The sequence below is a fragment of the Chroicocephalus ridibundus genome, chromosome 24 (assembly GCF_963924245.1).
Source record: "Chroicocephalus ridibundus chromosome 24, bChrRid1.1, whole genome shotgun sequence".
NCBI classification, from domain to species: Eukaryota; Metazoa; Chordata; class Aves; order Charadriiformes; family Laridae; genus Chroicocephalus; species Chroicocephalus ridibundus.
Genome location: NC_086307.1, coordinates 409,691 through 477,639, shown reverse-complemented (window position 1 = coordinate 477,639; position 67,949 = coordinate 409,691).

Sequence of the window (67,949 nt, the reverse complement as noted above, 5' to 3'; positions counted from 1 at the left end):
CAGGAGGGAAAGCCGTGCCTCGTTGGAAAGCTCTTTGGCAGCCGCTCGCGTGGCCCCACAGCCCGTGGGGCTGCGGGCTTTGCGGCGGCCGTCAGCCTCGGCACCACCGGCGCCCACCTGGCGCTGCCGCGCTAGCCTGCGAAGCATTTTCTGGTAGGGCCGCAGCTCTGGCGACAGCTCCCACGCCCGAAGAGCCAGGAGGGAAAGCCGTGCCTCGTTGGAAAGCTCTTTGGCAGCCGCTCGCGTGGCCCCACAGCCCGTGGGGCTTCGGGCTTTGTGGCGGCCGTCAGCCTCGGCGCCACCGGCGCCCATGTGGCGCCGCCGCGCCAGCCTGCGAAGCATTTTCCGGTAGGGCCGCGGCTCTGGCCACAGCTCCCACGCCCGAAGAGCCAGGAGGGAAAGCCGTGCCTCGTTGGAAAGCTCTTTGGCAGCCGCTTGCGTGGCTCCACAGCCCGTGTGGCTGCGGGCTTTGCGGCGGCCGTCAGCCTCGGCGCCACCGGCGCCCACCTGGCGCCGCCGCGCCAGCCTGCGAAGCATTTTCCGGTAGGGCCGCGGCTCTGGCCACATCTCCCACGCCCGAAGAGCCAGGAGGGAAAGCCGTGCCTCGTTGGAAAGCTCTTTGGCAGCCGCTCGCGTGGCCCCACAGCCCGTGTAGCTGCGGGCTTTGCGGCGGCCGTCAGCCTCGGCGCCACCGGCGCCCACGTGGCGCCGCCGCGCCAGCCTGCGAAGCATTTTCCGGTAGGGCCGCGGCTCTGGCCACAGCTCCCACGCCCGAAGAGCCAGGAGGGAAAGCCGTGCCCCGTTGGAAAGCTCTTTGGCAGCCGCTCGCGTGGCCCCACAGCCCGTGGGGCTGCAGGCTTTGCGGCGGCCGTCAGCCTCGGCGCCACCGGCGCCCATGTGGCGCCGCCGCGCCAGCCTGCGAAGCATTTTCCGGTAAGGCCGCAGTTCTGGCGACATCTCCCACGCCCGAAGAGCCAGGAGGGAAAGCCGTGCCTCGTTGGAAAGCTCTTTGGCAGCCGCTCGCGTGGCCCCACAGCCCGTGGGGCTGCGGGCTTTGCGGCGGCCGTCAGCCTCGGCACCACCGGCGCCCATGTGGCGCCGCCGCGCCAGCCTGCGAAGCATTTTCCGGTAGGGCCGCGGCTCTGGCCACAGCTCCCACGCCCGAAGAGCCAGGAGGGAAAGCTGTGCCTCGTTGGAAAGCTCTTTGGCAGCCGCTCGCGTGGCCCCACAGCCCGTGGGGCTGCGGCCTTTGCGGCGGCCGTCAGCCTCGGCGCCACCTGCGCCCACGTGGCACCGCCGCGCTAGCCCCCGAAGAATTTTCCGGTAGGCTGCGGCTCTGGCCACATCTCCCACGCCCGAAGAGCCAGGAGGGAAAGCTGTGCCTCGTTGGAAAGCTCTTTGGCAGCCGCTCGCGTGGCCCCACAGCCCGTGGGGCTGCGGGCTTTGCGGCGGCCGTCAGCCTCGGCGCCACCGGCGCCCACGTGGCGCCGCCGCGCCAGCCTGCGAAGCATTTTCTGGTAGGGCCGCGGCTCTGGCCACATCTCCCATGCCCGAAGAGCCAGGAGGGAAAGCCGTGCCTCGTTGGAAAGCTCTTTGGCAGCCGCTCGCGTGGCCCCACAGCCCGTGGGGCTGCGGGCTTTGTGGCGGCCGTCAGCCTCGGCGCCACCGGCGCCCATGTGGCGCCGCCGCGCCAGCCTGCGAAGCATTTTCCGGTAGGGCCGCGGCTCTGGCCACAGCTCCCACGCCCGAAGAGCCAGGAGGGAAAGCCGTGCCTCCTTGGAAAGCTCTTTGGCAGCCGCTCGCGTGGCCCCACAGCCCGTGGGGCTTCGGGCTTTGTGGCGGCCGTCAGCCTCGGCGCCACCGGCGCCCACCTGGCGCCGCCGTACCAGCCTGCGAAGCATTTTCAGGTAGGGCCGCAGCTCTGGCCAGAGCTCCCACGCCCGAAGAGCCAGGAGGGAAAGCCGTGCCTCGTTGGAAAGCACTTTGGTAGCCGCTCGCGTGGCCCCACAGCCCGTGGGGCTGCGGGCTTTGTGGCGGCCGTCAGCCTCGGCGCCACCGGCGCCCATGTGGCGCCGCCGCGCCAGCCTGCGAAGCATTTTCCGGTAGGGCCGCGGCTCTGGCCACAGCTCCCACGCCCGAAGAGCCAGGAGGGAAAGCCGTGCCTCGTTAGAAAGCTCTTTGGCAGCCGCTCGCGTGGCCCCACAGCCCGTGGGGCTTCGGGCTTTGTGGCGGCCGTCAGCCTCGGCGACACCGGCGCCCATGTGGCGCTGCCGCGCCAGCCTGCGAAGCATTTTCCGGTAGGGCCGCGGCTCTGGCCACAGCTCCCACGCCCGAAGAGCCAGGAGGGAAAGCCGTGCCTCGTTGGAAAGCTCTTTGGCAGCCGCTCGCGTGGCCCCACAGCCCGTGGGGCTTCGGGCTTTGTGGCGGCCGTCAGCCTCCGCGCCACCGGCGCCCATGTGGCGCCGCCGTGCCAGCCTGCGAAGCATTTTCCGGTAGGGCCGCGGCTCTGGCCATAGCTCTCACGCCCGAAGAGCCAGGAGGGAAAGCCGTGCCTCGTTGGAAAGCTCTTTGGCAGCCGCTCGCGTGGCCCCACAGCCCGTGGGGCTTCGGGCTTTGCGGCGGCCGTCAGCCTCAGCGCCACCGGCGCCCACCTGGCGCCGCCGTACCAGCCTGCGAAGCATTTTCCGGTAGGGCCGCGGCTCTGGCCACAGCTCCCACGCCCGAAGATCCAGGAGGGAAAGCCGTGCCTCGTTGGAAAGCTCTTTGGCAGCCGCTCGCGTGGCCCCACAGCCCGTGGGGCTGCGGGCTTTCCAGCGACCGTCAGCCTCGGCGCCACCGGCGCCCACCTGGCGCCGCCGCGCCAGCCTGCGAAGCATTTTCCGGTAGGGCCGCGGCTCTGGCCACAGCTCCCACGCCCGAAGAGCCAGGAGGGAAAGCTGTGCCTCGTTGGAAAGCTCTTTGGCAGCCGCTCGCGTGGCCCCACAGCCTGTGGGGCTGCGGGCTTTGCGGCGGCCGTCAGCCTCGGCGCCACCGGCGCCCATGTGGCGCCGCCGCGCCAGCCTGCGAAGCATTTTCCGGTAGGGCCGCGGCTCTGGCCACAGCTCCCACGCCCGAAGAGCCAGGAGGGAAAGCCGTGCCTCGTTGGAAAGCTCTTTGGCAGCCGCTCGCGTGGCCCCACAGCCCGTGGGGCTGCGGGCTTTGTGGCGGCAATCAGCCTCGGCACCACCGGCGCCCACGCGGCGCCGCCGCGCCAGCCTACGAAGCATTTTCCGGTAGGGCCGCGGCTCTGGCCACAGCTCCCACGCCCGAAGAGCCAGGAGGGAAAGCCGTGCCTCGTTGGAAAGCTCTTTGGCAGCCGCTCGCGTGGCCCCACAGCCCGTGGGGCTGCGGTCTTTGCGGCGGCCGTCAGCCTTGGCGCCACCGGCGCCCACGTGGCACGGCCGCGCCAGCCTGCGAAGCATTTTCCGGTATGGCTGCGGCTCTGGCCACAGCTCCCACGCCCGAAGAGCCAGGAGGGAAAGCCGTGCCTCGTTGGAAAGCTCTTTGGCAGCCGCTCGCGTGGCTCCACAGCCCGTTCGGCTGCGGGGTTTGCGGCGGCCGTCAGCCTCGGCGCCACCGGCGCCCACCTGGCGCCGCCGCGCCAGCCTGCGAAGCATTTTCCGGTAGGGCCGCGGCTCTGGCGACATCTCCTACGCCCAAAGAGCCAGGAGGGAAAGCCGTGCCCCGTTGGAAAGCTCTTTGGCAGCCGCTCGCGTGGCCCCACAGCCCGTGGGGCTGCGGGCTTTGTGGCGGCCGTCAGCCTCGGCGCCACCGGCGCCCACGTGGCGGCGCCGCGCCAGCCTGCGAAGCATTTTCCAGTAGGGTCGCGGGTCTGGCGACAGCTCCCACGCCCGAAGAGCCAGAAGGGAAAGCCGTGCCTCGTTGGAAAGCTCTTTGGCAGCCGCTCGCGTGGCCCCACAGCCCGTGGGGCTGCGGGCTTTCCAGCGACCGTCAGCCTCGGCGCCACCGGCGCCCACGTGGCACCGCCGCGCCAGCCTGCGAAGCATTTTCCGGTAGGGCCGCGTCTCTGGCCACATCTCCCACGCCCGAAGAGCCAGGAGGGAAAGCCGTGCCTCATTGGAAAACTCTTTGGCAGCCGCTCGCGTGGCCCCACAGCCCGTGGGGCTGCGGGCTTTGCGGCGGCCGTCAGCCTCGGCGCTACCGGCGCCCACGTGGCGCCGCCGCGCCAGCCTACGAAGCATTTTCCCGTAGGGCTGCGGCTCCTGCGACAGCTCCCACGCCCGAAGAGCCAGGAGGGAAAGCCGTGCCTCCTTGGAAAGCTCTTTGGCAGCCGCTTGCGTGGCCCCACAGCCCGTGGGGCTGCGGGCTTTGCTGTGGCCGTCAGCCTCGGCACCACCGGCGCCCACGTGGCGCCGCCGCGCCAGCCTGCGAAGCATTTTCCGGTAGGGCCGCGGCTCTGGCGACAGTTCACACGCCCGAAGAGCCAGGAGGGAAAGCCGTGCCTCGTTGGAAAGCTCTTTGGCAGCCGCTCGCGTGGCCCCACAGCCCATGGGGCTGCGGGCTTTGCGGCGGCCGTCAGCCTCGGCGCCACCGGCGCTCAGCTGGCGCCGGCGCGCCAGCCTGCGAAGCATTTTCCGGTAGGACCGCGGCTCTGGCCACAGCTCCCACGCCCGAAGAGCCAGGAGGGAAAGCCGTGCCTCGTTGGAAAGCTCTTTGGCAGCCGCTCGCGTGGCCCCACAGCCCGTGGGGCTGCGGGCTTTGCGGCGGCCATCAGCCTCAGCGCCACCGGCGCCCACGTGGCGCCGCCGCGCCAGCCTGCGAAGCATTTTCCGGTAGGGCCGCGGCTCTGGCGACAGCTCCCACGCCCGAAGAGCCAGGAGGGAAAGCCGTGCCCCGTTGGAAAGCTCTTTGGCAGCCGCTCGCGTGGCCCCACAGCCCGTGGGGCTGCAGGCTTTCCAGCGACCGTCAGCCTCGGCGCCACCGGCGCCCACGTGGCGCTGCCGCGCCAGCCTGCGAAGCATTTTCTGGTAGGGCCGCGGCTCTGGCCACATCTCCCACGCCCGAAGAGCCAGGAGGGAAAGCCGTGCCTCGTTGGAAAGCTCTTTGGCAGCCTCTCGCGTGGCCCCACAGCCCGTGGGGCTTCGGGCTTTGTGGCGGCCGTCAGCCTCGGCGCCACCAGCGCCCATGTGGCGCCGCCGCGCCAGCCTGCGAAGCATTTTCCGGTAGGGCCGCGGCTCTGGCCAGAGCTCCCACGCCCGAAGAGCCAGGAGGGAAAGCCGTGCCTCCTTGGAAAGCTCTTTGGCAGCCGCTCGCGTGGCCCCACAGCCCGTGGGGCTTCGGGCTTTGTGGCGGCCGTCAGCCTCGGCGCCACCGGCGCCCACCTGGCGCCGCCGTACCAGCCTGCGAAGCATTTTCAGGTAGGGCCGCAGCTCTGGCCAGAGCTCCCATGCCCGAAGAGCCAGGAGGGAAAGCCGTGCCTCGTTGGAAAGCTCTTTGGCAGCCGCTCGCGTGGCCCCACAGCCCGTGGGGCTGCGGGCTTTGTGGCGGCCGTCAGCCTCGGCGCCACCGGCGCCCATGTGGCGCCGCCGCGCCAGCCTGCGAAGCATTTTCCGGTAGGGCCGCGGCTCTGGCCACAGCTCCCACGCCCGAAGAGCCAGGAGGGAAAGCCGTGCCTCGTTAGAAAGCTCTTTGGCAGCCGCTCGCGTGGCCCCACAGCCCGTGGGGCTTCGGGCTTTGTGGCGGCCGTCAGCCTCGGCGCCACCGGCGCCCACCTGGCGCCGCCGTACCAGCCTGCGAAGCATTTTCGGGTAGGGCCGCGGCTCTGGCCACAGCTCCCACGCCCGAAGAGCCAGGAGGGAAAGCCGTGCCTCGTTGGAAAGCTCTTTGGCAGCCGCTCGCGTGGCCCCACAGCCCGTGGGGCTGCGGGCTTTGTGGCGGCCGTCAGCCTCGGCGCCACCGGCGCCCATGTGGCGCCGCCGCGCCAGCCTGCGAAGCATTTTCCGGTAGGGCCGCGGCTCTGGCCATAGCTCTCACGCCCGAAGAGCCAGGAGGGAAAGCCGTGCCTCGTTGGAAAGCTCTTTGGCAGCCGCTCGCGTGGCCCCACAGCCCGTGGGGCTTCGGGCTTTGCGGCGGCCGTCAGCCTCAGCGCCACCGGCGCCCACCTGGCGCCGCCGTACCAGCCTGCGAAGCATTTTCCGGTAGGGCCGCGGCTCTGGCCACAGCTCCCACGCCCGAAGAGCCAGGAGGGAAAGCCGTGCCTCGTTGGAAAGCTCTTTGGCAGCCGCTCGCGTGGCCCCACAGCCCGTGGGGCTGCGGGCTTTGCGGCGGCCGTCAGCCTCGGCGCCACCTGTGCCCACCTGGCGCCGCCGCGCCAGCCTGCGAAGCATTTTCCCGTAGGGCCGCGGCTCTGGCCACAGCTCCCACGCCCGAAGAGCCAGGAGGGAAAGCTGTGCCTCGCGTGAAAGCTCTTTGGCAGCCGCTCGCGTGGCCCCACAGCCTGTGGGGCTGCGGGCTTTGCGGCGGCCATCAGCCTCAGCGCCACCGGCGCCCATGTGGCGCCGCCGCGCCAGCCTGCGAAGCATTTTCCGGTAGGGCCGCGGCTCTGGCCACAGCTCCCACGCCCGAAGAGCCAGGAGGGAAAGCCGTGCCTCGTTGGAAAGCTCTTTGGCAGCCGCTCGCGTGGCCCCACAGCCCGTGGGGCTGCGGGCTTTGTGGCGGCAATCAGCCTCGGCACCACCGGCGCCCACGCGGCGCCGCCGCGCCAGCCTGCGAAGCATTTTCCGGTAGGGCCGCGGCTCTGGCCACAGCTCCCACGCCCGAAGAGCCAGGAGGGAAAGCCGTGTCTCGTTGGAAAGCTCTTTGGCAGCCGCTCGCGTGGCCCCACAGCCCGTGGGGCTGCGGGCTTTCCAGCGACCGTCAGCCTCGGCGCCACCGGCGCCCACGTGGCACCGCCGCGCCAGCCTGCGAAGCATTTTCCGGTATGGCTGCGGCTCTGGCCATAGCTCCCACGCCCGAAGAGCCAGGAGGGAAAGCCGTGCCTCGTTGGAAAGCTCTTTGGCAGCCGCTCGCGTGGCTCCACAGCCCGTGCGGCTGCGGGGTTTGCGGCGGCCGTCAGCCTCGGCGCCACCGGCGCCCACCTGGCGCCGCCGCGCCAGCCTGCGAAGCATTTTCCGGTAGGGCCGCGGCTCTGGCCACAGCTCCCACGCCCGAAGAGCCAGGAGGGAAAGCCGTGCCCCGTTGGAAAGCTCTTTGGCAGCCGCTCGCGTGGCCCCACAGCCCGTGGGGCTGCGGGCTTTGCGGCGGCCGTCAGCCTCAGCGCCACCGGCGCCCATGTGGCGCCGCCGCGCCAGCCTGCGAAGCATTTTCCGGTAAGGCCGCAGCTCTGGCGACAGCTCCCACGCCCGAAGAGCCAGGAGGGAAAGCTGTGCCTCGTTGGAAAGCTCTTTGGCAGCCGCTCGCGTGGCCCCACAGCCCGTGGGGCTGCGGGCTTTGCGGCGGCCGTCAGCCTCGGCGCCACCGGCGCCCATGTGGCGCCGCCGCACCAGCCTGCGAAGCATTTTCCGGTAGGGCCGCGGCTCTGGCCATAGCTCCCACGCCCGAAGAGCCAGGAGGGAAAGCCGTGCCTCGTTGGAAAGCTCTTTGGCAGCCGCTCGCGTGGCCCCACAGCCCGTGGGGCTTCGGGCTTTGTGGCGGCCGTCAGCCTCGGCGTCACCGGCGCCCACCTGGCGCCGCCGTACCAGCCTGCGAAGCATTTTCCGGTAGGGCCGCGGCTCTGGCCACAGCTCCCACGCCCGAAGAGCCAGGAGGGAAAGCCATGCCTCGTTGGAAAGCTCTTTGGCAGCCGCTCGCGTGGCCCCACAGCCCGTGGGGCTGCGGGCTTTGCGGCGGCCGTCAGCCTCGGCGCCACCGGCGCCCACGTGGCGGCGCCGCGCCAGCCTGCGAAGCATTTTCCAGTAGGGTCGCGGGTCTGGCGACAGCTCCCACGCCCGAAGAGCCAGAAGGGAAAGCCGTGCCTCGTTGGAAAGCTCTTTGGCAGCCGCTCGCGTGGCCCCACAGCCCGTGGGGCTGCGGGCTTTCCAGCGACCGTCAGCCTCGGCGCCACCGGCGCCCACGTGGCACCGCCGCGCCAGCCTGCGAAGCATTTTCCGTTAGGGCCGCGTCTCTGGCCACATCTCCCACGCCCGAAGAGCCAGGAGGGAAAGCCGTGCCTCATTGGAAAACTCTTTGGCAGCCGCTCGCGTGGCCCCACAGCCCGTGGGGCTGCGGGCTTTGCGGCGGCCGTCAGCCTCGGCGCTACCGGCGCCCACGTGGCGCTGCCGCGCCAGCCTACGAAGCATTTTCCCGTAGGGCTGCGGCTCCTGCGACAGCTCCCACGCCCGAAGAGCCAGGAGGGAAAGCCGTGCCTCCTTGGAAAGCTCTTTGGCAGCCGCTCGCGTGGCCCCACAGCCCGTGGGGCTGCGGGCTTTGCTGTGGCCGTCAGCCGCGGCACCACCGGCGCCCACGTGGCGCCGCCGCGCCAGCCTGCGAAGCATTTTCCGGTAGGGCCGCGGCTCTGGCGACAGTTCCCACGCCCGAAGAGCCAGGAGGGAAAGCCGTGCCTCGTTGGAAAGCTCTTTGGCAGCCGCTCGCGTGGCCCCACAGCCCATGGGGCTGCGGGCTTTGCGGCGGCCGTCAGCCTCGGCGCCACCGGCGCTCAGGTGGCGCCGCCGCGCCAGCCTGCGAAGCATTTTCCGGTAGGACCGCGGCTCTGGCCACAGCTCCCACGCCCGAAGAGCCAGGAGGGAAAGCCGTGCCTCGTTGGAAAGCTCTTTGGCAGCCGCTCGCGTGGCCCCACAGCCCGTGGGGCTGCGGGCTTTGCGGCGGCCGTCAGCCTCGGTGCCACCGGCGCCCACGTGGCGCCGCCGCACCAGCCTGCGAAGCATTTTCCGGTAGGGCCGCGGCTCTGGCCATAGCTCCCACGCCCGAAGAGCCAGGAGGGAAAGCCGTGCCTCGTTGGAAAGCTCTTTGGCAGCCGCTCGCGTGGCCCCACAGCCCGTGGGGCTGCGGGCTTTGTGGCGGCCGTCAGCCTCGGCGCCACCGGCGCCCACCTGGCGCCGCCGTACCAGCCTGCGAAGCAGTTTCCAGTAGGGCCGCGGCTCTGGCTACAGCTCCCACGCCCGAAGAGCCAGGAGGTAAAGCCGTGCCTCGTTGGAAAGCTCTTTGGCAGCCGCTCGCGTGGCCCCACAGCCCGTGGGGCTGCGGGCTTTGCGGCGGCCGTCAGCCTCGGCACCACCGGTGCCCATGTGGCGCCGCCGCGCCAGCCTGCGAAGCATTTTCCGTTAGGGCCGCGGCTCTGGCCAGAGCTCCCACGCCCGAAGAGCCAGGAGGGAAAGCCGTGCCTCGTTGGAAAGCTCTTTGGCAGCCGCTCGCGTGGCCCCACAGCCCGTGGGGCTTCGGGCTTTGTGGAGGCCGTCAGCCTCGGCGCCACCGGCGCCCACCTGGCGCCGCCGTACCAGCCTGCGAAGCATTTTCCGGTAGGGCCGCGGCTCTGGCCACAGCTCCCACGCCCGAAGAGCCAGGAGGGAAAGCCGTGCCCCGTTGGAAAACTCTTTGGCAGCCGCTCGCGTGGCCCCACAGCCCGTGGGGCTGCGGGCTTTGCGGCGGCCGTCAGCCTCGGCACCACCGGCGCCCACCTGGCGCTGCCGCGCCAGCCTGCGAAGCATTTTCTGGTAGGGCCGCAGCTCTGGCGACAGCTCCCACGCCCGAAGAGCCAGGAGGGAAAGCCGTGCCTCGTTGGAAAGCTCTTTGGCAGCCGCTCGCGTGGCCCCACAGCCCGTGGGGCTTCGGGCTTTGTGGCGGCCGTCAGCCTCGGCGCCACCGGCGCCCATGTGGCGCCGCCGCGCCAGCCTGCGAAGCATTTTCCGGTAGGGCCGCGGCTCTGGCCACAGCTCCCACGCCCGAAGAGCCAGGAGGGAAAGCCGTGCCTCGTTGGAAAGCTCTTTGGCAGCCGCTTGCGTGGCTCCACAGCCCGTGCGGCTGCGGGCTTTGCGGCGGCCGTCAGCCTCGGCGCCACCGGCACCCACCTGGCGCCGCCGCGCCAGCCTGCGAAGCATTTTCCGGTAGGGCCGCGGCTCTGGCCACATCTCCCACGCCCGAAGAGCCAGGAGGGAAAGCCGTGCCTCGTTGAAAAGCTCTTTGGCAGCCGCTCGCGTGGCCCCACAGCCCGTGGGGCTGCGGGCTTTGCGGCGGCCGTCAGCCTCGGCGCCACCGGCGCCCACCTGGCGCCGCCGCGCCAGCCTGCGAAGCATTTTCCGGTAAGGCCGCAGTTCTGGCCACAGCTCCCACGCCCGAAGAGCCAGGAGGGAAAGCCGTGCCTCCTTGGAAAGCTCTTTGGCAGCCGCTCGCGTGGCCCCACAGCCCGTGGGGCTTCGGGCTTTGTGGCGGCCGTCAGCCTCGCCGCCACCGGCGCCCACCTGGCGCCGCCGTACCAGCCTGCGAAGCATTTTCCGGTAGGGCCGCAGCTCTGGCCAGAGCTCCCACGCCCGAAGAGCCAGGAGGGAAAGCCGTGCCTCGTTGGAAAGCTCTTTGGCAGCCGCTCGCGTGGCCCCACAGCCCGTGGGGCTTCGGGCTTTGTGGCGGCCGTCAGCCTCGGCGCCACCGGCGCCCATGTGGCGCCGCCGCGCCAGCCTGCGAAGCATTTTCCGGTAGGGCCGCGGCTCTGGCCACAGCTCCCACGCCCGAAGAGCCAGGAGGGAAAGCCGTGCCTCGTTGGAAAGCTCTTTGGCAGCCGCTCGCGTGGCCCCACAGCCCGTGGGGCTGCGGGCTTTGCGGCGGCCATCAGCCTCGGCGCCACCGGCGCCCATGTGGCGCCGCCGCGCCAGCCTGCGAAGCATTTTCCGGTAGGGCCGCGGCTCTGGCCACAGCTCCCACGCCCGAAGAGCCAGGAGGGAAAGCCGTGCCTCGTTGGAAAGCTCTTTGGCAGCCGCTCGCGTGGCCCCACAGCCCGTGGGGCTTCGGGCTTTGTGGCGGCCGTCAGCCTCGGCGCCACCGGCGCCCATGTGGCGCCGCCGCGCCAGCCTGCGAAGCATTTTCCGGTAGGGCCGCGGCTCTGGCCATAGCTCTCACGCCCGAAGAGCCAGGAGGGAAAGCCGTGCCTCGTTGGAAAGCTCTTTGGCAGCCGCTCGCGTGGCCCCACAGCCCGTGGGGCTTCGGGCTTTGTGGCGGCCGTCAGCCTCGGCGCCACCGGCGCCCATGTGGCGCCGCCGCGCCAGCCTGCGAAGCATTTTCCGTTAGGGCCGCGTCTCTGGCCATATCTCCCACGCCCGAAGAGCCAGGAGGGAAAGCCGTGCCTCATTGGAAAACTCTTTGGCAGCCGCTCGCGTGGCCCCACAGCCCGTGGGGCTGCGGGCTTTGCGGCGGCCGTCAGCCTCGGCGCTACCGGCGCCCACGTGGCGCTGCCGCGCCAGCCTACGAAGCATTTTCCCGTAGGGCTGCGGCTCCTGCGACAGCTCCCACGCCCGAAGAACCAGGAGGGAAAGCCGTGCCTCCTTGGAAAGCTCTTTGGCAGCCGCTCGCGTGGCCCCACAGCCCGTGGGGCTGCGGGCTTTGCTGTGGCCGTCAGCCTCGGCACCACCGGCGCCCACGTGGCGCCGCCGCGCCAGCCTGCGAAGCATTTTCCGGTAGGGCCGCGGCTCTGGCGACAGTTCCCACGCCCGAAGAGCCAGGAGGGAAAGCCGTGCCTCGTTGGAAAGCTCTTTGGCAGCCGCTCGCGTGGCCCCACAGCCCATGGGGCTGCGGGCTTTGCGGCGGCCGTCAGCCTCGGCGCCACCGGCGCTCAGGTGGCGCCGCCACGCCAGCCTGCGAAGCATTTTCCGGTAGGACCGCGGCTCTGGCCACAGCTCCCACGCCCGAAGAGCCAGGAGGGAAAGCCGTGCCTCGTTGGAAAGCTCTTTGGCAGCCGCTCGCGTGGCCCCACAGCCCGTGGGGCTGCGGGCTTTGCGGCGGCCGTCAGCCTCGGTGCCACCGGCGCCCACGTGGCGCCGCCGCACCAGCCTGCGAAGCATTTTCCGGTAGGGCCGCGGCTCTGGCCATAGCTCCCACGCCCGAAGAGCCAGGAGGGAAAGCCGTGCCTCGTTGGAAAGCTCTTTGGCAGCCGCTCGCGTGGCCCCACAGCCCGTGGGGCTGCGGGCTTTGTGGCGGCCGTCAGCCTCGGCGCCACCGGCGCCCACCTGGCGCCGCCGTACCAGCCTGCGAAGCAGTTTCCAGTAGGGCCGCGGCTCTGGCTACAGCTCCCACGCCCGAAGAGCCAGGAGGTAAAGCCGTGCCTCGTTGGAAAGCTCTTTGGCAGCCGCTCGCGTGGCCCCACAGCCCGTGGGGCTGCGGGCTTTGCGGCGGCCGTCAGCCTCGGCACCACCGGTGCCCATGTGGCGCCGCCGCGCCAGCCTGCGAAGCATTTTCCGTTAGGGCCGCGGCTCTGGCCAGAGCTCCCACGCCCGAAGAGCCAGGAGGGAAAGCCGTGCCTCGTTGGAAAGCTCTTTGGCAGCCGCTCGCGTGGCCCCACAGCCCGTGGGGCTTCGGGCTTTGTGGAGGCCGTCAGCCTCGGCGCCACCGGCGCCCACCTGGCGCCGCCGTACCAGCCTGCGAAGCATTTTCCGGTAGGGCCGCGGCTCTGGCCACAGCTCCCACGCCCGAAGAGCCAGGAGGGAAAGCCGTGCCCCGTTGGAAAGCTCTTTGGCAGCCGCTCGCGTGGCCCCACAGCCCGTGGGGCTTCGGGCTTTGTGGCGGCCGTCAGCCTCGGCACCACCGGCGCCCACCTGGCGCTGCCGCGCCAGCCTGCGAAGCATTTTCTGGTAGGGCCGCAGCTCTGGCCACAGCTCCCACGCCCGAAGAGCCAGGAGGGAAAGCCGTGCCTCGTTGGAAAGCTCTTTGGCAGCCGCTCGCGTGGCCCCACAGCCCGTGGGGCTTCGGGCTTTGTGGCGGCCGTCAGCCTCGGCGCCACCGGCGCCCATGTGGCGCCGCCGCGCCAGCCTGCGAAGCATTTTCCGGTAGGGCCGCGGCTCTGGCCACAGCTCCCACGCCCGAAGAGCCAGGAGGGAAAGCCGTGCCTCGTTGGAAAGCTCTTTGGCAGCCGCTTGCGTGGCTCCACAGCCCGTGCGGCTGCGGGCTTTGCGGCGGCCGTCAGCCTCGGCGCCACCGGCACCCACCTGGCGCCGCCGCGCCAGCCTGCGAAGCATTTTCCGGTAGGGCCGCGGCTCTGGCCACATCTCCCACGCCCGAAGAGCCAGGAGGGAAAGCCGTGCCTCGTTGAAAAGCTCTTTGGCAGCCGCTCGCGTGGCCCCACAGCCCGTGGGGCTGCGGGCTTTGCGGCGGCCGTCAGCCTCGGCGCCACCGGCGCCCACCTGGCGCCGCCGCGCCAGCCTGCGAAGCATTTTCCGGTAAGGCCGCAGTTCTGGCCACAGCTCCCACGCCCGAAGAGCCAGGAGGGAAAGCCGTGCCTCCTTGGAAAGCTCTTTGGCAGCCGCTCGCGTGGCCCCACAGCCCGTGGGGCTTCGGGCTTTGTGGCGGCCGTCAGCCTCGCCGCCACCGGCGCCCATGTGGCGCCGCCGCGCCAGCCTGCGAAGCATTTTCCGTTAGGGCCGCAGCTCTGGCCAGAGCTCCCACGCCCGAAGAGCCAGGAGGGAAAGCCGTGCCTCGTTGGAAAGCTCTTTGGCAGCCGCTCGCGTGGCCCCACAGCCCGTGGGGCTGCGGGCTTTGCGGCGGCCGTCAGCCTCGGCGCCACCGGCGCCCACGTGGCGGCGCCGCGCCAGCCTGCGAAGCATTTTCCAGTAGGGTCGCGGGTCTGGCGACAGCTCCCACGCCCGAAGAGCCAGAAGGGAAAGCCGTGCCTCGTTGGAAAGCTCTTTGGCAGCCGCTCGCGTGGCCCCACAGCCCGTGGGGCTGCGGGCTTTCCAGCGACCGTCAGCCTCGGCGCCACCGGCGCCCACCTGGCGCCGCCGTACCAGCCTGTGAAGCATTTTCCGGTAGGGCCGCGGCTCTGGCCACAGCTCCCACGCCCGAAGAGCCAGGAGGGAAAGCCGTGCCTCGTTGGAAAGCTCTTTGGCAGCCGCTCGCGTGGCCCCACAGCCCGTGGGGCTGCGGGCTTTGCGGCGGCCGTCAGCCTCGGCGCCACCGGCGCCCATGTGGCGCCGCCGCGCCAGCCTGCGAAGCATTTTCCGGTAGGGCCGCGGCTCTGGCCATAGCTCCCACGCCCGAAGAGCCAGGAGGGAAAGCCGTGCCTCGTTGGAAAGCTCTTTGGCAGCCGCTCGCCTGGCCCCACAGCCCGTGGGGCTTCGGGCTTTGTGGCGGCCGTCAGCCTCGGCGCCACCGGCGCCCACCTGGCGCCGCCGTACCAGCCTGCGAAGCATTTTCCGGTAGGGCCGCGGCTCTGGCCACAGCTCCCACGCCCGAAGAGCCAGGAGGGAAAGCCGTGCCTCGTTGGAAAGCTCTTTGGCAGCCGCTCGCGTGGCCCCACAGCCCGTGGGGCTGCGGGCTTTCCAGCGACCGTCAGCCTCGGCGCCACCGGCGCCCACCTGGCGCCGCCGCGCCAGCCTGCGAAGCATTTTCCGGTAGGGCCGCGGTTCTGGCCACAGCTCCCACGCCCGAAGAGCCAGGAGGGAAAGCTGTGCCTCGTTGGAAAGCTCTTTGGCAGCCGCTCGCGTGGCCCCACAGCCAGTGGGGCTGCGGGCTTTGCGGCGGCCGTCAGCCTCGGCGCCACCGGCGCCCATGTGGCGCCGCCGCGCCAGCCTGCGAAGCATTTTCCGGTAGGGCCGCGGCTCTGGCCACAGCTCCCACGCCCGAAGAGCCAGGAGGGAAAGCCGTGCCTCGTTGGAAAGCTCTTTGGCAGCCGCTCGCGTGGCCCCACAGCCCGTGGGGCTGCGGGCTTTGTGGCGGCAATCAGCCTCGGCACCACCGGCGCCTACGCGGCGCCGCCGCGCCAGCCTGCGAAGCATTTTCCGGTAGGGCCGCGGCTCTGGCCACAGCTCCCACGCCCGAAGAGCCAGGAGGGAAAGCCGTGCCTCGTTGGAAAGCTCTTTGGCAGCCGCTCGCGTGGCCCCACAGCCCGTGGGGCTGCGGGCTTTCCAGCGACCGTCAGCCTCGGCGCCACCGGCGCCCACCTGGCGCCGCCGCGCCAGCCTGCGAAGCATTTTCCGGTAGGGCTGCGGCTCTGGCCACAGCTCCCACGCCCGAAGAGCCAGGAGGGAAAGCCGTGCCTCGTTGGAAAGCTCTTTGGCAGCCGCTCGCGTGGCTCCACAGCCCGTGCGGCTGCGGGGTTTGCGGCGGCCGTCAGCCTCGGCACCACCGGCGCCCACCTGGCGCCGCCGCGCCAGCCTGCGAAGCATTTTCCGGTAGGGCCGCGGCTCTGGCCACATCTCCCATGCCCGAAGAGCCAGGAGGGAAAGGCGTGCCTCGTTGGAAAGCTCTTTGGCAGCCGCTCGCGTGGCCCCACAGCCCGTGGGGCTTCGGGCTTTGTGGCGGCCGTCAGCCTCGGCGCCACCGGCGCCCATGTGGCGCCGCCGCGCCAGCCTGCGAAGCATTTTAGGGTAGGGCCGTGGCTCTGGCCACAGCTCCCACGCCCGAAGAGCCAGGAGGGAAAGCCGTGCCTCGTTGGAAAGCTCTTTGGCAGCCGCTCGCGTGGCCCCACAGCCCATGCGGCTGTGGGCTTTGCGGCGGCCGTCAGCCTCGGCGCCACCTGCGCCCACGTGGCGCCGCCGCGCCAGCCTGCGAAGCATTTTCCGGTAGGGCCGTGGCTCTGGCCACAGCTCCCACGCCCGAAGAGCCAGGAGGGAAAGCCGTGCCTCGTTGGAAAGCTCTTTGGCAGCCGCTCGCGTGGCCCCACAGCCCGTGGGGCTTCGGGCTTTGTGGCGGCCGTCAGCCTCGGCGTCACCGGCGCCCACCTGGCGCCGCCGTACCAGCCTGCGAAGCATTTTCCGGTAGGGCCGCGGCTCTGGCCACAGCTCCCACGCCCGAAGAGCCAGGAGGGAAAGCCATGCCTCGTTGGAAAGCTCTTTGGCAGCCGCTCGCGTGGCCCCACAGCCCGTGGGGCTGCGGGCTTTGCGGCGGCCGTCAGCCTCGGCGCCACCGGCGCCCACGTGGCGGCGCCGCGCCAGCCTGCGAAGCATTTTCCAGTAGGGTCGCGGGTCTGGCGACAGCTCCCACGCCCGAAGAGCCAGAAGGGAAAGCCGTGCCTCGTTGGAAAGCTCTTTGGCAGCCGCTCGCGTGGCCCCACAGCCCGTGGGGCTGCGGGCTTTCCAGCGACCGTCAGCCTCGGCGCCACCGGCGCCCACGTGGCACCGCCGCGCCAGCCTGCGAAGCATTTTCCGTTAGGGCCGCGTCTCTGGCCACATCTCCCACGCCCGAAGAGCCAGGAGGGAAAGCCGTGCCTCATTGGAAAACTCTTTGGCAGCCGCTCGCGTGGCCCCACAGCCCGTGGGGCTGCGGGCTTTGCGGCGGCGGTCAGCCTCGGCGCTACCGGCGCCCACGTGGCGCTGCCGCGCCAGCCTACGAAGCATTTTCCCGTAGGGCTGCGGCTCCTGCGACAGCTCCCACGCCCGAAGAGCCAGGAGGGAAAGCCGTGCCTCCTTGGAAAGCTCTTTGGCAGCCGCTCGCGTGGCCCCACAGCCCGTGGGGCTGCGGGCTTTGCTGTGGCCGTCAGCCTCGGCACCACCGGCGCCCACGTGGCGCCGCCGCGCCAGCCTGCGAAGCATTTTCCGGTAGGGCCGCGGCTCTGGCCATAGCTCCCACGCCCGAAGAGCCAGGAGGGAAAGCCGTGCCTCGTTGGAAAGCTCTTTGGCAGCCGCTCGCGTGGCCCCACAGCCCGTGGGGCTGCGGGCTTTGTGGCGGCCGTCAGCCTCGGCGCCACTGGCGCCCACCTGGCGCCGCCGTACCAGCCTGCGAAGCAGTTTCCAGTAGGGCCGCGGCTCTGGCTACAGCTCCCACGCCCGAAGAGCCAGGAGGTAAAGCCGTGCCTCGTTGGAAAGCTCTTTGGCAGCCGCTCGCGTGGCCCCACAGCCCGTGGGGCTGCGGCCTTTGCGGCGGCCGTCAGCCTCGGCACCACCGGTGCCCATGTGGCGCCGCCGCGCCAGCCTGCGAAGCATTTTCCGTTAGGGCCGCGGCTCTGGCCAGAGCTCCCACGCCCGAAGAGCCAGGAGGGAAAGCCGTGCCTCGTTGGAAAGCTCTTTGGCAGCCGCTCGCGTGGCCCCACAGCCCGTGGGGCTTCGGGCTTTGTGGAGGCCGTCAGCCTCGGCGCCACCGGCGCCCACCTGGCGCCGCCGTACCAGCCTGCAAAGCATTTTCCGGTAGAGCCGCGGCTCTGGCCACAGCTCCCACGCCCGAAGAGCCAGGAGGGAAAGCCGTGCCCCGTTGGAAAGCTCTTTGGCAGCCGCTCGCGTGGCCCCACAGCCCGTGGGGCTGCGGGCTTTGCGGCGGCCGTCAGCCTCGGCACCACCGGCGCCCACCTGGCGCTGCCGCGCCAGCCTGCGAAGCATTTTCTGGTAGGGCCGCAGCTCTGGCGACAGCTCCCACGCCCGAAGAGCCAGGAGGGAAAGCCGTGCCTCGTTGGAAAGCTCTTTGGCAGCCGCTCGCGTGGCCCCACAGCCCGTGGGGCTTCGGGCTTTGTGGCGGCCGTCAGCCTCGGCGCCACCGGCGCCCATGTGGCGCCGCCGCGCCAGCCTGCGAAGCATTTTCCGGTAGGGCCGCGGCTCTGGCCACAGCTCCCACGCCCGAAGAGCCAGGAGGGAAAGCCGTGCCTCGTTGGAAAGCTCTTTGGCAGCCGCTTGCGTGGCTCCACAGCCCGTGCGGCTGCGGGCTTTGCGGCGGCCGTCAGCCTCGGCGCCACCGGCACCCACCTGGCGCCGCCGCGCCAGCCTGCGAAGCATTTTCCGGTAGGGCCGCGGCTCTGGCCACATCTCCCACGCCCGAAGAGCCAGGAGGGAAAGCCGTGCCTCGTTGAAAAGCTCTTTGGCAGCCGCTCGCGTGGCCCCACAGCCCGTGGGGCTGCGGGCTTTGCGGCGGCCGTCAGCCTCGGCGCCACCGGCGCCCACCTGGCGCCGCCGCGCCAGCCTGCGAAGCATTTTCCGGTAAGGCCGCAGTTCTGGCCACAGCTCCCACGCCCGAAGAGCCAGGAGGGAAAGCCGTGCCTCCTTGGAAAGCTCTTTGGCAGCCGCTCGCGTGGCCCCACAGCCCGTGGGGCTTCGGGCTTTGTGGCGGCCGTCAGCCTCGCCGCCACCGGCGCCCACCTGGCGCCGCCGTACCAGCCTGCGAAGCATTTTCCGGTAGGGCCGCAGCTCTGGCCAGAGCTCCCACGCCCGAAGAGCCAGGAGGGAAAGCCGTGCCTCGTTGGAAAGCTCTTTGGCAGCCGCTCGCGTGGCCCCACAGCCCGTGGGGCTTCGGGCTTTGTGGCGGCCGTCAGCCTCGGCGCCACCGGCGCCCATGTGGCGCCGCCGCGCCAGCCTGCGAAGCATTTTCCGGTAGGGCCGCGGCTCTGGCCACAGCTCCCACGCCCGAAGAGCCAGGAGGGAAAGCCGTGCCTCGTTGGAAAGCTCTTTGGCAGCCGCTCGCGTGGCCCCACAGCCCGTGGGGCTGCGGGCTTTGCGGCGGCCGTCAGCCTCGGCGCCACCGGCGCCCATGTGGCGCCGCCGCGCCAGCCTGCGAAGCATTTTCCGGTAGGGCCGCGGCTCTGGCCACAGCTCCCACGCCCGAAGAGCCAGGAGGGAAAGCCGTGCCTCGTTGGAAAGCTCTTTGGCAGCCGCTCGCGTGGCCCCACAGCCCGTGGGGCTTCGGGCTTTGTGGCGGCCGTCAGCCTCGGCGCCACCGGCGCCCATGTGGCGCCGCCGCGCCAGCCTGCGAAGCATTTTCCGGTAGGGCCGCGGCTCTGGCCATAGCTCTCACGCCCGAAGAGCCAGGAGGGAAAGCCGTGCCTCGTTGGAAAGCTCTTTGGCAGCCGCTCGCGTGGCCCCACAGCCCGTGGGGCTTCGGGCTTTGTGGCGGCCGTCAGCCTCGGCGCCACCGGCGCCCATGTGGCGCCGCCGCGCCAGCCTGCGAAGCATTTTCCGTTAGGGCCGCGTCTCTGGCCATATCTCCCACGCCCGAAGAGCCAGGAGGGAAAGCCGTGCCTCATTGGAAAACTCTTTGGCAGCCGCTCGCGTGGCCCCACAGCCCGTGGGGCTGCGGGCTTTGCGGCGGCCGTCAGCCTCGGCACTACCGGCGCCCACGTGGCGCTGCCGCGCCAGCCTACGAAGCATTTTCCCGTAGGGCTGCGGCTCCTGCGACAGCTCCCACGCCCGAAGAGCCAGGAGGGAAAGCCGTGCCTCCTTGGAAAGCTCTTTGGCAGCCGCTCGCGTGGCCCCACAGCCCGTGGGGCTGCGGGCTTTGCTGTGGCCGTCAGCCTCGGCACCACCGGCGCCCACGTGGCGCCGCCGCGCCAGCCTGCGAAGCATTTTCCGGTAGGGCCGCGGCTCTGGCGACAGTTCCCACGCCCGAAGAGCCAGGAGGGAAAGCCGTGCCTCGTTGGAAAGCTCTTTGGCAGCCGCTCGCGTGGCCCCACAGCCCATGGGGCTGCGGGCTTTGCGGCGGCCGTCAGCCTCGGCGCCACCGGCGCTCAGGTGGCGCCGCCGCGCCAGCCTGCGAAGCATTTTCCGGTAGGACCGCGGCTCTGGCCACAGCTCCCACGCCCGAAGAGCCAGGAGGGAAAGCCGTGCCTCGTTGGAAAGCTCTTTGGCAGCCGCTCGCGTGGCCCCACAGCCCGTGGGGCTGCGGGCTTTGCGGCGGCCGTCAGCCTCGGTGCCACCGGCGCCCACGTGGCGCCGCCGCACCAGCCTGCGAAGCATTTTCCGGTAGGGCCGCGGCTCTGGCCATAGCTCCCACGCCCGAAGAGCCAGGAGGGAAAGCCGTGCCTCGTTGGAAAGCTCTTTGGCAGCCGCTCGCGTGGCCCCACAGCCCGTGGGGCTGCGGGCTTTGTGGCGGCCGTCAGCCTCGGCGCCACCGGCGCCCACCTGGCGCCGCCGTACCAGCCTGCGAAGCAGTTTCCAGTAGGGCTGCGGCTCTGGCTACAGCTCCCACGCCCGAAGAGCCAGGAGGTAAAGCCGTGCCTCGTTGGAAAGCTCTTTGGCAGCCGCTCGCGTGGCCCCACAGCCCGTGGGGCTGCGGGCTTTGCGGCGGCCGTCAGCCTCGGCACCACCGGTGCCCATGTGGCGCCGCCGCGCCAGCCTGCGAAGCATTTTCCGTTAGGGCCGCGGCTCTGGCCACAGCTCCCACGCCCGAAGAGCCAGGAGGGAAAGCCGTGCCTCGTTGGAAAGCTCTTTGGCAGCCGCTCGCGTGGCCCCACAGCCCGTGGGGCTTCGGGCTTTGTGGAGGCCGTCAGCCTCGGCGCCACCGGCGCCCACCTGGCGCCGCCGTACCAGCCTGCGAAGCATTTTCCGGTAGGGCCGCGGCTCTGGCCACAGCTCCCACGCCCGAAGAGCCAGGAGGGAAAGCCGTGCCCCGTTGGAAAGCTCTTTGGCAGCCGCTCGCGTGGCCCCACAGCCCGTGGGGCTGCGGGCTTTGCGGCGGCCGTCAGCCTCGGCACCACCGGCGCCCACCTGGCGCTGCCGCGCCAGCCTGCGAAGCATTTTCTGGTAGGGCCGCAGCTCTGGCGACAGCTCCCACGCCCGAAGAGCCAGGAGGGAAAGCCGTGCCTCGTTGGAAAGCTCTTTGGCAGCCGCTCGCGTGGCCCCACAGCCCGTGGGGCTTCGGGCTTTGTGGCGGCCGTCAGCCTCGGCGCCACCGGCGCCCATGTGGCGCCGCCGCGCCAGCCTGCGAAGCATTTTCCGGTAGGGCCGCGGCTCTGGCCACAGCTCCCACGCCCGAAGAGCCAGGAGGGAAAGCCGTGCCTCGTTGGAAAGCTCTTTGGCAGCCGCTTGCGTGGCTCCACAGCCCGTGCGGCTGCGGGCTTTGCGGCGGCCGTCAGCCTCGGCGCCACCGGCACCCACCTGGCGCCGCCGCGCCAGCCTGCGAAGCATTTTCCGGTAGGGCCGCGGCTCTGGCCACATCTCCCACGCCCGAAGAGCCAGGAGGGAAAGCCGTGCCTCGTTGAAAAGCTCTTTGGCAGCCGCTCGCGTGGCCCCACAGCCCGTGGGGCTTCGGGCTTTGCGGCGGCCGTCAGCCTCGGCGACACCGGCGCCCACCTGGCGCCGCCGCGCCAGCCTGCGAAGCATTTTCCGGTAAGGCCGCAGTTCTGGCCACAGCTCCCACGCCCGAAGAGCCAGGAGGGAAAGCCGTGCCTCCTTGGAAAGCTCTTTGGCAGCCGCTCGCGTGGCCCCACAGCCCGTGGGGCTTCGGGCTTTGTGGCGGCCGTCAGCCTCGCCGCCACCGGCGCCCACCTGGCGCCGCCGTACCAGCCTGCGAAGCATTTTCCGGTAGGGCCGCGGCTCTGGCCAGAGCTCCCACGCCCGAAGAGCCAGGAGGGAAAGCCGTGCCTCGTTGGAAAGCTCTTTGGCAGCCGCTCGCGTGGCCCCACAGCCCGTGGGGCTTCGGGCTTTGTGGCGGCCGTCAGCCTCGGCGCCACCGGCGCCCATGTGGCGCCGCCGCGCCAGCCTGCGAAGCATTTTCCGGTAGGGCCGCGGCTCTGGCCACAGCTCCCACGCCCGAAGAGCCAGGAGGGAAAGCCGTGCCTCGTTGGAAAGCTCTTTGGCAGCCGCTCGCGTGGCCCCACAGCCCGTGGGGCTGCGGGCTTTGCGGCGGCCATCAGCCTCGGCGCCACCGGCGCCCATGTGGCGCCGCCGCGCCAGCCTGCGAAGCATTTTCCGGTAGGGCCGCGGCTCTGGCCACAGCTCCCACGCCCGAAGAGCCAGGAGGGAAAGCCGTGCCTCGTTGGAAAGCTCTTTGGCAGCCGCTCGCGTGGCCCCACAGCCCGTGGGGCTTCGGGCTTTGTGGCGGCCGTCAGCCTCGGCGCCACCGGCGCCCATGTGGCGCCGCCGCGCCAGCCTGCGAAGCATTTTCCGGTAGGGCCGCGGCTCTGGCCATAGCTCTCACGCCCGAAGAGCCAGGAGGGAAAGCCGTGCCTCGTTGGAAAGCTCTTTGGCAGCCGCTCGCGTGGCCCCACAGCCCGTGGGGCTTCGGGCTTTGTGGCGGCCGTCAGCCTCGGCGCCACCGGCGCCCATGTGGCGCCGCCGCGCCAGCCTGCGAAGCATTTTCCGGTAGGGCCGCGGCTCTGGCCATAGCTCTCACGCCCGAAGAGCCAGGAGGGAAAGCCGTGCGTCGTTGGAAAGCTCTTTGGCAGCCGCTCGCGTGGCTCCACAGCCCGTGCGGCTGCGGGGTTTGCGGCGGCCGTCAGCCTCGGCGCCACCGGCGCCCACCTGGCGCCGCCGCGCCAGCCTGCGAAGCATTTTCCGGTAGGGCCGCGGCTCTGGCGACAGCTCCCACGCCCGAAGAGCCAGGAGGGAAAGCCGTGCCCCGTTGGAAAGCTCTTTGGCAGCCGCTCGCGTGGCCCCACAGCCCGTGGGGCTGCGGGCTTTGCGGCGGCCGTCAGCCTCGGCGCCACCGGCGCCCACCTGGCGCCGCCGCGCCAGCCTGCGAAGCATTTTCCGGTAGGGCCGCGGCTGAGGCCACAGCTCCCACGCCCGAAGAGCCAGGAGGGAAAGCCGTGCCTCGTTGGAAAGCTCTTTGGCAGCCGCTCGCGTGGCCCCACAGCCCATGGGGCTGCGGGCTTTGCGGCGGCCGTCAGCCTGGGCGCCACCGCGCCAGCCTGCGAAGCATTTTCCGGTAGGGCCACGTCTATGGCCACAGCTCCCACGTCCGAAGAGCCAGGAAGGAAAGCCGTGCCTCGTCGGAAAGCTCTTTGGCAGCCGCTCGCGTGGCCCCACAGCCCGTGGGGCTGCGGGCTTTGCGGCGGCCGTCAGCCTCGGCGCCACCGGCGCCCACGTCGCGCCGCCGCGCCAGCCTGCGAAGCATTTTCCGGTAGGGCCGCGGCTCTGGCCACAGCTCCCACGCCCGAAGAGCCAGGAGGGAAAGCCGTGCCTCGTTGGAAAGCTCTTTGGCAGCCGCTCGCGTGGCCCCACAGCCCGTGGGGCTGCGGGCTTTGCGGCGGCCGTCAGCCTCGGCGCCACCGGCACCCACGTCGCGCCGCCGCGCCAGCCTGCGAAGCATTTTCCGGTAGGGCTGCGGCTCTGGCCACAGCTCCCACGCCCGAAGAGCCAGGAGGGAAAGCCGTGCCTCGTTGGAAAGCTCTTTGGCAGCCGCTCGCGTGGCCCCACAGCCCGTGGGGCTGCGGGCTTTGCGGCGGCCGTCAGCCTCGGCGCCATCGGCGCCCACCTGGCGCCGTCGCGCCAGCCTGCGAAGCATTTTCCGGTAGGGCCACGTCTCTGGCCACAGCTCCCACGCCCGAAGAGCCAGGAAGGAAAGACGTGCCTCGTCGGAAAGCTCTTTGGCAGCCGCTCGCGTGGCCCCACAGCCCGTGGGGCTGCGGGCTTTGCGGCGGCCGTCAGCCTCGGCACCACCGGCACCCACGTCGCGCTGCCGCGCCAGCCTGCGAAGCATTTTCGGGTAGGGCCGCGGCTCTGGCCACAGCTCCCACGCCCGAAGAGCCAGGAAGGAAAGCCATTCCTCGTTGGAAAGCTCTTTGGCAGCCGCTCGCGTGGCCCCACAGCCCGTGGGGCTGCGGGCTTTGCGGCGGCCGTCAGCCTCGGCGCCACCGGCGCCCACGTGGCGCCGCCGCGCCAGCCTGCGAAGCATTTTCCGGTAGGGCCGCGGCTCTGGCCACAGCTCCCACGCCCGAAGAGCCAGGAGGGAAAGCCGTGCCTCGTTGGAAAGCTCTTTGGCAGCCGCTCGTGTGGCACCACAGCCCGTGGAGCTTCGGGCTTTGCAGCGGCCGTCAGCCTCGGCGCCACCGGCGCCCACCTGGCGCCGCCGTGCCAGCCTGCGAAGCATTTTCCGGTAGGGCCGCGGCTCTGGCCACAGCTCCCATGCCCGAAGAGCCAGGAGGGAAAGCCGTGCCTCGTTAGAAAGCTCTTTGGCAGCCGCTCGTGTGGCCCCACAGCCCGTGGAGCTTCGGGCTTTGCAGCGGCCGTCAGCCTCGGCGCCACCGGCCCACACCTGGCGCCGCCGCGCCAGCCTGCGAAGCATTTTCTGGTAGGGCCGCGGCTCTGGCCACAGCTCCCACGCTCGAAGAGCTAGGAAGGAAAGCCGTGCCTCGTTGGAAAGCTCTTTGGCAGCCGCTCGCGTGGCCCCACAGCCCGTGGGGCTGCGGGCTTTGCGGCGGCCGTCAGCCTCGGCGCCACCGGCACCCACGTCGCGCCACCGCGGCAGCCTGCAAAGCATTTTCCGGTAGGGCCGCGGCTGAGGCCACAGCTCCCACGCCCGAAGAGCCAGGAGGGAAAGCCGTGCCTCGTTGGAAAGCTCTTTGGCAGCCGCTCGCGTGGCCCCACAGCCCATGGGGCTGCGGGCTTTGCGGCGGCCGTCACCCTGGGCGCCACCGGCGCCCACCTGGCGCCGCCGCGCCAGCCTGCGAAGCATTTTCCGGTAGGGCCGCGGCTCTGGCCACAGCTCCCACGCCCGAAGAGCCAGGAGGGAAAGCCGTGCCTCGTTGGAAAGCTCTTTGGCAGCCGCTCGCGTGGCCCCACAGCCCGTGGGGCTGCGGGCTTTGCGGCGGCCGTCAGCCTCGGCGCCACCGGCGCCCACGTTGCGCCGCCGCGCCAGCCTGCAAAGCATTTTCCGGTAGGGCCACGGCTCTGGCCACAGCTCCCACGCCCGAAGAGCCAGGAGGGAAAGCCGTGCCTCGTTGGAAAGCTCTTTGGCAGCCGCTCGCGTGGCCCCACAGCCCGTGGGGCTGCGGGCTTTGCGGCGGCCGTCAGCCTCGGCGCCACCGGCGCCCACCTGGCGCCGCCGCGCCAGCCTGCGAAGCATTTTCCGGTAGGGCCGCGGCTCTGGCCACAGCTCCCACGCCCGAAGAGCCAGGAGGGAAAGCCGTGCCTCGTTGGAAAGCTCTTTGGCAGCCGCTCGCGTGGCCCCACAGCCCGTGGGGCTGCGGGCTTTGCGGCGGCCGTCAGCCTCGGCGCCACCGGGCCCACGTGGCGCCGCCGCGCCAGCCTGCGAAGCATTTTCCGGTAGGGCCGCGGCTCTGGCCACAGCTCCCACGCCCGAAGAGCCAGGAGGGAAAGCCGTGCCTCGTTGGAAAGCTCTTTGGCAGCCGCTCGCGTGGCCCCACAGCCCGTGGGGCTGCGGGCTTTGCGGCGGCCGTCAGCCTCGGCGCCACCGGCACCCACGTCGCGCCGCCGCGCCAGCCTGCGAAGCATTTTCCGGTAGGGCCGCGGCTCTGGCCACAGCTCCCACGCCCGAAGAGCCAGGAGGGAAAGCCGTGCCTCGTTGGAAAGCTCTTTGGCAGCCGCTCGCGTGGCCCCACAGCCCGTGGGGCTGCGGGCTTTGCGGCGGCCGTCAGCCTCGGCGCCACCGGCGCCCACGTTGCGCCGCCGCGCCAGCCTGCGAAGCATTTTCCGGTAGGGCCGCGGCTCTGGCCACAGCTCCCACGCCCGAAGAGCCAGGAGGGAAAGCCGTGCCTCGTTGGAAAGCTCTTTGGCAGCCGCTCGCGTGGCCCCACAGCCCGTGGGGCTGCGGGCTTTGCGCCGGCCGTCAGCCTCGGCGCCACCGGCACCCACGTCGCGCCGCCGCGCCAGCCTGCGAAGCATTTTCCGGTAGGGCCGCGGCTCTGGCCACAGCTCCCACGCCCGAAGAGCCAGGAGGGAAAGCCGTGCCTCGTTGGAAAGCTCTTTGGCAGCCGCTCGCGTGGCCCCACAGCCCGTGGGGCTGCGGGCTTTGCGGCGGCCGTCAGCCTCAGCGCCACCGGCGCCCACGTTGCCCCGCTGCGCCAGCCTGCAAAGCATTTTCCGGTAGGGCCGCGGCTCTGGCCACAGCTCCCACGCCCGAAGAGCCAGGAGGGAAAGCCGTGCCTCGTTGGAAAGCTCTTTGGCAGCCGCTCGCGTGGCCCCACAGCCCGTGGGGCTGCGGGCTTTGCGGCGGCCGTCAGCCTCGGCGCCACCGGCGCCCACCTGGCGCCGCCGCGCCAGCCTGCGAAGCATTTTCCGGTAGGGCCGCGGCTCTGGCCACAGCTCCCACGCCCGAAGAGCCAGGAGGGAAAGCCGTGCCTTGTTGGAAAGCTCTTTGGCAGCCGCTCGCGTGGCCCCACAGCCCGTGGGGCTGCGGGCTTTGCGGCGGCCGTCAGCCTCGGCGCCACCGGGCCCACGTGGCGCCGCCGCGCCAGCCTGCGAAGCATTTTCCGGTAGGGCCGCGGCTCTGGCCACAGCTCCCACGCCCGAAGAGCCAGGAGGGAAAGCCGTGCCTCGTTGGAAAGCTCTTTGGCAGCCGCTCGCGTGGCCCCACAGCCCGTGGGGCTGCGGGCTTTGCGGCGGCCGTCAGCCTCGGCGCCACCGGCACCCACGTCGCGACGCCGCGCTAGCCTGCGAAGCATTTTCCGGTAGGGCCGCGGCTCTGGCCACAGCTCCCACGCCCGAAGAGCCAGGAGGGAAAGCCGTTCCTCGTTGGAAAGCTCTTTGGCAGCCGCTCGCGTGGCCCCACAGCCCGTGGGGCTGCGGGCTTTGCGGCGGCCGTCAGCCTCGGCGCCACCGGCGCCCACGTGGCGCCGCCGCGCAAGCGTGCGAAGCATTTTCCGGTAGGGCCGCGGCTCTGGCCACAGCTCCCACGCCCGAAGAGCCAGGAGGGAAAGCCGTGCCTCGTTGGAAAGCTCTTTGGCAGCCGCTCGCGTGGCCCCACAGCCCGTGGGGCTGCGGGCTTTGCGGTCGCCGTCAGCCTCGGCGCCACCGGCACCCACGTCGCGCCACCGCGCCAGCCTGCAAAGCATTTTCCGGTAGGGCCGCGGCTGTGGCCACAGCTCCCACGCCCGAAGAGCCAGGAGGGAAAGCCGTGCCTCATTGGAAAGCTCTTTGGCAGCCGCTCGCGTGGCCCCACAGCCCGTGGGGTTGCGGGCTTTGCGGCGGCCGTCAGCCTCGGCGCCACCGGCACCCACGTCGCGCCGCCGCGCCAGCCTGCAAAGCATTTTCCGGTAGGGCCGCGGCTCTGGCCACAGCTCCCACGCCCGAAGAGCCAGGAGGGAAAGCCGTGCCTCGTTGGAAAGCTCTTTGGCAGCCGCTCGCGTGGCCCCACAGCCCGTGGGGCTGCGGGCTTTGCGGCGGCCGTCAGCCTCGGCGCCACCGGCGCCCACCTGGCGCCGCCGCGCCAGCCTGTGAAGCATTTTTTGGTAGGGCCACGTCTCTGGCCACAGCTCCCACGCCCGAAGAGCCAGGAGGGAAAGCCGTGCCTCGTTGGAAAGCTCTTTGGCAGCCGCTCGCGTGGCCCCACAGCCCGTGGGGCTGCGGGCTTTGCGGCGGCCGTCAGCCTCGGCGCCACCGGCGCCCACGTCGCGCCGCCGCGCCAGCCTGCGAAGCATTTTCCGGTAGGGCCACGTCTCTGGCCACAGCTCCCACGCCCGAAGAGCCAGGAGGGAAAGCCGTGCCTCGTTGGAAAGCTCTTTGGCAGCCGCTCGCGTGGCCCCACAGCTCGTGGGGCTGCGGGCTTTGCAGCGGCCGTCAGCCTCGGCGCCACCGCGCAAGCCTGCGAAGCATTTTCCGGTAGGGCCGCGGCTCTGGCCACAGCTCCCACGCTCGAAGAGCCAGGAGGGAAAGCCGTGCCTCGTTGGAAAGCTCTTTGGCAGCCGCTCGCGTGGCCCCACAGCCCGTGGGGCTGCGGGCTTTGCGGCGGCCGTCAGCCTCAGCGCCACCGGCGCCCACGTTGCCCCGCTGCGCCAGCCTGCAAAGCATTTTCCGGTAGGGCCGCGGCTCTGGCCACAGCTCCCACGCCCGAAGAGCCAGGAGGGAAAGCTGTGCCTCGTTGGAAAGCTCTTTGGCAGCCGCTCGCGTGGCCCCACAGCCCGTGGGGCTGCGGGCTTTGCGGCGGCCGTCAGCCTCGGCGCCACCGGCGCCCACGTGGCGCCGCCGCGCCAGCCTGCGAAGCATTTTCCGGTAGGGCCGCGGCTCTGGCCACAGCTCCCACGCCCGAAGAGCCAGGAGGGAAAGCCGTTCCTCGTTGGAAAGCTCTTTGGCAGCCGCTCGCGTGGCCCCACAGCCCGTGGGGCTGCGGGCTTTGCGGCGGCCGTCAGCCTCGGCGCCACCGGCGCCCACGTGGCGCCGCCGCGCAAGCGTGCGAAGCATTTTCCGGTAGGGCCGCGGCTCTGGCCACAGCTCCCACGCCCGAAGAGCCAGGAGGGAAAGCCATGCCTCGTTGGAAAGCTCTTTGGCAGCCGCTCGCGTGGCCCCACAGCCCGTGGGGCTGCGGGCTTTGCGGCGGCCGTCAGCCTCGGCGCCACCGGCACCCACGTCGCGCCGCCGCGCCAGCCTGCGAAGCATTTTCCGGTAGGGCCGCGGCTCTGGCCACAGCTCCCACGCCCGAAGAGCCAGGAGGGAAAGCCGTGCCTCGTTGGAAAGCTCTTTGGCAGCCGCTCGCGTGGCCCCACAGCCCGTGGGGCTGCGGGCTTTGCGGCGGCCGTCAGCCTCGGCGCCACCGGCGCCCACCTGGCGCCGCCGCGCCAGCCTGTGAAGCATTTTCCGGTAGGGCCACATCTCTGGCCACAGCTCCCACGCCCGAAGAGCCAGGAGGGAAAGCCGTGCCTCGTTGGAAAGCTCTTTGGCAGCCGCTCGCGTGGCCCCACAGCCCGTGGGGCTGCGGGCTTTGCGGCGGCCGTCAGCCTCGGCGCCACCGGCGCCCACGTCGCGCCGCCGCGCCAGCCTGCGAAGCATTTTCCGTTAGGGCCGCGGCTCTGGCGACAGCTCCCACGCCCGAAGAGCCAGGAGGGAAAGCCGTGCCTCGTTGGAAAGCTCTTTGGCAGCCGCTCGCGTGGCCCCACAGCCCGTGGGGCTGCGGGCTTTGCGGTGGCCGTCAGTCTCGGCGCCACCGGCACCCACGTCGCGCCACCGCGCCAGCCTGCGAAGCATTTTCCGGTAGGGCCACGTCTCTGGCGACAGCTCCCACGCCCGAAGAGCCAGGAGGGAAAGCCGTGCCTCGTTGGAAAGCTCTTTGGCAGCCGCTCGCGTGGCCCCACAGCTCGTGGGGCTGCGGGCTTTCCAGCGGCCGTCAGCCTCGGCGCCACCGGCGCCCACCTGGCGCTGCTGCGCAAGCCTGCGAAGCATTTTCCGGTAGGGCCGCGGCTGTGGCCACAGCTCCCACGCCCGAAGATCCAGGAGGGAAAGCCGTGCCTCGTTGGAAAGCTCTTTGGCAGACGCTCGCGTGGCCCCACTGCCTGTGGGGTGCGGGCTTTGCGGCGGCCGTCAGCCTCGGCGCCACCTGCGCCCACGTGGCGCCGCCGCGACAGCCTGCGAAGCATTTTCCGGTAGGGCCGCGGCTCTGGCCACAGCTCCCACGCCCGAAGAGCCAGGAGGGAAAGCCGTGCCTCGTTGGAAAGCTCTTTGGCAGCCGCTCGCGTGGCCCCACAGCCCGTGGGGCTGCGGGCTTTGCGGCGGCCGTCAGCCTCATCGCCGTCGGCGCCCACATGGCGCCGTCGCGCTAGCCTGCGAAGCATTTTCCAGTAGGGCCGCGGCTGTGGCCACAGCTCCCACGCCCGAAGAGCCAGGAGGGAAAGCCGTGCCTCGTTGGAAAGCTCTTTGGCAGCCGCTCGCGTGGCCCCACAGCCCGTGGGGCTGCGGGCTTTGCGGCGGCCGTCAGCCTCGGCGCCACCGGCGCCCACGTGGCGCCGCCGCGCCAGCCTGCGAAGCATTTTCCGGTAGGGCCGCGGCTCTGGCGACAGCTCCCACGCCGGAAGAGCCAGGAGGGAAAGCCGTGCCTCGTTAGAAAGCTCTTTGGCAGCCGCTCGTGTGGCCCCACAGCCCGTGGAGCTTCGGGCTTTGCAGCGGCCGTCAGCCTCGGCGCCACCGGCCCACACCTGGCGCCGCCGCTCCAGCCTGCGAAGCATTTTCCAGTATGTTACTTCCGGGTGGTCACGTGGGGAGCGGCGTCTGCCGGCCGCGTTTCCGTCGGGCGGGAGGATGGTAGGCGGCCCCCGCTCCCGGGACGGACCCCCCCTCGCTTCCGGGACGGTTCCCCCCCCGCCCCGTGTCCCCGTCCGCATCCCCGGGCTCCCAGGCCGGCCCCGCCCCCCCCGTCCTCCGGCTTGGACCCCCCCGCTCTAGGGACGGTTCCCCCCCCGCGTCCTGTCCCCGGGCTCCCAGGCCGGCCCCGGCCCCGGCCCCCCCCTCGCGTCCTCCGCCTCGGACCCCCCCTCCCTTCCTCCCTCGCGTCCCCCCCCATCGGGACAGTTCTCCCCCCGCGTCCCCGGGTTCCCGGGCCGGACCCCCCCCGCTCCCGGGCCTGCAGCCCCCCCGCTCCCTGTTCCTTTGCGAGGAGACGGGCCCCGGCCCTCCTCCCCAGCCGAGGCACTGCCGGCAGATGTCCTCCCCCCGTCTTGTTCCCGACAGCGGCGGCCGCCCCTGGCTGCGCTTGGTCGCCTCTCGATGCAGGTGCCAGGAGCATCTGGGTGGGGAAAGCAGCGTCTCCAGGAGCTCCTGCTGCAGGTGGGGCTCCTGCTGGGGCCAGTGGTCGGGGAACTGCTGCCCCTTCTCTTTCTCTCCCGGAGGCCGCGGTTGTCCGCTCCTCCCCGGGGTTGTCGTGGGCTGCCTTTGCCACAGACTTGCCTGGGCTGTCTCCGTTCAGCCCCGTTCTCCCTCCTGGTGTGGGCGACCTGGGACTGGTGGACGTTTACTGGCTTTGAACAGGAGCTGCTGTGGGTGAAGCTTAAGATGCTTGAAAAACGTGAAACAGCCAGAGAACAACATCAAGGTGATTGAGCCAGAAGGTGCTTCCTGCGGCAGGGAAGAGACAGCCAAGCATTTCTGGGTGAGGAAGGGTCCCCTCTGAGTTGTCCTCAGCAGACCAGATTGCTGATATGTACCGCAGGGTCCGTACGCGTATCCAAAATCACGGTATGGCCATGGGGAAGGGTTGTGTGCGTGCAAGGCCGCACATCTGGGAAGCTTCATATCGCAAGAGCTGTAAGACACCGCTGTGTTCTCTTAGGTGGAGGATGGTCAAGTGACCAGCGCTGCAGAAGAGGAAGGGACAGAGAAAGAGAGAGGCACCTGAACTGGAAAATTCTGTGGGCAGCGCTGAAAGCAGGAGCTGCGGTGAGTCCCAGGCTTTGGGGCCGTGTCCCACTCGTCAGGAGCCTCCGTTGGCTGCAGTCTTCACAGACCTTCACGAAAGAAGGACGCTTTAGATTGCCACCTAGCTTTACGCCAGAAGTTTTTTTCCTGTCTTGGCAGAATGCCAGCTGCCAGCGTTTCTCCGTGGTCGCCCTTCCTTCTGCCGTGATGGTACAGGACAGACGGAAAGAATCTGGAGTGCTCTGCGAGTACGAGGTGCGTCTGCGATGCGCGTCTGCTTTTTTCCTGAGGTACTTGTAGTGTGGACTCTGAAGTTAACGGGAAGGATGTGCCAGCACTCCTCCTATAGTTTTTCTGTGAAATATTTTAACAAAATCCTTGTCGCTTCCCGCTGTCAGGAAAGAGGGGAGGGTAAGTGACTTCAGATTTGTAAATTCTCAGCGGCACGGACTAAGGTGAGATAAATCTCAAGGTCCATACAGAAACATTTATTAGCTTACCAAAATGGTTAGTATAGATCTTAACAAGCCCACGATAATTGGTTAGGTATATAAAAAATTATGGCAGGTGTTGGGGTGTACATTGTGTTAGTTAACACCAGGTGTAGGACAACTTACGGCAAGCGGTGCTTAAGGTCGTACTTGAGGTCATCACTTCACAGCTCTAACTGTTACTTAACAATTCCAAGAGAAAAGAGAAACTGAGGGACAGAGAGAGGAAAAGACAGAGAAAAAGACAGAGATAAAGAGATCGCGGGTCCTGGTTCCAGCGTCTTTTTCAGGGATTCTTCCCAGGCATAATCTTCTTCTTTCTTGGGAAGAATCTTCCCAGGCACTATCTCTTTCTTTTGTTTCTTTTTTGTTCCCTCGGGGCACTTGTTTTCCCCTTTTACGTTTGCTGAATCAGCACGGTCCGCCCTCCTTGCTGAGGACGGGCTCAGCTCAGGTTTCTCCCTTCTCCCCGGTGACGTGTGCCATGATTTGGGTGGAGAGACGAGTGCCATGGTCACACATGTTTAGCGTGATCTCTGTAATCTTCATTAGCACATGCAGGGCGTGCGCTTTCACGTGCGTTTCGCGGATAATGAAGCAAAGGTCACTCATGGGACACAACGGCCTCGAGAACTGAGAACGAGCGAGCTCACGGCACGAGTGGCAGAACCGACCTGTCTTCACCAGACAGTTCTCCCACACTTTCAGCCGCCAGAAGTGTGAGCCTCATCAGCTGTTTGAAGGCCAGGCCTGCGTTATTTATTTCCTTGCGAGTGTTTGAGGCGTTCCACTGAAGGCTTGGAGGGGCTCCTGCCCCTCGGCAGGGAATTTACAGTCCGTCCCTCACAATCCTAAAAACAAAATAAAGTCTGTCCTGGAGCACGTTACGCCTCTGCAAAGCTTACTTCCCTCCATTTATTTTTCTCTTCCTGAAAGCATATTCTTCTCTTTCTGGGTGCTCACTGTCAAACAATACTGTGAAAATAATTCTGTACTAGAAGAGGGAAGGAACTGTTTGTAAGAGTTCACGTGTCCAGAAGAAGCAGGCTTTGCTTTCACGATAAAAACTTTATGCTTTCTCAGTCAATAAGTCTTTAAAATATTCACAGCGGTACTCGAAAACCTCACTGAGATACTGGCATCTGTCCTAAAGGCGATCGAGGTCAAAGAGGAGACATGGACAAAACGGGACAAACGGGCATCGCCTCTCTGCGTTCTCCAGGCTTTGCCGTGAAGCATCAGCAGCGTTTAACTCGTGATGGCGAATCCTGTGGTTTTGGTTGTGGTTTTGGTGAGTTATGGCTTCAACAATGTCCTTTTTCTGTAACCTCGGGAGGAAGTTCATTTCCTTCCGCAGGCCCAAGTGCCGCGCGTCTCCCCCCAGTTGCTGGCATCGCCGGCCTTTGGGTTCTCGGTTGGAACAGTCGAGATACCATAAAAACGCGTTCCTCTGCGCCTTCAGCACAGCCAAAAGCATTCGCGAATCTGCCGGTCCTTTTTGGTAGCCCTACGGATCGCGGCGCCGGCGATTTGATTCCCCGCCCCCAAAAGTAAAACCATTTGGAGGAGTTTTTTCTCTCACCGATTTTTCTATGTTAAATGAAGCTAAAAAAAGAAAAGTGAGAGTTGTATAATCGACAAACTGACTTGCGTAGTTTCAACTGCAGCCGCCTAAACGGCTGTAGTGTACAATTTATGAGGTGTCCCTGGGCAGTTAGGTATTTGTTCGAAATGTTTAAAAGGAGAGACAACTGAATGTTACGCGGTTTTCCCCCCGTTTTTTTGGCAGAGTGCTCTGAAGTACTTTACTTCTGTCTGGCTTTCAGTGCCGCCTTTTCCCGGCAGCCAGTAGTGTCTCTCTCGGGCAGCGCCGCTGCCCCGATGTCCCTCCTCCTCCTCGTGTAGCACACAAAAACCCCCCCGTGGTCAAATCATAGCTGTGTATTTTGGAGACGGATAGTTTAGTAGTATCCGTTCACAGCTGTGCAAGTTAAATTAGCGCCGAAGGAAAGCCAAGTACTTTCACAGGGTAAGTATTTTCACTGGGTGGATGTAAACTTCATGCACACCTTCTCAGTGAAAGGGAAAGGGCCAGGTGTTTCCCAGCACCAGCCGGAGGGTTCGCCCTTATGCTAAGAACGTGTTCAAAATGGCACTGATTAGTTTTAATCCTGACTTTGAAGAGTTCAGATGGCGCTGGCTTTTGAAGGCTGTGCTGTATTTCGAGCTGAGCTGTTTCCCCAGCTCCTGTCCCGTCCCTCCGTCTGACGGAACTCCTCTGCTCTCTTCTGTGCTGTTTTTTTGGGATGCTGAGCTATAATTGGGGATTTTTGTTTTCCAGGTGCCTCGTCGTAGGCGTCTCGTGCTGCTCGAGAGATGCCCCAGCCCAGGTTTGCAGCCGCTGGCGGAGCCCCCCTGAGGAGAAGGGGCCAGCCCTGGATCTGGGCGTTTTGAGCCTTTTTTTGGGGTGAATAGAAGGGTGTCTGTGTGTGTGTGTCTTGGGGGGTGATGGTGTCATTTGGGGCACCCTGATGTCACTGGGGCAGCGATGACGCAGCAGAGGAGCAGGTGAGTGGGAGATGGGGGGGGGTTACGTGGAGTTGCCCCCCCAAAAGAAGTGGGTCGCGGCCCCAGAATGTCTGAAAATTCTTGGGATGCATTAAAAAATGTGAAAACCTGTAACTATGGGCAGGAGGCGTTGAAATAGGGAACGAGAAATATACATATATATAAATTATGTATGTAAAAGTTCAAAATAAAAACCTCTGTCTCTAAGGATTCTGTGCTTCTGTGTTATATGAAAGATCCTAGAATATAAAAATACTTAGATGCGTTTATAAAAAGATATTAGTGTCAAACTAGGTGTGTAGGCAGACAGCCTAAATAGATATTCGGTATCAAAAGCGTTAACGTAGGAAACGGGCAACGTAAATTCCCTAAACGCACAGATGTGTGTCAATACCGGGGCGGGTGCTGCCGCCTGGCGGCTGAAGGCGCGTCCTGCAGGTGGGGGGCGGCGCATGCGCAGTGCCCGCGCCTCCCGGCCCCCCTCGGCCCCCGCCGCCGGCGCCGCGTGGGTTCCGCAGCTCGTGCGCAGGCGCGGCTTCGCGGAGGCCCGTCCGGCCGCAGTCTCAAGAGAGCGGCAGCCGGAGGGCGAACCAGGACCGCCGGGACTCTGGCGAGCTCCGCGCCACCTGGAGCGGCATCGGTGCCGCCCGCCCGGCCTCCAGAGCGGCCATCGGCCCCTCCGCATCGGCTCTTACGCGTTACCGCGGCCCCGTCAGTGCCCGGCAGTTTTCCGGGTTTCCATCTACGTGACCCCGCGGTCCTCCAGGACCCCGGAAGTGCCCCCTCAGTCCTCCGACGCGCGTCTCTATGGCACTTCGGTCCTCCAGGACCCCGGAAGTGCCCCCTCAGTCCTCCGACGCGCGTCTCCGTGGCACTTCGGTCCTCCAGGAGCCCGGAAGTGCCCCCTCAGTCCTCCGACGTGCGTCTCCGTGGCACTTCCGTCCTCCAGGATCCCGGAAGTTCCCCCTCAGTCCTCCGACGCGCGTCTCCGTGGCACTTCGGTCCTCCAGGACCCCGGAAGTGTCCCCTCAGTCCTCCGATGCGCGTCTCTATGGCACTTCGGTCCTCCAGGAGCCCGGAAGTGCCCCCTCAGTCCTCCGACGCGCGTCTCTGTGGCACTTTAGTCTTCCAGGAGCCCGTAAATGCTCATAAGTCTTCTGGAAATCATATGCTTCTAACACTCTTCCAAAACGATAAAACACGATTATCAGTTAACCACAAAAATATCTGAAGATCGCAAAAATAATGCAACCCCTGCAGAGCTCTCTTCTCCACAGCAACAACTGGACAGAAATCACACAAAAGCGTGGAGAATCACCAGAGGTTGGTCCCAAATGGAAATAAAAAGGGGTGGTGCTTCGCCTGCTGGGAACTTAAGGCAGGAGAAGCGAAGCTGCTGCTCCCGCTGCCACCCGCCTTCACGTCTTCTGGGGGTTGGCCCCGCCCCTTTCCCAGGGGATTGTGGGAAGGGCGGTGGGCGGGGCCTGAGGGCGGTGGGCGGGGCCCGGGGTACATGAGCCCCAGCCCGGGCTCAGGAGCTCATTCTGCTGCTGGGCCCCGTGGGGTGGGTGCTCTGCTGGTCCCTCGCTTTGCTGCAGCTTTGGGACAGGCTCAGCTGTTTGGGCAGGCGTGTTTCGGCATTTAGGGAGGCAGAGGTGAGAAGGCTGAGCTGAGACCTTCGGGAGCAGTAAACATCCAGCTGCCTGTATGGTAGAAAGTTGACTGGTATGCTCCTTTTTTTTTCGGGTCATAACTTTGTGATGAGTGTTTAGGGGGTGCCCAGATGGTTTAATAGTATGCTTTTCTTTGTTCTAGGAGCACTGCATCTTCCTAGAATTTCTGACTTTATTGAAGATAGAACTGTGGGTTTTTCACCAGTTTTGCAGTATGCTGTGTAAATTGCTGATATTGTTTCTCTTAATTGGGTTGATGATGAGATTATCTTATGGGGGTTAGGGTGAGCGTTTTGTATGCATCTGCATATATGGCACTAGCATTTCTCAAGAAAGCAGCAGGGATGTAAGGCATAGCGTCGTTCAGGGTATGGCATGGCTCATCACCTTTCCCCGTTGCCCATGGAGTGCCACGGTGTCCCTAGAGTTTTTGCAGCGGGCAGCAGGCCCCTCATAGATTGTGTCAGGACATTATTTGTTTTGTGGGTCTGATGCAGAGCCCAGAGTCTGTGGGAAGACAGAAGATAGGAGGTGCCTGCCAAACGCAGGGCACAGCTCAGAAGAGCTGCTCCTGAGAAGCAGCCGGCGTAGGGGGTTCAGGGTTGCAAATACAGGATGGGAGCTGTCAGGAAGGAGTGAGGCTCCTTCCCTGACGGTTGAGGAGAAGAGAAGGGGTTTCTAAAGTTTTGGCGCTGGGGGCTGGCTAGGAAAAGGAGGTGGGTTCATCAGTCTCTGTCATATCGGTTTTGCATTTGGATTTGGGTGTCGACAGGGTCTGGTCTGTTCTAGTCTCTTGCATTTGAGGTGAGCTGGACAGTGTGGAGGAGGAGCACGGGACTGGTGATTTTGCAGAAATGCAATGGTAATTTTGTGTTTGTTGGTATCTTAGGTGCCATAAATAATTGTTGCTGCAGCCTCCGACTGGAATCGACGTGAAGCAGGTGAGTGGATTGCCATGGCACCTCTGAGGATGAGGGTGTTGTGGAAGAGGTTGGCATCTACTGTCACGGTGGTCACTGCTGGAGCTGTGATTTCTTTTTGTTTTGCTGATGAAGAGGAACATGGTGACTGCAGGAACACATCAGTTAGCTGTTTGTTGTGGTTTTTTTTGTCAAGGATGAATTCAGACCACTGGCCCTCTGAAAGCGAAGTAGAGGGACAGGTGCTGGAGGGGGGCCAAGGTTGACAGTTTCAGGGAGGAGTTTTAAAGTCAGGCTAGAGCAGAGGGCTATGCGGGAGCAGTCTCCTCTGAGTAGGTAAAGGGAGTGGGTTACTTTTCAGCACAAAGCTAGTGTGTGCTGGGCAGGGCAGTTCTGGCCTGTGTCTTCGGTTGTGTAGTTTGTGCGCTCTGTCTTCTGTGTCTTGGACTTTCCTTAGGTTTTGGTGTCCTTATTTCTCTTTGCACTCAAGGAGCACAGCATGTGCCTCGGGCACCACCTGTAGGGTCTCAAATGCCTGTGCTAATTGGCAGAGTGCCCAATGGGCACTTCTTTTCTTGCATAACAATTTTAAAGTGCAGATAGGACTTGCCTCTCAGGAGTTTCTGAATGGTCCTCTTCTGCAGCGTCGTTCCCGGCTGCCTGAGCAGCTCTCTTCTCTGAGCCCTAGCAGTTCTAGCCACCTGCTGTTACGCACTGGGATTTCTTCCCTGCATCCTTACGTTCTCGGGTCTTGAAGCCATGCTTCTTGCGCATACGTCATCTCCGTTTTGACAGGAACTTCTTGGAATGGTCCGTTACATTTGACTCTTTTATGGCTTGGCTGTAGAGCCTGGTCATATCAGCGCTGCAGCCCTGTCGCTCTTCTTGCCCGACAGCGTCTCTCGTCTGAAAGTCGCTCTTCTTGTGGAGAGTTTTCTCTCATCTTGGAGTCACGTTGTCTCTAGTGCTGTGTGGTGTTGGGCTGCACGTGGGTGTGTTTGGCTTGGAGCTGCGCTGCCTGGGGCTGTAGAGTCAGGGCTAGGGGGAACAGCAGTAAGAGTGTATGGTTAATACGTTGATCTAATGAGACTGTTGAGGCCAAGGTGGTACAGTCAACTCCCATCAAGTTAGCCATCAGCAGGTGGTGTGGGCAGCTCTTTAATTAAGGGTTGTTTTGGGATGAGCAGAGCTATGTGGGAGGGGCTGTTCAGCAGTAGTGAAGCAGACTGCATCTCAAAGATGTTAAAGCTGCTTTGTGTGGGGTGTGATGTTTGTGTAGTTTGTTTTTTTTTTAATGTCAGGCTGTAATTGTACTCCAGATGGTATTTCTAAGTCAAAAGAAGACCTTTTCCAGGGGGGTGTGGGTTGTCACGCTGGGTCCCCCCCAAAAGAGGCAGTTCACAACCTAAAAATGCCTGAAAATTCATGGGGGGAATGTGTGTTTAAAAAAGGAATAAAACCTGTCTATATGGGCATGAGGCATTGAAATAAAGAAGAATTTCTCATTTTTATACCTATTGTAAAATATGAGTTTATGTATATAAATTTGTTTTTGTTCTAGCTACTTAGATGTTAATTAGGGTGCTTTATGCAGGTTCAGGAAATACATGACTTGTAATTCCATGCTTTTTTGTTGCTTTCTGTATTTTGGGACTCAAGTAGTGCTGTTGAGTAACAAGTCAAAATGAGATTATCAATATGACTTTAAATTGCTAGCAATTTACAATAAATAACTTATTTCACAGAGGAAAATGTTTTTGAGAAAGTTTTCTCATAGAATCTGATTCTGTTTTGTTATTCACTCCCATCCAAAAAGGGGTTCTGGCAGAAGTTCGTTAGTACACACGGTCTTGCTAGAAATAAGGAATGACCCCATAGTAATAGATTGTGTTTGGGTTTGTATTTTTTTTTTTGAAGGACACTCAAGTACATAAACTTTAATAATAATGTTATCATTGCATTGAATAAGCTACTTTTCTACAGAGATAAGTCTGATGTTTATTTTTTTTCTATTTACATTCCATAAAATAATAACTTAATTGCTCACCTGGACATGTCATTGATGCAATAGGTGCAGCTGCAAGGGAGGAGCAGATAATGCTTTTTCTATCAAGGGTCACTCTTCACTACTTTGTAAATGGTAAACTTAAAGCAAATAACAACACCTGCTGCACCTTCAGGTGCTTTTATGCTTCTGGGGGTTGGCCCCACCCTTTACCCAGGGGATTGTGGGAAAGGTGGTGGGTGGGGCCTGAGGGCCTCAGGTGGGGCCCGGGGTATATGAGCCACAGCTTCAGGGCAGGACCTTGTTCTGCTGCTGGTCTTTTCCAGGGTCAGAGCTCTGGAGCTTCTTAAGTGTTGTTTTGGAGCTTGTGCAGCTGTTCGGGAAGGCTTGTTTTAGCGTTTAAACTAGCGTAGGTAAGACATCAGAGGTAAGACTTCTCAATGTAAGGGTGGTTGCCATAGAAAGTGGAGTTGTATGTTATCTTTTTTTTTTTTCCCCCCATATCTTTAGTTTTGTAGGGAGCATTTGGTTTGTTTAAATGGCTTAATAGTATGTATCTTTTTTTTTGCTTATGGCAGGTGGCGTGTTTTACTATAATTTCTGACTTTATTGAAGATAAAATCTTGTGTTTTTTTCCAATTTTGATGTACACTATGTTAGTTGGTGTTTTTATTAGTCTTAACTGTGTGTGTTATGAGATACTGGAGTAGGATTTAGGGTGAGTGTTTTGTACATATCTATATATTGAGTTTGTTTGTTTTGAGGAAGCAGCAGGGATGGCTCATCATTTTCCCCCAGAGCATGCAGGGTATCACGGTGGCCCTGAAGCTCTTGCGGGAGGCTACCAGTAGGTTCTGTAACTGTTTTCCCAGCTTTCCAGGTCTGTAGCAGAGCCCGGAGTCTCTATGAAGGCGGAAGACAGGAGGTGCCTGCCAAACACAGGGCAGGGCTCAGAACAGCAGGTCCTGAGGAGCAGTTGGAAAATAAGGGGCAGGAGTTGTGGGGAAGCAGTGGGCCTCCTTCCCTGATGGTTCAGGAGGGGGATGGCTAGGAAAGGGAGGCGGGTTCCTGTGTCTTTCTCAAACCAGTTTTGTAATTGGGTTTGGTTGTCGATGGTATCTAGTCTGCTCTAGGCTCTCGCATTTGAGGCAAGACAGATAGTATTGAGGAGGAGCACAGGACTGGTGGTTTGGCAGAAGCGCAGTGCAAATGCTGTGTTTCTTGGTATCTTAGGTGCCGTGAATAACTGTCGCTACAGCATCCGACTCTAGAATCTGTGTGGAGCAGGCAATCAGACTGCATCAGCATTCAGGAGGCTTGAGGGGTTTTGTGGAGGAGGTCATCATCTCCTCTCAGGATGCTTATTGCTGGTGTTGTGGCTGCTTTTGTGATGACTTTCTCTTTTCCTTTTCCTTTTGCAGAGGAAGAGTAAGCCGGTGACTGCAGGAACGTATCGGATGGTTGTGTTTTGTGGACTACGTCGAGGATGGAATCAGATGCGAGCCCTCCAAAAGCCAAGTTGAGAGACCAGCACTGGAGAGGGGTGGAGGCTGACAATTGTGTAATGGGGTCCTTGACGTTAGTGTAGGGGGGAGGGCTGTTCTGGGGCACAGTCTCCTTTGGGCAGGTAAACGATGTAGCTTACTGTCCAGTGTGATGTTAGCGCATCCTAGGCAGGGCAGTTGCAGCCTGTGTGTGTTGTCGTGTCGTTCTTGTGGTCTGTGTTTTGCATCCTAGACCCTTTTTTTGGGTCTCGAGATCATCTTTAAGCTCCAGGAGCACGGAATGTGCATTGGGTGCCATCCTTATGGTGTCGAACACCTGCACCCGTGGGTGTAGCACCAACCGTCTGCCTCTCTTCTTGCATTAGCATCTTAAAGCGTGCATCGGTCTTGCATCTTGGAACTTTCTGGATGGCCCGCTTCAGCGACTGGGGCTTCTTCCCTGTGTCGTTAAGTTCTTAGGTCTTGAAGCTAGGCTTCCTGCGTGTCCATCTTGTCAGGCTCAACAGTCCCTTCTCAGGAACTGTGAAGTTCTACGCTTTGTTTCAGGGGGTTCTGTGGAGCCTCTTCACATTGTCTCCATCACAGTCCTGCAGGCTGTCTTGCCCGACGATGACTTTGGTCCCAGTGTCATCCTTCTTGCTGAGAGTTTTCTCTCATCCTTGAGGCGCGTCGTTTGTTGTGTTCTGTGTAGCGTCAGTCTGTGTGTGTTTGGCTTGGGGCTGCCCTGCCTGGGTGTGTAGCGTCCAGGGTAGGCAGAATCACGACAGCAGTCTGTACTGAATATGAGGATCTGTCTAGACCCAGGCAAAGGTTGCTCAGTCGTCTCGAATTGATTAGCTTTCGAGAGGCTGTGTGGACGGGTGTTTCATTAGTGGGCGCTGGCATAAGCAGAGACAAGTTGGAGAGGGTGTTCATGGCTAGTGAAGGGGACGGTATCTCAAAGATGGTAAACCTGCATTGTGTGGGGTGTAATGTTTGCAGGCGTCTCTTCTTTGGATGACAGGCTGTAGTTGGACTTATGTGAACAGGGTTCCTAAGTAGAAACAAGACCTTTGGAATTAAGCTACTGCTCTGCATTAGGGTAATGTTTGATGTTGGTGTGTTGCTTTTTTTTCAGATGCAGAGAGATGAGGTGGCCAGGGATACACAGGGGAGCTGATGGGGGCGCAGGACAAAGGTGGCTGAGCCCGAGGTCTTAAAGGGAAGATGTGACCGGCGGCTCCATGAATACATTTGGCCACTTCTTCTTTTTTTCATGTGAATGTGAGGTTACGTAGCCATGTGTGGAAGTGCTGGTCTGAGGTACAACAGAACTGGTGTTGTTTGCAGTCACTTTACTTTTCAGGTAAGTCTCTTCCAATGAAGTGAACTCTCTGAAAATAATGACGTATTTTTCAGGTAGTATCTGCCTTCAGAGCACCAAGAACTTATATTTACACTTAATGCGAAGGGATGCCGTGCAGAGAGGCTCTTGCTTATACTTATTCCTACAACAGCACAGCCCAGCTAACTTTTATAAATGCCCTGTTGGAGGGTTGGAAGCAGAAAAGCGTAGAGGGGTTGTACCCATAGTGAAGAGTAGACGGGACCGGTGACCCGAATCTGACTGATGGGGTATTCCATCCCATCCTCATCACGCTCAGTATAAAAGCGGAGGGATCAAAGGGGTCGGTACCTGTTGTCTGGCCTCTGAAGACTCCTCTGTCTGTTCATTGTCCTTTGACCTCGATCCGTGCATTTATGCAACCAGGTCCGGAGTCTGGTTCCGGTCTGTCACGGAGTCTGGTTCCGGTCTGTCACGGAGTCTGGTTCCGGACTTTGCCAGTGAAGCAGCGGTCATCCTGGGAGCTCTGTATCGGGTTGTGTATGTCCTGTATATATTTAATTGTTTTCTTGTTACTGTTGTCTTTTCTCAGTATTATTTTGCTGTTAAGATTTCATTACAGTTCAGTTTATCTTTCAGTCCCTAAGTCTCTCTCTCTTGTTCTTTTCTGCCTCAGGAGAGAAGTTAAAAGGGAGCACGTGTCACTTGTTTTACTGCATGGCCTAAGGCACAACAGCAATGATGACAGACAGGGCACTGGAGCAGACTCGGCCGAGGAGAGCGGCGGCCCCAAGCCTTGGTTCTTTCTCAGCCACTGCATTACGGGCGGCGCACAAGCCTCTGCTTGCACTCTGTCTGTCGGGCCGATCCAGAACACAGTTCTGGCAGAAGTCGGATAATATGCGTCGTCTTGCTAGAAATGCTGTATGACTCATTGTGGGGTTTCTTTTACAAGGAAACTAAAGCACATTGAGTCTTGATAGAAATATTTTATTGAGCTTCATGATCTTCTGGCCTATTTAGGTTAGGATGATGTCTTTCTCTTTATGTCTACGCCCTGCAAAAGTTTAATTAAGTTTACTTACCTACCGGGCCCTGTTGCTGACACAGTTGATGTAGGTGTAATAAAAGAGCACATATTGTCCGTTCCTCTAAGGGTGGCTTTCTCCGTTTTGGTGTTTTGCATGCTGTACTTCTCAGGCCTGTGAGGAAAGGAGCAGCTTTTCCTCTGGCAGGCTCTATGCCTTGTGGAGGTCAGCCAGGCCCTTTCCCAGGTGCTGGTGGGAACGGGGGTGGGCGGGGCCCGGGGTATATAACCCACAGCCTCTGCTGGGGCAGCTCATTCTGCTGCTGGGCTTCTCCAGGGTCAGAGCTCTGCCTGTCCTTCAGTCGATTGCAGCTTTGGAGGCGGCTCAGCTCCTTGGGTGGAGATGTTATCCCATTTAGAGAATAGCAGGTAAGAAGCTGGAGGTGGCAAGACCTTCAGGACCAGGTGAGGTTTGGCAGCGTGTATAGTAGAGAGCGGCCTCATGTGCCGGTTCTCTTCCTTGTGGTTTTTGAGGTGAGTCGCGTGGTAATGAGTCTTAGGGGGCGGTGAGATAGTTTAAGGGTATGGTTTTCTCTCTTCCAGGCATGGCGCATTTTCCTGGAATCCCTGACTGTATTGAAGACGGAACTTTCTTGTTTGTGTAGTTTTTTTTTTTTCCCCACTAGCTTTGCTGTATCCCAGGTAAGATGCCAATAGAATTTGTCTCAATCGGGCAGATGATGAGATTACTTTGCAGGGACTGGGTGAGCACCTTGTCTGCCGCTGTAGATGGAGTTTCCACATTTCTCAGGAAAGCAGCAGGGCCATAAAGCATAACGTATTTCAGGATGTGGGGTGCCTTGTCACCTTCCCCCACCGTGCTCAGGGTTTTGCCGTGTCCCTGGAGCCTTTGCGGCTTGTGGCAGGCCCCTGGTATAGGTCAGATCAGGGCTTCACTGACTCTGTGGGTCTGCAGCAGAGCCCAGAGTCCGTGGGAAGACAGAAGATAGGAGGTGGTGGTGGGACGCAGGGAGAGGCTGGGAAGAGTGTCTCTTGAGAAGCGTCCAACGCCGGGTGTTCGGGCTGGCAAATAAAGGGTGGGATCTATGGGGAAGAAGTGGGGCTCCTTCCCTGGCAGCTCAGGGAGAAGAGAAGGGGTTTCTAAAGTTTTGGCACTGGGGGAGGGCTAGAAAAGGGAGCCGGGTTCATGAGTCCTTCTTGGATAGGGTTTGCAGATGGGTTCGGGTGTCGTCGGAGCCTGGTGTGCTCTAGGCTCTCGCGTTTGAGGCGAGCCAGATAGTATCGAGGAGGAGCACGGGACTGGTGGTCTGGCAGTAGCGCAGTGGTAATGCTGTGTTTCTTGGTATCTTAGGTGCCGTGAATAACTGTTGCCGCAGCGTCAGACTCTGGAATTGGCGCTGAGCGGGCGAGCAGAATGCCTCGGCGTTCATGAGGCTGAGGGTGTTGTGGAAGAGGTTGGCATCTCCTCTCAGGATGCTTATTGCTGGTGCTGTGGCTGCTTTTGGGATAACTTTTTTTTTTCTTTTCCTTTTGCAGAGGAAGAGGAGGAAGCTGGTGACCACAGGAACGTACTGGATGGCTGTTTTCTGTGGACTGCCTCAAGGATGGATTCGGACCCCTGGCCCTCCAAAAGCTAAGTTGAGAGACTGGCGCTCGAGAGGGGACGAGGTTGAGAATTGCAAAAAGGTGTCTTTGAAGTTGGCGTAGGGGAGAGGTTTGTCCTGGAGGGCAGTCTCCTTTAGGCACGTAAGGGATGCGGCTTACTGTTCGGCATTCCCGGGCAGGGTGGTTCCAGCCTGTGTGTGTTGTTGTCTTTCGTGTGGTCCGTGTTCTGTGTCTTAGACCTTTCTCGGGTCTCGAGGTCATCTTTAAGCTCCAGGAGCACGGCATGGCGCCTCAGGCGCCATCCCTAGGGTCTCGAACACCTGCACCCATGGGCATAGCACCATTCGGCTGCTGGTCGTCTTGCGTTAGAAGCTTAAAGCTTGCATCGGTCTTGCGTCTTGGAAGTTTCCGGATGGCCCGCGTCTACAACTGGGACTTCTTCCCTATGTCATTACGTTCTTAGGTCTTGAAGCCAGGCTTCCCCCGCATACGTCTTATCAGTCTTGACAGTCCCTTCTTATCACAGATGATGATGTCCTACGCTCTGTTTCAGGGGCTTCCATAGAGCCTCTTCACATCACCACCACGGTCTCCAGGTCGTCTTGCCCGACGGTGACTTCCGTCTGGGTGTCATCCTTCTTGCTGAGAGTTTTCTCTCATCCTTGAGGTGCGTTGTTTTTAGCGTTTTGTGTAGTGTTGGTCTGTGCTTGTGTGTGTGTCTGGCTCGGAGCCCCCCTGCTCGGGTGTGTAGAGTCCAGGGCAGGCAGAATAGTGACGAGAGTCTACAGTTAATATGTGGATCTGTGGAGACCGAGGCAAAGGTTGGGTAGTCATCTGGAATTAATTGGCTCTCAGTAGGTTGGGTGCGTGGGTGTTTTATTAGTGGGTGTTGGCATAAGCAGAGCCAAGTCGGAGAGGCTGTTCACAGTCAGTGAAGGACGCAGTATCTCAAAGATGTTCAGGCTGCTTTGTGTGGGGTGTAATGTTTGTGGGCTTTTTCTGTTTTTTTTTTTTTTTTTGATGGCAGGCTGTAGTTGGATCTAATTGAACAGTGTTCCGAAGTAGAAACAAGACCTTTGGAATTAAGCTATCGCTCTGCATCGGGGTAATGTTGGATTTTTTTTTTCTCTTTTTAGATGCCGAGAGATGAGATGTGCAGGGTGACGTAGGGGAGCAGAGAGGAGCGCTGTACGGAGGTGGCTCGGCATGTGGCATTAGAGGGAAGATGTGACTGGCGCCTCTATGAATACAATTGGGTACTTTTTTTTTCATGTGAATGAAGACAGAAGATAGGAGTTGATGGTGTGGCGGTTTGGCAGAAGCGCAGTGGTAATGTTGTGTTTCTTGGTCTCTTAGGTGCTGTGAATAACTATCACTGCAGCCTCGGACTCCGGAATCGGCGCCGAGCGGGCGAGCAGAACGCCACGGCATTCGGGAGGCTGAGGGTGTCGTCGAAGAGGTTGGCATCTCCTCTCAGGATGCTTATTGCTGGTGCCGTGGCGGCCTCTGGGATTATGTTTTATTTTCCTTTTGCAGAGGAAGAGGAGGAACCTGGTGACTGCGGAAATGTATCGGATGGCTGGTTTTTGCGGACCGCATCGAAGAAGGATTCAGATGCCTGGCCCTCCAAAAGCTAAGTTGACAGTCAGGCGCCGGAGAGGGGCCGAGGTGGACAATTGCAAAATGGGGTCTTTGACGTTAGCGTAGTGGCGAGGGCTGTCCCGGGGCACAGTCGTATTTAGGAAGGTAAAGGATGTTGCTTACTGTTCAGTGTGACGCTAGCGTGTCCCGGGCAGGGCAGTTCCAGCCTGTGCGTGTTGTCATGTCGTTCATGTGGTCTGTGTTGTGTATCTTCGCCCCTTCTTGGGTCTCGAGGTCATCTTTGAGCTCCAGGAGCACGACGTGGGGCCCTGGGCGTCATCCTTAGGCTCTCGAATGCTTGGGCCTGTGGGCGTAGCACCATTCATCTGATGCTCTTCTTGCGTTAGCATCTTAAAGCGTGCATCAATCTTGCCTCTCGGAAGTTTCTGGACGGCCCACTTCCACGTCTGGGAGTTCTTCCCTGCGTCGTTATGTTCTTAGGTCTTGAAGCCAGACTTCCTGCATGTCCATCTTAGCGGGCTCAACAGTCCATTCTTATTACGTACCATCACGTTCTACAGTTTGCTTCAGGGGGTTCCGTAGAGCGTCTTCATGTTGACATCATCACGATCCCACAGATTTTCTTGCACGACGGTGACTTTGGTCCCCGTGTCATCTTTCTTGCTGAGAGTTTTCTCTCATCTTTGAGGCGTGTCGTTCGTAGCGTTCCGTGTAGTGTCTGTCCGTAACCGTGAGTGTTTGGCTCGGGGCTGCCCTGCCTGGGCACGTAGTGTCCAGGGTGGGCGGAATCCTGTGGAGAGTCTATATGCAGTACATGAATCCCAGTAGATTGGGGCAAAGGTGTTAGAGTTATCTCAGGGTAGCCATTGGGAGGCTGTGTAGACACCTCTTCTGTTTTGTTTGGGAAGAGCAGAGGCATGTTGGGAAGGCAATACAGCAGCAGTGAAGAAGAGTTCATGTGGAAGAGGGTACAGCTGGTTTTGGTGCGGATTTTTTTTTTTGTAATTTTCTTTGTGTACGGTTGTATTTGGACCTTAGATGGTATTTGTAAAAAGGTGCAAGACTTTTTGTTGTTATGACTCTATTGCTCTGCCTCAGGGTGATTTCTCTGATGTTGTTCTTGCAGATGCAACAGGACAAGCTTGGCGGGGCAGCGTAGGAGAGGAGAGCAATGTAAGAAGGTGAGTCAGCACGTGGTATTAGAGAGAAGATGTGGCTCTGAGTACTGTATGTATTGGTTCTTTCCAATTTGAAGTTTTGAAGCAATGAATGACATGGGATGTGGGGATGGGGATGAGTCAGTCACTTCAGCCCACCCGCCGCTGCTGACCTTATCACATCTGCCTCAGAGGGAGCAACTTTCAAGTTTTAAAGCAACCCATGTCTGTTGGGTTTTATGGGTGGTTTGCGAGCCTTCCGGTTGCACGCCTCGGGGGAGGATGGGCGGGCAAGGTGAGGGAGTGGGAGATGGGGAATTTGGTAGGGTTTTGGGCAGTATCTCGGCGTGTGTTTCTTCGGTTGGTGTGACATGCAGGGTCAGAGGGGCGATGCTGCACGCCCACTGAGTAGTCCCAGCAAGTGAGGCGGTTGTGGACACGTTGGTGTCTAATAGCCCAGTGCTACATTGCAGCTCAGGGGAGTGTTTGTCTTTGGTTTTGCAGGTGCCGCAGGCATCCGGAGCTGGACGAGCGTTGGAGGTGAGCTGGGTAGCAGAGAGGTAGCGCATGGGGGTGGTGGTTTCCCGTAAGCTCAACAGTAATATTGTGTGTCTTAGGTGTTTTAGGTGCCAGAACCAGAGTGTGCCACAAAGTCCAAACCCGGAATCCATGCGGAGCAGGTGAGCAGAAGGGTATGGCGCGTGTGATGCGGGGGATATTGCAGTACAACTTAGTGGTGACGGACGCGATGGTGCCTGATGGCACCATTTTGTGCAAATCGGGATTACGTTGCTCAGTAACTTCCTTGACTGCCATTTGAGATGGTCTTGTGTCGTACGCTTAAGAACTTGGTTCCGTACTATGTTCTTGTATATTTGAAATAGTATTGCTCCGCCTCACTCAGTATCGGTTTCGCATCGTGTTGCCCCGTCACGCTCTTGATTGCTCTGTGATCTATTCTGGCATCGTACCACACCGTGTTGCGTGGTGTTTTTTTTTTTAATCGGTTGTTCTTTGACTGTGTAATGCCTTGTACCGCCCTCTATTGCGTTATGTCTCGTGTTATATTGCCCCGTCGTAGCCTTGACTGCCTTCTGATCTGTTCGGGCCTCGTACCACACTGCATTGCAGGTTTTTTAATCGGTTGTTCTTCATCTGGCTTTCTAATGCCTTGTACCGCCCTGTATTGTGTAACATCTTGCATTATATTGCCCCGTCATAGTCTCGACTGCCTTCTGATCTACTCTGGCATCGCACCGCACTGTATTGTGTGGTTTTTAATCGGTTCTTCTTTATTTGACTGTGTAATGCCTTGTACTGCCGTGTATTGTGTTACTTCTCATGTTATAGTGTGCTGTCGTTGTCTTGACTGCCTTCTGATCTTTTCTGGTATTACAGTTGAACGTATGCTGGGTTTCTTAATCGGTTGTTCTTCGTTTGGCTGCATGTTGCCTTGTTACCACCTGGTATGGTGTTGTGTCTTGCATTGTATTGCCCTGTCACTGTCTCGACGGTCATTTTACACGTTCCGTCCTAGGACCGCGCTGTATTGTGAATTCTTTCATGGGTTGTTGTTTCCTTGACTGTGTCGCCTGGTAGGGCTCCGTATCGCGTTACGTCTTGCCTTGTATTGCTCTGTCATTGTGGTGACCGACATCTGATATATTCTACCGTTGTATGGCACTGTACCGTCAAATCTTCCATTGTCTGCTCTGCATTTGATTGTATGTTGCCTTGTACTGCCCTGTGTAAGGTTAGATCTTGCATGGTGTTGCCCTGTCGTTGTCTTGCCAGTTATTTTAGAGTCTCTGGCACTGTATTGTGCAATTTTTAACCGGTTGTTCTGTATTTGACCGCTGTTGCGATGTCACCCCCCTTTTTCCCCCGGGCTGCTGCTCGAGCTATAACGACCAGCAGGAGTCGCTACGAGTGGCACTTGAACTTTGTGGGATGGCTGGCACCAGAGTCAAGACACTGTGAGTCAGTTAGCTTGCTATAGACCTAGCGGACAGACCAAGAGCCCTTGGAGCTTTCTTGCAAGGCAGCGGCCTGTTTGCCAGCATTTCCCGGGGACACTCGCTTAAGGTTCTGCTCCTCTAGGTTGAGAGAAGCCTTGCCGCAACAGATTCTGGGTAAGTGACTAACAGCATGCCAGACTTTGCCATCTTAGCTGAGCGATACAAAGGGTTTGATCACGCAGATATGATCCTTTAGAGGTGAACCGTTGCCCAAGTCCGGGGCGAGGATGGGATCCAGCCGCACCTAGACTCCTCTCGGAGAAGGAGTTTAGAAAGCAAGGGGGTCCTTTCCGAGCCTCGTGACTCAAGGGGAGGGTCTCCCAGACAGCGTGTCAGACCCTGGCCCCGAGGCAGTAAATGACCCGGGGTGCGTGGCCGTGCAATCTGGTAAAGTGCCATCACGTGCGCTGCTACCTTTAGTGAATCACTGTTATGTTTGTTAATGTTTCTCTACCTCTCTCTTAGGAGTGAATTTTATCACTGCGCCCGCCACAACTGCATATGGCCTGTGTTACATCTTGCATTGCATTGCCCTGTCGTCTTGACGGTCACGTTAGAGAATCTGTCCTAGGTCTGGACTGTAGTGTGATGTCTCTCATGGGTTCTGATGTGGCTGTGTATTGCCTTGTCCGGCCCCGTGTGGTGTTACGTCTTCCATTGTATTGCTCTGTTGTTGTCTTGATTGTCATCTGATCTATTCTGCCGTTGTAGGCCACCATATTGTCACTTCCTTCATCAGCTGTTTTTTATGAGCCATGTAAAGGGTTGACGGCACAGACATAATCCTTTAGAGGTGAACCGTTGCCCAAGTCCGGGGCTAGGAATTGGATCCAGCCGCACCTAGACTCCTCTCCGAGAAGGAGTTTAGAAAGCAAGGGGGTCCTCTCCGAGCTAGGAATTGGATCCAGCCGCACCTAGACTCCTCTCTGAGAGGGAGTTTAGAAAGCAAGGGGGTCCTTTCCGAGCCTCGTGACTCAACGGGAGGGTCTCCCAGACAGCTCGTCTGACCCTGGCCCCTAGGCAGTAAATAATCCAGGGTACGTGGCCACGGAACCTGATAAAGCGCCGTCACGTGCACTGCTGCCTTTGGAGAATCACTGTGTTGATGTTTCTGAATGTTTCACCGCTTCTCTCTTAGAAGCGAAGTGAATGGCTCCACCCGCCACAACTGCATATTGCCTTGTCCGGCCCCGTGTTGGGTTATGTCTTGCCTTGTATTGCCCTGTCGTTGTCATGATTGCCGCCTGACCCATGGTGTCATAGTAGTGCACTGCATTGTGAATTTTTTGACTGTCTGTTATTTATTTGACTGAGTATTGGCTGGCAGTGGCCTGTATTGTGTTATCTTGCACCGTATTGCCCTGTATTTGCCGTGACTGCCCTCTGAGACTTCCTGAGATCGTAGGGCGTTCTGTTGTGGGTCTTGTAATTGGCTGTTCTTTGTGTGACTGTGTATTGCTTTGTGCTGCCCTGTGTTGTGTTACGGCTCGTGTTGCATTACTCTGTCGTTGTTTTGACTGTGTTTTGGGACAGTGTCATAGTGCTGCACTGGATTATGGGTATTTTAACTGTTCTTGACTTGGCTGCGCATTGCCTTTTACTGCTCTGTATGATGTTAGGTCTTGCACTGTATTGGTCTGTCATTGTCTTGGCTGTTACTTTGGACTGTCTGGGATTGTACTTATTTATTGTGAAAGTTCCATTGGTTGTTCCTTATTTGACTGCTGGGGTGGTGTGGGCGCCCCTTCGTTTTGGCGCCCCAATCATCCATGGAGTTGTTCTGAGTGGTACTTGAAGTTGGGGGATGGTTGGCAACACAGTGGGGACCTAGATATCTTGTTCCTGTGCTGATGTGACTATAAGTCAATTAGCTTACCCCATAAATAGTGGACAGCCCAAGAGCCTTTTGACTTCTGCATGGCAGGGGCCTCCGAGCCAGGATCTCCCCTTGAGCAGGGACGCTCAATTAAGGTTCTGCTCCTCGAGATAGAGATGCCTTGCCGCAACAGATTCTCAGTAAGTGACTAATAGCATACTAAACCTTGTAGCTTTAGCTCAGTGATATAAAGGGTCGATGGCGCAGATACAATCCTTTAGAGGTGAACCATTGCCTAAGTCCGGGGCGAGGAATTGGATCCAGCCGCACCTAGACTCCTCTCCGAGAAGGAGTTTAGAAAGCAAGGGGGTCCTTTCCGAGCCTCGTGACTCAACGGGAGGGTCTCCCAGACAGCTTGTCTGACCCTGGCCCCTAGGCAGTAAATAATCCGGGGTGCGTGGCCATATGGAATCTGGTAAAGCGCCGTCACATGCGCTGCTGCCTTTGGAGAATCACTGTGTTGATGTTTCTGAATGTTTCACCGCTTCTCTCTTAGAAGCGAAGTTAGCCGCTTGGCCTGCCACAACTGCGTATTGCCTTATCCGGCCCCGTATGGCGTCACGTTTGGCATTGTGTTGCCCTCTATTCGCCCGTACTGCCATCTGATCTGTTTTGGCATTGTACTGGTGTGTATTGTGGGTTTTTTAATTGGTTTTGCGTTATTTGAATGCGTGTTGCCCTGTCTAGTGTTGTATCTTGCATTGTACTGCCCCGTCATTCTGTTCACTGTCACTTTAGATGTTCTGGGATTGCAGCGATCCGTATTGTGCAGGTTTTATTCGTTGTTCTGTGTTTGACCGTGTATTGCCTTGTTACCACCTTGTATTGTGTTGCGGCTTGCATTGTATGGCCATGTTATTGTTCTGAGTGCCACCTGATACGTTTCGGTGTTGTACAGCCCTGCGTTATGTCTTCCATTGTATAGCTCTGTCACTGCCTCGACTGCTGTCTCACACGTTTTGGCATTGCATCGCACGGTATTGCGGGATACTTAATCAGTTATTTATTTGACCGTGTATTTCACTGTACTGCCCTGTATTGCGTTATTTCTTGCCTTGTATTGCTCTGTCATTGTCTTGACTGGCATCTCCATTTATTTTTGTTTTCTCCCGCACTGTACTGCAGTTCTTCTAATCGGTTGGTATTTAGTTGACTGCGTCTCCAGTTCTACTCTGTCGTGTAATGTTGCATCTTGGATCGTGTCGCCCTATAGTTGTCTTGACTGCCACCCGAGACCGTGTGGGATTGTACTGCACCGTATTGTGGCGTTTTGATTGGTTGTTTCCTATATTATTCTGTATTGCGTTGTAGCAACCTGTATTGTGTTACATTGTGCGTTGTGTTGCCATGAAATAGTCTTAACTGTCCTTTTACACTCTCTGGGGTTGTACCGCACCGAACTGAGGGTGTTTTTGATCGGCTGTTCTATATTTGACTACGTATTGCTTTGTACTGCCCTGTATTTTCCTAAGTCTTGCGTCGTATTGCCCTCTCACCGTGCCGCGAGCCATCTGATGTATTCTGGCGTTGACAGGCACTGTGTTGAGGGCTTCTTAGACTGTTGTACTCTATTTGACCGTGCATCAATTTTGTGATCGGTCGTTCCCTATTTGACTGTGTATTGGCCTTGTACTGCCCTGTGTAAAGTTACGTCTTGCATTGTATTGCCCTGTCATAGTATTGCCTGTCATAGTCTGTCATAGCACCAGGATGTGCCCTTGAGCGGGGACGCTTGCTTCAGGTTCTGCTCCTCAAGGCTGAGAGATCCCTTGCCGCAACAGAGTCTCGGTAAGTGACTAATACCACGCTAAACCTCGTAGCCTTAGCTCAGTGATATAAAGGGTTGATGGCACGGATATAATCCTTTAGAGGTGAACCGTTGCCCAAGTCCAGGGCTAGGAATTGGATCCAGCCGCACTTAGACTGCTCGTCAAGAAGGAGTTTAGAAAGCAAGGGGGTTGTGGCTCAACGGGAGGGTCTCCCTAACAGCTCGTCTGACCCTGGCCCCTGTGCAATAAATTATCCGGGGGACGTGGCCACGGAACCTGGTAAAGGGATGTTACGTTCACTGCTGCCTTTGTCGAAACACTGTGTTGATGTTTCTAAATGTTTCTCTACTTCTCTCAGGACTGAAGTGAATCGCTCCACCCGCCACAACTGCATATTGACTTGTCTGGCCCCGTATTGGGTTACCTTTCGCCTTGTATTGCCCGGTCCTTCTTTTGGTTGCCATCTGACCCATGTGAATTCACTGCACTGTGAATTTTTTGACTGTCTGTTATTTATTTGATTGAGTATTGCCTTGTACTGCCTTGTGTACTGCAAGGTAGTGCTTTGTATTGCCCTGTAATTGCCTTGACTGCCATCCGAGACGTTTTGAGATCGTACGGCAGCGTAGTGCGGGTTTTCTGGTCAGCTGTACTTTATTTGACTGTGTACTGTCTTGTGCTGCCCTGTGCGGTGTTCCGTCTCGCATTGTCATTGTCTCGACCGACATGTGGGATTGTTTGCCATTGTTTGCCAGTGTGTTTTGGGTATTGTAGTTTACTGTTATTCATTGGACTGCGTATTGCCTTGTACTGACCTGTATAACGTTATGTCTTGCACTGCGTTGCCCTGGCATTGTCTTGACCGACATCTGAGACTGTCTGGCATTGTACTGTACTGTATTGGGAGTCTTGTAATTTGCACTAATTTATTTGTTAGCGAATCGGCTTGTACTGCCCTGTATACTGTAACGTGTGACGTTGTACCGCCTGTCACTGGCTTAAAGGTGGCATCAGAGATTCTGTCGTAAGACTGCACTCCGTTCTGAACTTGACTATTGGTGATTTTGTGACGGTGTATTGCCTGGCACTGCCCCGTACCGTGTTACGCTTAACGTTGTATCGCTCTGTCATTGTCTTCAATGACATCTGACACTTTGTAACATACGATGGCACTGTATTGCCAATCTTTCCATTGGCTATGCTTAATGTGAGCATGTATTGATGTGTAGCGCTCTGTATAATGTTAAGTCGTACACTGTCTTGACTTAATAATAAAAAGGCTAGAGGCTGGCGTGGTGCCAAGTGGGAAAAGGTGGCAGTGAGACTCTGAAGACAGCAGGAAAGCCCGCAGCCCGAGGTGGCGTCGCCGCGCCAGCCTGCGAAGCATTTTCCGGTAGGGCCGCGGCTCTGGCGACAGCTCCCACGCCTGAAGAGCCAGGAGGGAAAGCCGTGCATCGTTGGAAAGCTCTTTGGCAGCCGCTCGCGTGGCCCCACAGCCCGTGGGGCTGCGGGCTTTGCGGCGGCCGTCAGCCTCGGCGCCACCGGCGCCCATGTCGCGCCGCCGCGCCAGCCTGCGAAGCATTTTCCGGTAGGGCCGCGGCTCTGGCGACAGCTCCCACGCCCGAAGAGCCAGGAGGGAAAGCCGTGCCTCGTTGGAAAGCTCTTTGGCAGCCGCTCGCGTGGCCCCACAGCCCGTGGGGCTGCGGGCTTTGCGGCGGCCGTCAGCCTCGGCGCCACCGGCGCCCATGTCGCGCCGCCGCGCCAGCCTGCGAAGCATTTTCCGGTAGGGCCACGGCCCTGGCCACAGCTCCCACGCCCAAAGAGCCAGGAGGGAAAGCCGTGCCTCGTTGGAAAGCTCTTTGGCAGCTGCTCGCGTGGCCCCACAGCCCGTGGGGCTGCGGGCTTTGCTACGGCCGTCAGCCTCGGCGCCACCGGCGCCCACGTGGCGCCGCCGCACCAGCCTGCGAAGCATTTTCCGGTAGGGCCGCGGCTCTGGCGACAGCTCCCACGCCCGAAGAGCCAGGAGGGAAAGCCGTGCCTCGTTGGAAAGCTCTTTGGCAGCCGCTCGTGTGGCCCCACAGCCCGTGGGGCTGCGGGCTTTGCGGCGGCCGTCAGCCTCGGCGCCACCGGCGCCCACGTGGCGCCGCCGCACTAGCATGCGAAGCATTTTCCAGTAGGGCCGCGGCTCTGGCCACAGCTCCCATGCCCGAAGAGCCAGGAGGGAAATCCGTGCCTCATTGGAAAGCTCTTTGGCAGCCGCTCGCGTGGCCCCATAGCCCGTGGGGCTGCGGGCTTTGCGGCGGCCGTCAGCCTCGGCGCCACCGGCGCCCAGGTGGCGCCGCCGCGCCAGCCTGAGAAGCATTTTCCGGTAGGGCCGTGGCTCTGGCCACAGCTCCCACGCCCGAAGAGCCAGGAGGGAAAGCCGTGCCTCGTTGGAAAGCTCTTTGGCAGCCGCTCGCGTGGCCCCACAGCCCGTGGGGCTGCGGGCTTTGCGGCGGCCGTCAGCCTCGGCGCCACCGGCGCCCACCTGGCGCCGCCGCGCCAGCCTGCGAAGCATTTTCCGGTAGGGCCGCGGCTCTGGCCACAGCTCCCACGCCCGAAGAGCCAGGAGGGAAAGCCGTGCCTCGTTGGAAAGCTCTTTGGCAGCCGCTCGTGTGGCCCCACAGCCCGTGGGGCTGCGGGCTTTGCGGCGGCTGTCAGCCTCGGCGCCACCGGCACCCACGTCGCGCCGCCGCGCCAGCCTGCGAAGCATTTTCCGGTAGGGCCGCGGCTCTGGCCACAGCTCCCACGCCCGAAGAGCCAGGAGGGAAAGCCGTGCCTCGTTGGAAAGCTCTTTGGCAGCCGCTCGCGTGGCCCCACAGCCCGTGGGGCTGCGGGCTTTGAGGCGGCCGTCAGCCTCGGCGCCACCGGCGCCCACATGGCACCGCTGCCGCGGCCTGCGAAGCATTTTCCGGTAGGGCCGTGGCTCTGGCCACAGCTCCCACGCCCGAAGAGCCAGGAGGGAAAGCCGTGCCTCGTTGGAAAGGTCTTTGGCAGCCGCTCGCGTGGCCCCACAGCCCGTGGGGCTGCGGGCTTTGCGGCGGCCGTCAGCCTCGGCGCCACCGGCGCCCACGTGGCGCCGCCGCGCCAGCCTGCGAAGCATTTTCCGGTAGGGCCACGTCTCTGGCCACAGCTCCCACGCCCGAAGAGCCAGGAGGGAAAGCCGTGCCTCGTTGGAAAGCTCTTTGGCAGCCGCTTGCGTGGCCCCACAGGCCGTGGGGCTGCGGGCTTTGCGGCGGCCGTCAGCCTCGGCGCCACCGGCGCCCACGTGGCGCCGCCGCACTAGCCTGCGAAGCATTTTCCAGTAGGGCCGTGGCTCTGGCCACAGCTCCCACGCCCGAAGAGCCAGGAGGGAAAGCCGTGCCTCGTTGGAAAGCTCTTTGGCAGCCGCTCGCGTGGCCCCACAGCCCGTGGGGCTGCGGGCTTTGCGGCGGCCGTCAGCCTCGGCGCCACCGGCGCCCACCTAGCGTGGCCGCGCCAGCCTGCGAAGCATTTTCTGGTAGGGCCGTGGCTCTGGCCACAGCTCCCACGCCCGAAGAGCCAGGAGGGAAAGCCGTGCCTCGTTGGAAAGCTCTTTGGCAGCCGCTCGCGTGGCCCCACAGCCCGTGGGGCTGCGGGCTTTGCGGCGGCCGTCAGCCTCGGCGCCACCGGCGCCCACGTGGCGCCGCCGCACTAGCCTGCGAAGCATTTTCCGGTAGGGCCGCGGCTCTGGCGACAGCTCCCACGCCCGAAGAGCCAGGAGGGAAAGCCATGCCTCGTTGGAAAGCTCTTTGGCAGCCGCTCGCGTGGCCCCACAGCCCGTGGGGCTGCGGGCTTTGCGGCGGCCGTCAGCCTCGGCGCCACCGGCGCCCATGTGGCGCCGCCGCGCCAGCCTGCGAAGCATTTTCCGGTATGTCCGTGGCTCTGGCCACAGCTCCCATGCCCGAAGAGCCAGGAGGGAAAGCCGTGCCTCCTTGAAAAGCTCTTTGGCAGCCGCTTGCGTGGCCCCACAGCCCGTGGGGCTGCGGGCTTTGCGGCGGCCGTCAGCCTCGGCGCCACCGGCACCCACCTGGCACCGCCGCGCCAGCCTGCGAAGCATTTTCGGGTAGGGCCGCGGTTCTGGCCACAGCTCCCACGCCCGAAGAGCCAGGAGGGAAAGCCGTGCCTAGTTGGAAAGCTCTTTGGCAGCCGCTCGCGTGGCCCCACAGCCCGTGGGGCTGCGGGCTTTGCGGCACCCGTCAGCTTTGGCGCCACCGGCACCCATGTGGCGCAGCCGCACTAGCGTGCGAAGCATTTTCCAGTAGGGCCGCGGCTCTGGCCACAGCTCCCACGCCCGAAGAGCCAGGAGGGAAAGCCGTGCCTCGTTGGAAAGCTCTTTGGCAGCCGCTCGCGTGGCCCCACAGCCCGTGGGGCTGCGGGCTTTGCGGCGGCCGTCAGCCTCGGCGCCACCGGCGCCCACTTGGCGCCGCCGCACTAGCCTGCGAAGCATTTTCCGGTAGGGCCGCTGCTGTGGCCACAGCTCCCATGCCCGAAGAGCCAGGAGGGAAAGCCGTGCCTCCTTGGAAAGCTCTTTGGCAGCCGCTTGCGTGGCCCCACAGCCCGTGGGGCTGCGGGCTTTGCGGCGGCCGTCAGCCTCGGCGCCACCGGCACCCACCTGGCGCCGCCGCGCCAGCCTGCGAAGCATTTTCGGGTAGGGCCGCGGTTCTGGCCACAGCTCCCACGCCCGAAGAGCCAGGAGGGAAAGCCGTGCCTCGTTGGAAAGCTCTTTGGCAGCCGCTCGCGTGGCCCCACAGCCCGTGGGGCTGCGGGCTTTGCGGCAGCCGTCAGCCTCAGCGCCACCGGCACCCACGTGGCGCAGCCGCACTAGCGTGCGAAGCATTTTCCGGTAGGGCCGCGGCTCTGGCGACAGCTCCCACGCCCGAAGAGCCAGGAGGGAAAGCCGTGCCTCGTTGGAAAGCTCTTTGGCAGCCGCTCGCGTGGCCCCACAGCCCGTGGGGCTGCGGGCTTTGCGGCGGCCGTCAGCCTCGGCGCCACCGGCGCCCACATGGCGCCGCCGCGCTAGCCCCCGAAGCATTTTCCGGTAGGGCCGTGCCTCTGGCCACAGCTCCCACGCCCGAAGAGCCAGGAGGGAAAGCCGTGCCTCGTTGGAAAGCTCTTTGGCAGCCGCTCGCGTGGCCCCACAGCCCGTGGGGCTGCGGGCTTTGCGGCGGCCGTCAGCCTCGGCGCCACCGGCGCCCACGTGGCGCCGCCGCGCCAGCCTGCGAAGCATTTTCCGGTAGGGTCGCGGCTCTGGCCACAGCTCCCATGCCCGAAGAGCCAGGAGGGAAAGCCGTGCCTTGTTGGAAAGCTCTTTGGCAGCCGCTCATGTGGCGCAACAGCCCGTGGGGCTGCGGGCTTTCCAGCGGCCGTCAGCCTCGGCGCCACCGGCGCCCACGTGGCCCCGCCGCAATAGCCTGCGAAGCATTTTCCAGTAGGGCCGCGGCTCTGGCCACAGCTCCCACGCCCGAAGAGCCAGGAGGGAAAGCCGTGCCTCGTTGGAAAGCTCTTTGGCAGCCGCTCGTGTGGCCCCACAGCCCGTGGGGCTGCGGGCTTTGCGTCGGCCGTCAGCCTCGGCGCCACCGGCGCCCACGTCACGCCGCCGCGCCAGCCTGCGAAGCATTTTCCGGTAGGGCCGCGGTTCTGGCCACAGCTCCCACGCCCGAAGAGCCAGGAGGGAAAGCCGTGCCTCGTTGGAAAGCTCTTTGGCAGCCGCTCGCGTGGCCCCACAGCCCGTGGGGCTGTGGGCTTTGCGGCGGCCATCAGCCTCGGCGCCACCGGCGCCCATGTGGCGCCGCCGCGCCAGCCTGCGAAGCATTTTCCGGTAGGGCCACGTCTCTGGCCACAGCTCCCACGCCCGAAGAGCCAGGAAGGAAAGCCGTGCCTCGTTGGAAAGCTCTTTGGCAGCCGCTCGCGTGGCCCCACAGCCCGTGGGGCTGCGGGCTTTGCGGCGGCCGTCAGCCTCGGCGCCACCGGCGCCCACCTGGCGCCGCCGCGCTAGCCTGCGAAGCATTTTCCGGTAGGGCTGCGGCTCTGGCCACAGCTCCCACGCCCAAAGAGCCAGGAGGGAAAGCCGTGCCTCGTTGGAAAGCTCTTTGGCAGCCGCTCGCGTGGCCCCACAGCCCGTGGGGCTGCGGGCTTTGCGGCGGCCGTCAGCCTCGGCGACACCGGCGCCCACCTGGCGCCGCCGCGCCAGCCTGCGAAGCATTTTCCGGTAAGGCCGTGGGTCTGGCCACAGCTCCCACGCCCAAAGAGCCAGGAGGGAAAGCCGTGCCTCGTTGGAAAGCTCTTTGGCAGCCGCTCGCGTGGCCCCACAGGCCGTGGGGCTGCGGGCTTTGCGGCGGCCGTCAGCCTCAGCGCCTCCGGCGCCCACCTGGCACCGCCGCGCCAGCCCCCGAAGCATTTTCCGGTAAGGCCGCGGCTCTGGCCACAGCTCCCACGCCCGAAGAGCCAGGAGGGAAAGCCGTGCCTCGTTGGAAAGCTCTTTGGCAGCCGCTCGCGTGGCCCCACAGCCCGTGGGGCTGCGGGCTTTGCGGCGGCCGTCAGCCTCGGCGCCACCGGCGCCCACGTGGCCCCGCCGCAATAGCCTGCGAAGCATTTTCTAGTAGGGCCGCGGCTCTGGCCACAGCTCCCACGCCCGAAGAGCCAGGAGGGAAAGCCGTGCCTCGTTGGAAAGCTCTTTGGCAGCCGCTCGCGTGGCCCCACAGCCCGTGGGGCTGCGGGCTTTGCGGCGGCCGTCAGCCTTGGCGCCACCAGCGCCCACGTCGCGCCGCCGCGCCAGCCTGTGAAGCATTTTCCGGTAGGGCCGCGGCTCTGGCCACAGCTCCCACGCCCGAAGAGCCAGGAGGGAAAGCCGTGCCTAGTTGGAAAGCTCTTTGGCAGCCGCTCGCGTGGCCCCACAGCCCGTGGGGCTGCGGGCTTTGCGGCGGCCGTCAGCCTGAGCGCCACCGGCGCCCACCTGGCGCCGCCGCGCCAGCCCCCGAAGCATTTTCTGGTAGGGCCGCGGCTCTGGCCACAGCTCCCACGCCCGAAGAGCCAGGAGGGAAAGCCGTGCCTCGTTGGAAAGCTCTTTGGCAGCCGCTCGCGTGGCCCCACAGCCCGTGGGGCTGCGGGCTTTGCGGCGGCCGTCAGCCTCGGCGAAACCGGCGCCCAAGTGGCGCCGCCGCGCCAGCCTGCGAAGCATTTTCCGGTAGGGCCGTGGCTCTGGCCACAGCTCCCACGCCCGAAGAGCCAGGAGGGAAAGCCGTACCTCGTTGGAAAGCTCTTTCTCAGCCGCTCGCGTGGCCCCACAGCCCGTGGGGCTGCGGGCTTTGCGGCGGCCGTCAGCCTCAGCGCCTCCGGCGCCCACCTGGCGCCGCCGCGCCAGCCCCCGAAGCATTTTCCGGTAAGGCCGCGGCTCTGGCCACAGCTCCCACGCCCGAAGAGCCAGGAGGGAAAGCCGTGCCTCGATGGAAAGCTCTTTGGCAGCCGCTCGCGTGGCCCCATAGCCCGTTGGGCTGCGGGCTTTGCGGCGGCCGTCAGCCTCGGCGCCACCGGCGCCCACCTGGCGCCGCCGCGCCAGCCTGCGAAGCATTTTCCGGTAGGGCCGCGGCTCTGGCCACAGCTCCCATGCCCGAAGAGCCAGGAGGGAAAGCCGTGCCTCGTTGGAAAGCTCTTTGGCAGCCGCTCGAGTGGCCCCACAGCCCGTGGGGCTGCGGGCTTTGCGGCAGCCGTCAGTCTCGGCGCCACCGGCGCCCACCTGGCGCCGCCGCGCCAGCCTGTGATGCATTTTCCGGTAGGGCCGCGGCTCTGGCCACAGCTCCCACGCCCGAAGAGCCAGGAGGGAAAGCCGTGCCTCGTTGGAAAGCTCTTTGGCAGCCGCTCGCGTGGCCCCACAGCCCGTGGGGCTGCGGGCTTTGCGGCGGCCGTCAGCCTCGGCGCCACCCGCGCCCACGTGGCGCCGCCGCGCCAGTCTGCGAAGTATTTTCCGGTAGGGCCGCGGCTCTGGCCACAGCTCCCACGCCCGAAGAGCCAGGAGGGAAAGCCGTGCCTCGTTGGAAAGCTCTTTCTCAGCCGCTCGCGTGGCCCCACAGCCCGTGGGGCTGCGGGCTTTGCGGCGGCCGTCAGCCTCGGCGACACCGGCGCCCACCTGGCGCCGCCGCGCCAGCCTGCGAAGCATTTTCCGGTAGGGCCGCGGGTCTGGCGACAGCTCCCACGCCCAAAGAGCCAGGAGGGAAAGCCGTGCCTCGTTGGAAAGCTCTTTCTCAGCCGCTCGCGTGGCCCCACAGCCCGTGGGGCTGCGGGCTTTGCGGCGGCCGTCAGCCTCAGCGCCTCCGGCGCCCAGCTGGCGCCGCCGCAATAGCCTGCGAAGCATTTTCTAGTAGGGCCGCGGCTCTGGCCACAGCTCCCATGCCCGAAGAGCCAGGAGGGAAAGCCGTGCCTCGTTGGAAAGCTCTTTGGCAGCCGCTCGCGTGGCCCCACAGCCCGTGGGGCTGCGGGCTTTGCGGCGGCCGTCAGCCTTGGCGCCACCAGTGCCAACGTCGCGCCGCCGCGCCAGCCTGTGAAGCATTTTCCGGTAGGGCCGCGGCTCTGGCCACAGCTCCCACGCCCGAAGAGACAGGAGGGAAAGCCGTGCCTAGTTGGAAAGCTCTTTGGCAGCCGCTCGCGTGGCCCCACAGCCCGTGGGGCTGCGGGCTTTGCGGCGGCCGTCAGTCTGAGCGCCACCGGCGCCCAGCTGGCGCCGCCGCGCCAGCCCCCGAAGCATTTTCTGGTAGGGCCGCGGCTCTGGCCACAGCTCCCACGCCCAAAGAGCCAGGAGGGAAAGCCGTGCCTCGTTGGAAAGCTCTTTGGCAGCCGCTCGCGTGGCCCCACTGCCCGTGGGGCTGCGGGCTTTGCGGCGGCCGTCAGCCTCGGCGCCACCGGCGCCCACGTGGCGCCGCCGCGCCAGCCTGCGAAGCATTTTCCGGTAGGGCCGCGGCTGTGGCCACAGCTCCCACGCCCGAAGAGCCAGGAGGGAAAGCCGTGCCTCGTTGGAAAGCAATTTGGCAGCCGCTCGCGTGGCCCCACAGCCCGTGGGGCTGCGGGCTTTGCGGCGGCCGTCAGCCTCGGCGACACCGGCGCCCACCTGGCGCCGCCGCGCCAGCCTGCGATGCATTTTCCGGTAGGGCCGCGGCTCTGGCCACAGCTCCCACGCCCGAAGAGCCAGGAGGGAAAGCCGTGCCTCGTTGGAAAGCTCTTTGGCAGCCGCTCGCGTGGCCCCACAGCCCGTGGGGCTGCGGGCTTTGCGGCGGCCGTCAGCCTCGGCGACACCGGCGCCCACCTGGCGCCGCCGCGCCAGCCTGCGAAGCATTTTCCCGTAGGGCCGTGGGTCTGGCCACAGCTCCCACGCTCAAAGAGCCAGGAGGGAAAGCCGTGCCTCGTTGGAAAGCTCTTTGGCAGCCGCTCGCGTGGCCCCACAGGCCGTGGGGCTGCGGGCTTTGCGGCGGCCGTCAGCCTCAGCGCCTCCGGCGCCCACCTGGCACCGCCGCGCCAGCCCCCGAAGCATTTTCCGGTAAGGCCGCGGCTCTGGCCACAGCTCCCACGCCCGAAGAGCCAGGAGGGAAAGCCGTGCCTCGTTGGAAAGCTCTTTGGCAGCCGCTCGCGTGGCCCCACAGCCCGTGGGGCTGCGGGCTTTGCGGCGGCCGTCAGCCTCGGCGCCACCGGCGCCCACGTGGCCCCGCCGCAATAGCCTGCGAAGCATTTTCTAGTAGGGCCGCGGCTCTGGCCACAGCTCCCACGCCCGAAGAGCCAGGAGGGAAAGCCGTGCCTCGTTGGAAAGCTCTTTGGCAGCCGCTCGCGTGGCCCCACAGCCCGTGGGGCTGCGGGCTTTGCGGCGGCCGTCAGCCTCGGCGCCACCGGCGCCCAAGTGGCGCCGCCGCGCCAGCCTGTGAAGCATTTTCCGGTAGGGCCGCGGCTCTGGCGACAGCTCCCACGCCCGAAGAGCCAGGAGGGAAAGCCGTGCCTCGTTGGAAAGCTCTTTGGCAGCCGCTCGCGTGGCCCCACAGCCCGTGGGGCTGCGGGCTTTCCAGCGGCCGTCAGCCTCGGCGCCACCGGCGCCCACGTGGCGCCGCCGCGCCAGCCTGCGAAGCATTTTCCGGTAGGGCCGCGGCTCTGGCCACAGCTCCCACGCCCGAAGAGCCAGGAGGGAAAACCGTGCCTCGTTGGAAAGCTCTTTGGCAGCCGCTCGCGTGGCCCCACAGCCCGTGGGGCTGCGGGCTTTGCGTCGGCCGTCAGCCTCGGTGCCACCGGCGCCCATGTGGCGCCGCCGCGCCAGCCTGCGAAGCATTTTCTGGTAGGGCCGCGGCTCTGGCGACATGTCCTACCCCTAAAGAGCCAGGAGGGAAAGCCGTGCCTCGTTGGAAAGCTCTTTGGCAGCCGCTCGTGTGGCCCCACAGCCCGTGGGGCTGCGGGCTTTGCGGCGGCCGTCAGCCTTGGCGCCACCGGCGCCCACGTCGCGCCGCCGCGCCAGCCTGCGAAGCATTTTCCGGTAGGGCCGCGGCTCTGGCGACAGCTCCCACGCCCGAAGAGCCAGGAGGGAAAGCCGTGCCTCGTTGGAAAGCTCTTTGGCAGCCGCTCACGTGGCCCCACAGCCCGTGGGGCTGCGGGCTTTGCGGCGGCCGTCAGCCTCGGCGCCACCGGCGCCCATGTGGCGCCGCCGCGCCAGCCCCCGATGCATTTTCCGGTAGGGCCGCGGCTGTGGCCACAGCTCCCACGCCCGAAGAGCCGGGAGGGAAAGCCGTGCCTCGTTGGAAAGCTCTTTGGCAGCCGCTCGCGTGGCCCCACAGCCCGTGGGGCTGCGGGCTTTGCGGCGTCCGTCAGCCTCGGCGCCACCGGCGCCCACGTCGCGCTGCCTCGCCAGCCTGCGAAGCATTTTCCGGTAGGGCCGCGGCTCTGGCCACAGCTCCCATGCCCGAAGACCCAGGAGGGAAAGCCGTGCCTCGTTGGAAAGCTCTTTGGCAGCCGCTCGCGTGGCCCCACAGCCCGTGGGGCTGCGGGCTTTGCGGCGGCCGTCAGCCTCGGTGCCACCGGCGCCCACGTGGCCCCGCCGCAATAGCCTGCGAAGCATTTTCTAGTAGGGCCGCGGCTCTGGCCACAGCTCCCACGCCCGAAGAGCCAGGAGGGAAAGCCGTGCCTCGTTGGAAAGCTCTTTGGCAGCCGCTCGCGTGGCCCCACAGCCCGTGGGGCTGCGGGCTTTGCGGCGGCCGTCAGCCTCGGCGACACCGGCGCCCACCTGGCGCCGCCGCGCCAGCCTGCGAAGCATTTTCTGGTAGGGCCGCGGCTCTGGCGACAGCTCCCACGCCCAAAGAGCCAGGAGGGAAAGCCGTGCCTCGTTGGAAAGCTCTTTGGCAGCCGCTCGCGTGGCCCCACAGCCCGTGGGGCTGCGGGCTTTGCGGCGGCCGTCAGCCTCAGCGCCACTGGCGCCCACCTGGCGCCGCCGCGCCAGCCCCCGAAGCATTTTCCGGTAGGGCCGCGGCTCTGGCCACAGCTCCCACGCCCGAAGAGCCAGGAGGGAAAGCCGTGCCTCGTTGGAAAGCTCTTTGGCAGCCGCTCATGTGGCGCAACAGCCCGTGGGGCTGCGGGCTTTCCAGCGGCCGTCAGCCTCGGCGCCACCGGCGCCCACGTGGCCCCGCCGCAATAGCCTGCGAAGCATTTTCCAGTAGGGCCGCGGCTGTGGCCACAGCTCCCACGCCCGAAGAGCCAGGAGGGAAAGCCGTGCCTCGTTGGAAAGCTCTTTGGCAGCCGCTCATGTGGCGCAACAGCCCGTGGGGCTGCGGGCTTTCCAGCGGCCGTCAGCCTCGGCGCCACCGGCGCCCACGTGGCCCCGCCGCAATAGCCTGCGAAGCATTTTCCAGTAGGGCCGCGGCTGTGGCCACAGCTCCCACGCCCGAAGAGCCAGAAGGGAAAGCCGTGCCTCGTTGGAAAGCTCTTTGGCAGCCGCTCGCGTGGCCCCACAGCCCATGGGGCTGCGGGCTTTGCGACGGCCGTCAGCCTTGGCGCCACCAGCGCCCACGTCGTGCCGCCGCGCCAGCCCCCGAAGCATTTTCCGGTAGGGCCGCGGCTCTGGCCACAGCTCCCACGCCTGAAGAGCCAGGAGGGAAAGCCGTGCCTCGTTGGAAAGCTCTTTGGCAGCCGCTCGCGTGGCCCCACAGCCCGTGGGGCTGCGGGCTTTGCGGCGGCCGTCAGCCTCGGCGCCACCGGCGCCCACCTGGCGGCGCCGCGCCAGCCTGCGAAGCATTTTCTGGTAGGGCCGCGGCTCTGGCCACAGCTCCCACGCCCGAAGAGCCAGGAGGGAAAGCCGTGCCTCGTTGGAAAGCTCTTTGGCAGCCGCTCGCGTGGCCCCACAGCCCGTGGGGCTGCGGGCTTTGCAGCGGCCGTCAGCCTCGGCGCCACCGGCGCCCACCTGGCGCTGCCGCGCCAGCCTGCGAAGCATTTTCTGGTAGGGCCGTGGCTCTGGCCACAGCTCCCACGCCCGAAGAGCCAGGAGGGAAAGCCGTGCCTCGTTGGAAAGCTCTTTGGCAGCCGCTCGCGTGTCCCCACAGCGCGTGGGGCTGTAGGCTTTGCGGCGGCTGTCAGCCTCGGCGCCACCGGCGCCCACGTGGGGCCGCCGCGCCAGCCTGCGAAGCATTTTCCGGTAGGGCCGCGGCTCTGGCCACAGCTCCCACGCCCGAAGAGCCAGGAGGGAAAGCCGTGCCTCGTTGGAAAGCTCTTTGGCAGCCGCTCGCGTGGCCCCACAGCCCGTGGGGCTGCGGGCTTTGCGGCGGCCGTGAGCCTCGGCGCCACCGGCGCCCACGTTGCGCCGCCGCGCCAGCCTGCGAAGCATTTTCCTGTAGGGCTGCGGCTGTGGGCACAGCTCCCACGCCCGAAGAGCCAGGAGGGAAAGCCGTACCTCGTTGGAAAGCTCTTTGGCAGCCGCTCGCGTGGCCCCACAGCCCGTGAGGCTGCGGGCTTTGCGGTGGCCGTCAGCCTCGGCGCCACCGGTGCCCATGTGGCGCCGCCGCGCCAGCCCCCGATGCATTTTCCGGTAGGGCCGCGGCTCTGGCCACAGCTCCCACGCCCGAAGAGCCAGGAGGGAAAGCCGTGCCTCGTTGGAAAGCTCTTTGGCAGCCGCTCGTGTGGCCCCACAGCCCGTGGGGCTGCGGGCTTTGCGGCGGCCGTCAGCCTCGGCGCCACCGGCGCCCACGTGGCCCCGCCGCAATAGCCTGCGAAGCATTTTCCGGTACGTTACTTCCGGGTGGTCACGTGGGGAGCGGCGTCTGCCGGCCGCGTTTCCGTCGGGCGGGAGGATGGTAGGTGGCCCCCGCTCCCGGGACGGATCCCCCCCCCCCGCGTCCCCCCCCCCGCGTCCCCAGGCTCCCAGGCTGGCCCCGGCCCCGCCCCCCCCGTCCTCCGGCTCGGACCCCCCCGCTCTAGGGACGGTTCCCCCCCCGTGTCCCGTCCCCGGGCTCCCAGGCCGGCCCCGGCCCCGGCCCCCCCCCCCGCGTCCTCCGCCTCGGACCCTCCCTCCCTTCCCCCCTCGCGTCCTCCCCCATCGGGACAGTTCTCCCCCCGTGTCCCCGGGTTCCCGGGCCGGAACCCCCCTGCTCCCGGGCCGGCATCCCCCCGCTCCCGGGCCTGCAGCCCCCCCGCTCCCTGTTCCTTTGCGAGGAGACGGGCCCCGGCCCTCCTCCCCAGCCGAGGCACTGCCGGCAGATGTCCTCCCCCCGTCTTGTTCCCGACAGCGGCGGCCGCCCCTGGCTGCGCTTGGTCGCCTCTCGATGCAGGTGCCAGGAGCATCCGGGTGGGGAAAGCAGCGTCTCCAGGAGCTCCTGCTGCAGGGGGGGCTCCCGCTGGGGCGAGTGGTCGGGGAACTGCTGCCCCTTCTCTTTCTCTCCCGGAGGCTGCGGTTGTCCGCTCCTCCCCGGGGTTGTCGTGGGCTGCCTTTGCCACAGACTTGCCTGGGCTGTCTCCGTTCAGCCCCGTTCTCCCTCCTGGTGTGGGCGACCTGGGACTGGTGGACGTTTACTGGCTTTGAACAGGAGCTGCTGTGGGTGAAGCTTAAGATGCTTGAAAAACGTGAAACAGCCAGAGAACAACATCAAGGTGATTGAGCCAGAAGGTGCTTCCTGCGGCAGGGAAGAGACAGCCAAGCATTTCTGGGTGAGGAAGGGTCCCCTCTGAGTTGTCCTCAGCAGACCAGATTGCTGATATGTACCGCAGGGTCCGTACGCGTATCCAAAATCACGGTATGGCCATGGGGAAGGGTTGTGTGCGTGCAAGGCTGCACATCTGGGAAGCTTCATATCGCAAGAGCTGTAAGACACCGCTGTGTTCTCTTAGGTGGAGGATGGTCAAGTGACCAGCGCTGCAGAAGAGGAAGGGACAGAGAAAGAGAGAGGCACCTGAACTGGAAAATTCTGTGGGCAGCGCTGAAAGCAGGAGCTGCGGTGAGTCCCAGGCTTTGGGGCCGTGTCCCACTCGTCAGGAGCCTCCGTTGGCTGCAGTCTTCACAGACCTTCACGAAAGAAGGACGCTTTAGATTGCCACCTAGCTTTACGCCAGAAGTTTTTTTCCTGTCTTGGCAGAATGCCAGCTGCCAGCGTTTCTCCGTGGTCGCCCTTCCTTCTGCCGTGATGGTACAGGACAGACGGAAAGAATCCGGAGTGCTCTGCGAGTACGAGGTGCGTCTGCGATGCGCGTCTGCTTTTTTCCTGAGGTACTTGTAGTGTGGACTCTGAAGTTAACGGGAAGGATGTGCCAGCACTCCTCCTATAGTTTTTCTGTGAAATATTTTAACAAAATCCTTGTCGCTTCCCGCTGTCAGGAAAGAGGGGAGGGTAAGTGACTTCAGATTTGTAAATTCTCAGCGGCACGGACTAAGGTGAGATAAATCTCAAGGTCCATACAGAAACATTTATTAGCTTACCAAAATGGTTAGTATAGATCTTAACAAGCCCACGATAATTGGTTAGGTATATAAAAAATTATGGCAGGTGTTGGGGTGTACATTGTGTTAGTTAACACCAGGTGTAGGACAACTTACGGCAAGCGGTGCTTAAGGTCGTACTTAAGGTCATCACTTCACAGCTCTAACTGTTACTTAACAATTCCAAGAGAAAAGAGAAACTGAGGGACAGAGAGAGGAAAAGACAGAGAAAAAGACAGAGATAAAGAGATCGCGCGTCCTGGTTCCAGCGTCTTTTTCAGGGATTCTTC